Consider the following 71,573-nt stretch of genomic DNA (forward strand, 5'->3'; position numbering starts at 1 on the left):
CGGTCACTCACGGTTGCGCTGCGGTTGAGAGAGGAATGGAGAGCGGCGAAGAGAGAAGCGAAGAGAGAGAAGCAGACAGAGAAAATGATCTGGGGTTTGCTCGGGGGCGCGCGGCGTTGGCATTTTTATTCGAGCAAAATCGACGCTCGGCCGTCGGATCTGCGCGGACGGCCGAGATTGATCGGGCCGTCGCCGGCCCAGGCGGGCGCGAGCGCGCCGCGGCACTTTGCCGGCCCAGGCCTAGGTAGCGGCCTGCGTGCGCGCAGAGAGGCGGGCCGAGCCGGCTTTTGCCGGTTTTGGGCCGAGAAAGAAAGAAATGAGCCCGTATTTTCCTTTTTTCTTTTTTTGGAAAATTGAAAATGCAAATTGACTCAAAAAAATAGAAAAAGTAAAATTTTCCCTATGGGTAAAATTCAAGAAATTGAGTAAGAGTTTTTCCGCTGCTAAAGAAAAAGTATATTCTCTAGTGATTTTGAACCGACGTGTTATTTAACTGGAGAAAAAGAAAGTTTTTCCAGTAAATATTTATTTCCTACAAATTGATTAATGGATTAAAGAAAATAGAAAAAGCAATTTTCCCTGTGGGTAAAATTCAAGGAAAAGAGAAAATTTCCACAGCCAAAGAAATTGTTTATTCTCCAGTTAATTTGTACCAACGTGATATTTAATTGGAGAAAAAGAAAGTTTTTCCGTTGCTAAAGAAATAGTTGATTCTCCAGTTATTTTGAACCAATGTGGTATTTAATTGGAGAAAAAGAGTTTTGACATAGATTATGATGTTATTATTTTCTGACCAATGTTATTAATAATAATATCATAATTTTAATGATTTATGCATTAATTCTATTTCTACCCAACGGTGATGTAGAATTAATGTATAAGAACAGTTGTATAATTTTAATGATTTATGCATTAATTTTACTTCTGCCCAACGGTGATGTAGAATTAGTGTATGAGAACAGATGTAAAAGTTAATGATTTATGCATTAATTCTATTTCTGCCCAATGGTGATGTAGAATTAGTGTATACGAACAGTTATATGTTTTGATTTTGACCAACGTTGGAATCAAGGCATGCAAATGGTGTTATTTCTATGTTAAGAAAAAGTTTGACCGGGTTTTCATCTTAGCTGAGGTGGACTGGGTAGTCACCTCACCGTGTTTCACTGATTCTGTGGCACCGGTGAGAGAGACAAACGAGAATGATGCCATTTGAGCAACTAAAGAAAGGGATCTTGAATCCCAAAAAATGTCCTATGACTTTGAGCATAGGAAGTGGGTCACTGCCAACATGAAATGTTTGGCTGTGATAAAGAACACGATTGAGCTTGCAATTGTGGGCTCAATCTCAGAGTGTGACACGGTCACCGAATACCTCGATAGAATAAAGAGTCAGTTCACTGGCTTTTCAAAGACATATGCTACCCAGCTGATAAAGTGGCTGGTGACAGAGAGTCACTCTGGAAATGGTGGAATAAGAGAGCTCACGATGCGTCGTCGAAATTATGGCACTGTCGTTTAGGCCATATTTCGAGGGAGAGAATAGAAAGATAAGTTAAGAATGATATTCTTCCTCCATTAGAGCTCTCAGATTTAAAACAATGCAGAAAATGCATAAAAGGAAAGTATATAAAGAAAAGTAAGATAGATGACAAACGAAGCGCATAAATTTTATAGATTATTCACACAGACATCTGTGGTCAGTTTCCTGTAAAGAGTGTGGATGGTAATGATTCGTTCATAACATCCACAGATGATTACTCCTATTATGGCTATATTTATCCAATTAAAGAAAGAACAGAAGTATTGGATAAATTTAAGATATTAAAGATAAAGATAGTCAGGTCTGACCGTGGGGGAGTACTACGGTCGGCATACCCCATATGGCCAAGTTCCTAGACCTTATGCAGAGTTCTTACAGGAGAATGGCAAAGTAGCCCAGTATTCTATACCGGGCGAACCTCAGCAGGATGGAGTAGCTGAAAGACGTAATCGTACAATGAATGGATATGGTGCGCAGTATGATAAGTTACTTCACCTTACAGTTGAGCCTGTGAATGGAGGCATTAAAACCGCCATTCATATTCTCAATAGAGTATCAAGAAAGTCGGTGCCCAAAACACCGTATGAGTTATGGACAGAAAGAGTACCCTCACTAAACCACTTGCGTGTGTGTGGGGGAGCCCTGCTGAGACTAAAGTATTTAACCCAAACATTGGGAAGTTATATCCCAAAACAGTAAGTTGCCATTTGTTTGGCTACCCAGAAAAGTCAAAAGGTTTTCGTTTTCCACTGTCCAGGGAGACATACAAAGTTTGTGGAAACGAGACACGCTGTCTTCCTAGAGGACGAATTGATGAGGGGGAGCATGGTAGCTCTAGAAATTGACCTTGAAGTGAAGCGGGCGTAAGCGCCCACTCCAATGATTCATGAGCCATTTTTCTCACTACCTGCTGTAGCTGCACCGATAGTGCTAGATACTGTGGTGCCAGCACCTGTTATTATCCCACCTGTGGCAACAATTAATGACGATGAGGAACCTATTCTTCAGGATCATATAGAACCTATTGCCACACATGAGGGGGAGCAATAGCAGCCTCAAACAGAAGATGTGCCAAAAGTGAAGGCCCCTAGAAGGTCTCAAAGAGTTAGAAAATCAGCTATTCCTGCTAATTATGAAGTATACAACACTAAGGAAATTCAAATGGAGGTTGATTCCACCTCATTTGAAGAAGTCATGAAAAGTGATCATTCATCAAAGTGGCTTGAGGCCATGGAAGATGAAATGAAATCGATGAATGCCAATAAAGTTTAGGATTTGGAAATAATTCCTAAAGGAGCCAAAACAGTAGGCTGTAAATGGGTCTACAAAACAAAACTTGACTCTCAAGGGAATATAGAGAAATATAAAGCGCGACTTGTGCAAAAGGCTATATGCAAAGAGAAGGGATTGATTACAATGAGACCTTTTTCTCCAGTCTCATGTAAAGTTTCCTTCAGAATCATAATGGTATTAGTGGCACATTACGATTAAGAATTACATCATATGGATGTAAAGACGGCATTTCTCAACAGAGACTTGGAGGAAAATATTTACATGGCACAACCGAAAGGTTTTGTCATGGAAGGAAAAGAACGAATGGGATGCCGCCTAAAGAAATCCATTTATGGATTAAAACAAGCTTCAAGACAGTGGTACTTGAAGTTTGATCAGACAATAAAGAATTTTGGGTTTTAAAGAGAATGTAGAGGATAATTGTGTTAATACAAAGTTTAAGAATGAGAAGTTTATCTTCCTTGTCCTGTATGTAGATGATATCTTACTTGATAGTAGTGATGTCAGTCTATAACTGGAGACAAAGAAGTTTTTGTCCTCAAAATTTGATATGAAAGATCTTGGTGAAGCCTCGTTCGTTCTAGGGATCGAGATTCACCGAGATAGAAGAAAATGGGTATTAGGACTGTCACAAAAGGCATACATAGAAAGAATCTTAAAGAAATTCAGTATGCACAAATGTAGTCCCTCACCTGCTCATATAGTCAAGGGCGACAGATTGGGGATTTTCAATGCCCCAGGAACCAATATGAGCTCAATCAAATGAAAGTGGTTCCATATGCTTCAGCTGTCGGAAGCTTGCAACATGCTCAAGTATGTACGCGCCCTGACTTGGTATTTGTTACCGGGTTTTTACTTGGCAGATTCTAGACCAATTCTGGAACATAATACTGAAATTGATAAAGAAAGTCTTGCGTTATTTGCAAGGAATGAAAGGCCTCATGATGACGTATAGAAGATCTGATTGACTCCACATAGTGGGATATTCAGATTCTGATTATGCGAGAGTGAATATATATCTAGACGTGGATTTTCTATCATCTCGCAAAGGGGAGCTACTTCATGGAAAAGCTCAAAGTAAACTGTCACTACATCGTCCACAATATATGGCAGTTTGTAGCGTGTTATGAGGCAACGGGCAGGTGAACTGACTAAAGAAGTTCATACCCGGTTTGAAGGTGGTTGACGACATCTATAGACCACTTAAGTTATACTGCGATTATAATCTGACAGTACAGTATGCTCACAACATATGTCAAGTGGTGCTGCCAAACACATTGACATAGAGTATTATGTTGTGATAGATAAAGTTCGGGATCAAGTCATAAGTCTTGAGCATATAAGTACAGAAAAGATGCTCGTGGATCCGCTTACAAAAGGCTTACCACCCAACATGTTCAGAGAACATGTAGCTAGCATGGATTTAAGGAAAAGCCTAAAATTCCTGGACAAAAGAAGGCCCAAAGATAAGTATCTATTTCAGAACAGAGTAGTGTATTATAGCTGTTAAGTCTATCGGCAATGGACCATGACGATGAGACATGCTCTATGCGCTAATCTGTAATGGAATGAACAAAAGTAAATGATATGAAAGTGAAAGATGGAATGAGATCAAGAGGGAGAATGTTAGTTGATCTCCACCAATAGGCTGGGCCCTTGTCTCTGCTCCCTGATCGGGGGAGCCCAACCTTAATACGGTTGGTGGGCCTCTATCGTACAGCACACATAAAAGGAAGGTGAGGATCAAGGCTCGGACAACGAGGTTCAACGGAGCCGCCATACCCACCTACAAAAAACCCTAAACCGATCCAAAAGAGGTGCTGCCAGCGACGGGATGAGCCCGCCACCACCGCCGTTGCCTCTGCAGGGTCACCACCGTCCCCTCTGGACCTCCACGGCATCGCCACCTCGCCTCCTCACCACCGTGCCAAGTACCGGCGTCCGCGAGGCTGCAGCCAGGCGTGCAGAGGAACCCAGAGCAGAGGTCTACCCGGATCTACGGTCACATAGAGGTACACCCACGATACTAACATTAGTTACATGTACGCGTGTGATCATGTGCATGCAGTGATGGGAGAAGAAAAAATGACATAGAATTACTAAGGTGTGAGCTAGGCTAGGCTAGCTAAGTGAGGACGTCTTGCATCGGAGTGTGATCATTTTCAACCACCTGCATCCTAATTAATCGCATCGCGTGCTCAAGAAAACAACTAACCGCCCGGCCCGGAAAGAGTGGTCTCATCTGGACTAGCGCATTCTGTTTGCAAACGAAACAAACACTTAATTGCTCATGGTGGCTAGCTACATCTACACGTATGTGCTCATTTTGTTGTCTCTTTGCACAAGATGTTATTAGTAATACCTAATAATTAATTAAACGGCCCATACTTGATGCTCTCGCAGTCTCGCTCACCGCGCTTGCATGCATTTCTAAGATTCATATATATGGAGACCCGGCCTGTGTACTTTCTAGGATTGCGTGCTAGCTAAGCAAGTGGACTAGGAAGCAAATTCTGCTTTCTAGTGGGAAAACAACAATTTTTTATATATCACTTTATAATTTCTATTTGGAGTCGCGCGTTTGATTTTAGCTTGCAAACACGGCCATCTCCTTCCTAGCTTGTAGAGCTGACTTTCCTGTCGTATTTCAACTTGCATGTAGGTGTTCTTGCTGACGTGTCGGTCGTTGCAAATCAACTTCATTTGATGACTTATGTATATATGAACCTGACAATATAATTCGTGTAGTACCAAGTACCAACATATATTATATATATGATTGCATAATGTGTGTTAGAAAGTTCCTTTGTCTTAACTGGTGTTAGAATTACGCCACTACCGAGTATAAATTTTTACGTGATGGTCAAAAACCATCAAGAAAGCCCCCAAAACGACAGGAATTAGATTGCTGACAGTCAGCCATCTTGAATTGGCCGACAGGACCAGCTTATCAGAAATAACCGCTTGTCCGTGACGGCTAGCCAATATGATACCATTCTTCACGCCTTTGACTACTGTCAGAAATATAAAACCAACAGAAATGTCATTTATATCTTCTAACTTGAACATCGACAGAAATACCAGGTTGGCTAACTAAAAACAACAACATGGTCGACAACTTTACAATATCCAGATGCATGTTGATGCAATTCTGGCATGCATATCAATATCCATACCTAGGACACATGTTACATGCCACATGCAACAATTTATTCATCACAAATTGGCTACATTTTATTCATCACAAATTCACAGGCCATACAATTCAAATGGCATCCTACATGATTAGCATCATGCGCTAATACAAGCAGCATATCTAACAAGCATGTTCATCACAACACTAGTGCTAATAGGACCAGCATGTGTAAACTCTACACAAACAGCAATGGAATGAAGACAAATTTCACTCCTGAGTCACCACTTACAAGTGTTGGAATGTTAGAGCCATTAATTGGCTTCAATAAAAAAACAATAACAACACAACATATGTTTCATGTTCTATTTCCTATGAAATAAAATCTTCTCTTTTGTACACTGAAATCAACAATTAAATACAACAACGATTCCTTATCTAACGAAAACAACACTAGGGAAACCTTCACATTGCAACTGACATTGGCGATGTGGTTCCCCTCTTCATCACCAATCTTTCTTGGCTGCAAAACATGTGCCACAACAACTCGAGATTTTATAACATTTATGATAGACAAAATCATTTACAACTATCCCTTTAAAGATTTTTATAGGTCTATTTGGTATAGTTTATAAACAACTTATGGCCAAAATAAACTGAAACTACAAGCCAAATGATACGTTTTTTGCAGCTTTTTTGGCCATGCTTCTCCCCACAACCTCATTTGTACTAATAGCAACTCCAACAGCTTGGCTAAAATTAATAGTCAAATTCCATTGTTTAGACATTTTGTAAAATAGAAAACTTCTTAAAAAAGAATAGGTCCACAACAGTCTTGCTATTTTACAAAGTCAGATAGAGAGCGCTCATGGTTGGCTATATATGGCCACCGAAAATCAAGCGATAACCAACTTCCTATTTTACAAAGTCGGATAGCACGTATGTTGGAATTTACTTTTAGCTATATAAATTCTAAAATAGCCTCCACAAGTCCACAACAAGAATAGCCAAGCTGTTAGAGTTGCTCTAGAAAGTAGAAATTAGATCAGACTAGCTTATCTTAAAAGTGCTTTTCATTTGTTTGTACAACTTCTTAAGGAAGCAAAGAGGGACTATGAACGATGAGCACAAGATGATTGTAGTTCTTGTATATGCCCTTGAAGAGTGAATTATCGACTCTGGAGACTTCTCGTGTGAGCATGAGACTTGTGATTCTTCTAGGATGAAACTTTCGTGCTCAGTGATGATATCTTCATTTTCAGGCTCCACGTTGTTGACGCGAATATTGGTACCACATCCAAAGTGCTAGAATGCACAGATCGCAAACAAACCGAAGAATACATTGGGTACAAACCAAGTCAGCTTAGCTCATCTTAGGATCAGCCTAGCCAACCTAGGTCTTGCAAAGGCAAGGAAATTGATGTAGCCGACTTTGGGGGTCGGACTAGATGATCAGCCCTTAGGCAGATCTGAAATCCTTTGGGTCTTCGCCCAAGGAACAATAGCACGCTTACATGGTGAAGAATGACAAGGTTTACGAGAAAACCAGCAAAGAATAACTTATCAGGTAAACTAGCAAAGGAACTGTCAAAGCTCTCACCCGAGAGGGATCTCGTCAGGGCGTGGACTCTAGACTGGCTAGCAATCCTAGGGCGTCACCCTTGGTTGTTAGATCAAGAAAGAAGCAACATAATGAGGTTGGAAGAGATTAGAAAAAAAGGAAAAAAAGATTGATTTGTAGTTTGTTTGATTCTGTTGTGATACCTCAATCAGCTGTGTCCTCATATATATATATATATATATATGGAGGAGAGACCGTATTATCCTGTTAGGAAACAAATTTGGGATGAAATCCTTTGCAAATCAGGTCAAAACACGACTATAATTCAAACTAGACAGTAAAACACGCTTGGGCCGGTTTTGACCGGGAAAAACCTAGCCTGGACTGGTTATTGACAGGCTGAAACTTCTTAGGGGCGTGATTTCTTTATCCGAACTCTAAATTTAACATTCTTTTTAGAAAAAAGATATGTGCATAAGTTATGTACTCAATTAATGTTTAATACAAAAAGAAATCTATGGCATATAAAAACAAGCTTTCAAAAAAGCTCACAAGATGTGATTGTAATATGTACAGCAAGCCTATTAGAAAAAGGCCAGGATCTCCATTGTTGTTGTCTCCACTTTAACTTTGGTTGGTCATGGTCCTTTTATAAGATGGACGAGAAACATGTCTAATAAATAGCCCTAAAAATAACTTTTAAATAAGAATATAGTATCTTTTTGTCAAAAACCAAATCATTTTAGCTCAACCAAATATACCAAAAAATTGCGCCTGCTCCCATAAAAACTTGAGAGCGTAAGTTGTGATCTAGTTGCTGAAGCTAAGGACAAAAAGTAAAAATAAAAAAAATAAACAAAGCTTGTTGGAAACCAAGTCATTTGGAAATCATTTGGTCTTTTTCAAAATTGCATTTTCTTCATCAAGACTCAAAATTAGACGTTCTCTATATGATTTTCAATCGTTTCGATGTGAGAAACACAATGGAGTCCAAGTGTATTTTTACAAAGTTAGAAAACCAACATAGGCCGGTTTGGAAACCAGCCCTAGCTAGTTTTCAGCAGCCCAATTTGGTATCACCTCCTTTTTAAAATTTTGATTCTCAACGTATAGCCTCTCCCTATTTTTTTAGTAAAGCTTGTGTACTAAACATCTTCTGAACCGAAATTGACTCGTCATGGTGATTACCTCAAATGTATAGCATACCTTTGTTTCTAGGGGCACGTAATCTCATTTACTCAAAACTCAAATTTTGCTTTGAGACGACAAATTCTGCTCTCTTCCTTAACTAATATCTTCTTATGGCTGCTATAAACTGATTTAAAATGACGTTCTCAACTTCTATTGTAGCAGAACCGACTAATTTATAAGAGCACAAGTAAAATGGCAGCCCGTAAGCGGCCGCACTGTCATACTTGAGCCCATATAAACCCGGTAGTCCGTCGAGTACCGCCAAGGGTCTCGATTCAACCAACATACAACCAAGATCGTACATGATTCAACATACATGTCACACGTTACATAAAGTTCACAAATACAGTTCATTCATCAGAGTACGAATTAAAGTTATTACAAACCACGTTCATGTAAGATAGTAGCGGAAGCAAATTAAAAGTTTGAAACCAACATCTGCAACATTGTTTAGATATAGTGCCAGCTCACAATCACACTTCCACAAAAGCATAAGAGAGGGATTAATAAGAGAAGCCTGCCTCGGGTTTACTCCTCGTTCACGGCGGGACAGAAGCAATTCTTGCAATAGTCATGATAAACTGTACCATCTACAACAATGAGAATAAAACCCTGAGTACGAGAAGGTACTCAGCTAGACTTACCCGTCATAAGCTAAAAATAAAGTGACTCCAAGGATTATGCAAGACTTTATAAGTGGAGCTAGCATGACAATATTTTTCATAAAAAGCCACTAATTCAGCTATACATTTTATAATTCGGTCATCAAGTTAATTATAACTATTCATTTCTAGATTCGCAACTAACCTGTGCCAAACATGTGGTATATCATTTAGTAGCATAACAATAGTAACCATAGCCGGTATAATAATTCCATGTTCATCATAACCATCATTCCATATTATAGTTACTACGATGTTGGAGCTAGCCAAGTTTCTTACTGTCCGGTAGAGACAGCGATTCGAATCGTTTTCATCCAGCTAGGAATTTATTCCTAACATAAACCCAGGCAGACCAAATCAACGGTCACCTTAGGTCACCTTTGGTACAATTTAGGTCCACATTTCATGGGTTCGCCCAACGCTGCACAATCAGGAACAACCAGCTGCCAGGATGTTCAGGCCCGGCGTGCCCTTGGGCTCACGTCTGGCTCCCCGCATATCCTTACTACCATCCAGAGTGTGCACTCTAACAGAACGAGGCCTGGCCTGAGTTGAGCTACTTGGCTTCATGGTCGAAATGAGTTATCTGGCCAGCTAAGTGAGAGGTATGCGTTCAATCTCGACAAAAGTGCCAACAATGGTACGGTCCTTAATCGGCATAGACGAAATCACATGAATCAACCTACACATAGACTCCGCCCGGTCTTCAGTTACATTACCCCATGGTTCTATTCCACGATAACAAATATAGCCAACTGTGTTTCGATATCCACCTATATCTCGTAGATGACAAGAAATCACCCGACTTCTACTGGTCTAAGCATGGCTAAGCATATATTCGATCCTACACCTATACAAGGTTAAAGGTATATTTATCTAGACAAGGTAGTTTTATGCATCAAATATTTTCAATTCAACTCATATAACCTAATGCATCAAACATAAAGGACTCAAGTGATATTTTGTAAAACATAGGAGGCTTAAAATGCTCTGGGGCTTGCCTTTGAGGAAAGAGGTTGGCCTATGATCCGGGCACTCGGGGAGGTCCTTAAGAGTTTGCTCCTCTCCTTCTGGAGCTACGGCCTGAGGGGTCTTCTGCTGTTTCTCCTCTTCTTCTTCATTGAACTCTAAAAGAGTTATCCCTTTGGACGATCCTATATGCATGAGCATGAAATAAAATATCATGGATGCATATATAATGACATGTATGATATGATATGGTGCGATGAAATGCATCCTCATAGGTGTTTTTAACAGCATTGTATTAAGGTGATAACAAGTTATATCTTATTTTACTGAGTAGGTGCATATATCTTCTCTAGTAACTAAACAAATTCTCATCTAAGCAATTTTCTGGACTGCAAGACACCAACCACTTGTTTTGACCATAACTGGAGTTATACACATCTAAATAATATGGTTCTGAACATTCTGGAAAGCTTACAAAATTGCCTACAACTTTATTTTAATCATATAACAATGATTCAGTATTTATCTAGGTCAAACAATTCAGTCTTTCAGATCTATCCAGAGAGTAAGCATTCCTAACAGCAGACTTCAAACATCTATAATTCCTAAACCATAAGGCCTATGACTATGAAAATTTAACACAAGATAGATAAGTAAGTTATCTACAACTTTGTTATTAACAAGTTTTACAGAAATGACCATCATCTTCATGAAATCATCACCACAATAGAAACTACACATGCAACCATCTAGTTGAATTATAAAGCAATAATTAACTAGTTGCCTACAAACAAATTCTGGTAAGCCTAACTAATAACATAAACAGGTTATATGCATCACAAACACCACAAAAAACATCATGGTTAAGCCTAACTAATTTATTTATATTCCTTTATTAATTTCCTTAGATAATAAGGTGATTTACATGATGAATATTTTCAGTGCTCAATAAATTCTAAGAAAATTATAGTAGCTTAAATATGACCCTAATAGTCTACTTTACAAATTTCATATCATTTGTATAAGTGTAGCCACCTCTACAAAAATGACAAGTTACATATGCTTATTTTAGAAAAAATAGTTTAGCATAGTGAAAAATGTCCAGCAACAGATTTAATATTTTTTTTTACTTTCCTCCTAGCATGAGAATATTGTGTAAAAATTTGTATGATCATATGTTATGTATTTTTACCCCAATTAATTTCACTAGAAACTAGCAATTTATTACGATTAAATATGAAAACCATATTTCAAGTATGCCTACTATAGGTTTAGTATTTTTTCTAGCTATAGCATGTGAACACAAGACCAATAAAATTGAAATCATAATTTTATCACCTTCCTAGCTCAAGTTATGTAATTTACAAGATACAAAATATTTTAAAAGCACTTATCTTGCTTAATTTAATTCTCCTAGAAAATACCCTAAACAGTAGATTTTATATTTTTATCAAATATTACACTTCAATATGAATCCAACAAGATTTGGTTCACCCCATTTGGATATTTCTAGCTCTAGATATGAATTTTTGAATTTTGTAACTAAATCTATGAAAAAATTTAATAAAGAAAATCAAATTTCAAATCGGGCGCTATAGCTAGGTGCACCCGGTGTATACACCCCGTTGTGACTGATGATTGGGCCGAGATGGTCAACTGACCCCACGCGTCAGCGAGCCTGAGGCAGAGGCGGTGGTTGACCGGCAAAAAGCTCACCGACGGCGAGGTCACCGGCGATAGCGTCACCATCGACATGTTCCCTATACTATTCCACACCTATAGGTACCCTCAGTTTGCTCAAAGGATCACTGAGCTAGCTCGTTGGCGAGCATGGCGGCTCGGTGGTGGTGCGCTGCGGCGAGCCCATCGTCTCTGGCGATGGTAAGCCTAGGCAAGCACTGCATGACATCTACAAACCCTAGCGAAGCTTTACGACGTGGATTAGGTCCGGGTGGAGCGGCGGCGAAGCTTGGCCGCATGCATGGCAGCACGACAGCGTGAGGGTAAAGTAGCACGGCAGCGTTCCGCTCCGATGAGGCTGGCATTGGACTTAGGCTCTTGCCTCGAGCTAGACCTAGCTCTAACCTAACCCTAACATCTAGAAGCGCACGAGGAAGAGAACCGAGCATGCATGGCCACAGTGGCGTGCATGGCGGCAATGCTCTTAGCGATGGCACGATAACGGCGACAGCCGATAGGCCTTTACCTTGGCTCAGGTTAAGACAATGGGTGGTCAGCAAGGTGGAGGAGGTGATGGCTAAGCGATGAGCGCGAGCAATCGGACAATGGCGCGGTGGCGGTGGTGCGCGAGCTCGATGAAGGTGCGGCGGCGATGGCACGGCACTGCGGTTTGCTCGGGCGTGGCGAGACCGAGAGAGAGGCAAAGCGAGGCGAGTGAGAGTGAGTGAGGAGGGAGGACGCGTCGCTGCCATTTTGCTACCTATGTTGGCCTGATGTGCGGGCCCGACATCGGCGGATGGCCTCCACGCGGCGGTCGTGGCTAGACGCCGGTCAGCCATGATGGCCAGCCGATTCAAATCGGCTAATTGTCAATTTAGTTGACTGACAGCGCTACTTCGTGCTTCTATATCTCCTAATCCAGTTCAAGTTAGCAAAATTGGTATTAGTGAAAGTTGTAGAGCTACATGAGTACTACAAGACTGATTAAATGAGTTTTGTCTAAATCGCCATGGTTTTCAAATTACAAAGCTCTAAAGTGAGTTACATTGAAACTGAAATCATCTTTAAGACTAAAATTTCAAGTTTTGAAAACAACATTTTGTCGATACTTGTGAGCTCTATTTGACCATGTTAGACACTGAATTAGCTCATGGCCCTTAAATAAAGTTTGTTACACTTAATGTGAACTACAACTTTTATTTAGGTCACACAGCCATGCAAACACTCTAAGGTACTATTCAACTTTGGTCAAACTAGCATCATGAAAATGGCATTTGAAATGAAACCAACATTTAGAAACAAATTTGGTCTATGTCATGAATATAAACATTGTTCCAATTATCATTCTAGATGTGTCTAAGGTGTATTGGTGCCCTCACAACCATTTCATACATTGGTCACATATGATTACAAGCATAAGCATATATATAAAATCAACATTTCATGTGATAAGGTATAAGAATGAAATGAAATTTCATATGCTCATGCTCATGAATGCTTGGATGATGCTAATGCTCATGAAATGCAGGTGCCAAATACAAAGCTTAACACTAGGGTGTTACATCTATTAGATTCTTATATGTGCACAAAGCGATCAAATTGCCGCCAACCATAGTTAACCTTATTGCTATTCTCAAAACTAAATTTGGTACAGCCAACATCCAATCATCCAATCTTTGTATTGCCCCAGAACAAACATGATCACTAATTTTGATCTCAACAAGACCACATGGCACAACAGAATGGATCACTCCGTCAAAGTCAAAGCATCAATCGCTCTTTGTGTCACTACCGTTCTGCCCAGCGAGGATCACTACCGAAGGCGGCTTCTTTGCCGAGTGCCTGAGGCACTCGGCAAAGGCCAATATACACTCGGCAAAGCCTTTACAGAGTGTTACACTCAGCAAAGGGTGCTTGGTAAATAGTTTATCGGCAAAGACCTCTTTGCCGAGTGAACTTTATCGGACACTCGGCAAAGGCTTTGCTGACTGCCAATCTGACACTCGACAAAGAAAAGTGGCCGTGACAGCAAGCGCCACCATGATGGTGGCTTTGCCGAGTGTCAAGGTCAAGCACTCGGCAAAGGTACCTGATTTGCCGAGCTCCATTGACTTAGACACTCGGCAAAGGTGGCCACTTTGCCGAATGTCGCCGACAAGACACTCGGCAAAGTGGCAACCTTTGCCGAGTGCCTGGACCGTGGCACTCGGCAAATCTATGATGTTTGCTGAGTGCAATGGCCATTGCACTCGGCAAAGCATGTTCTCAGGTGGTCACTTTGCCGAGTGTCATGGCCATTGCACTTGGCAAAGTGACTGAAAACAATCTTTTTATTTGTTTTTCACATCCCATCCAAACAAACAGAAGATATATATAACAAACATCACCAACATCACATATGTATCATCAACATCACATATATATCACCAACACCACATATATATCACAAACGTCACATATATATCACAAAAGTCACATGTCTCACAATATATCACAAATAAGTTCACAAGCAATCCAAGTGCTCCATCATCGTCAACCACAATTGCAAATAGAAGTATCATTAACAACCACAAGTATCATCACTGATTTGGTGAAGGATTCGCTGAAGCATGAGGATCATTCGATGCCGCCGATTGATTCTGCACAAAGGAGAAGAGATTGCATGTGTGAGACAAGATAAATATATACCATACATGAATAAAACTTTCATACTCCACTAGGTTTGACCGTAAGCATGAACATACAAACTAAAACATTTATACTCACAGGAGTAGAATAGTGAGGAGGTGGAGGTGGAGGTGGAGGTGGAACGAATAGCGAAGGTGGCGGAGCTACACCCATAGTGGCGCCAAGACTTTTCATGTACTAAAGAATCTCCGCCATCCTCCGCTACTCGGCCTCCCGCTTGGCCTCCACCCTCTCCATCTTCGCCTGTATCTGCTCCTGTATCCTTCTCTCTTATTCCAGCTGGGCCTACAATATATTCATCCCAATGTTACAATAATGCAAAGGAAAGGTATGAAAAAACCAATGAACGATGAATAAACTAGGAATAACCTCGAGTGCCTCCACCCAGTGGTGTGAAGTGTCCTACCGAGATCGTATGGCGGGGCTCCTGCTCATGCTGCTTGCTCAAATCTGGGAGAGACTAGGAGTAGTGGCTGAGTCGATTGCGCCATTGCTAATCCAGTACCGCCTATGCTTCTTGCCTCCTCCCACCCTCATGATGACTTCTCCATCAAGGTCCTCGGTGCTCGGATCGTACTTTGACCCATAGACCTCCCTTGCCATCGATGTGTACTCACTGAGGCGGTTGTGGACGGTTGCATTGCTATACGCCTTAGGCCCATCCTCCAGGTTGTAGTCGACGTTGGACGTCGCCTTGCCCTTGTGGGCCATAGCAAATGCCTTGAAGATGGAGCAAGGCTGGCCACCATGTGACGCCAACTGCGAGAAAAAATACAAGATGATTAGAAATCATGTAGAATTGAGCATTAGAATAAATAAATGAATTTGCGTACCCATGTTTCTGCGTATCCGCTAAGGCTGTGGCTGCCTTGATGGTGTGCTACACCTGGCATCATCAAACGATGCTCCCAGCACAAGTTGTGCGTCTCCTCCCACTCGCGTGAGCACCACCTATCCACCATATGTTCCCAGCACTGGGGATGCGCGGCGCACCAATAAGGAATCATCTACAGGCCATCAAGTACATGACATATCAGAAGATGAAATTAAGCCTACTTAATCTCAAAAGGAATCAGTGTTAATGTTCTGTATTTACCTACAGGTACTGGTCTCGGGTCAGCGTCATGGATCTATCGCATAACGTTGCCAGATCCACTCTAGCCTTAACGTTGTCCTTTGACTTGTCAGGAATGTCCATGATTGTTGCCCAAAGTGCCTCGGTGACATTCTTTTCAGTGTGTATTACATCAATGTTATGTGGAAGGAGAAGGTCATCAAAATAGGGGAGCTGAGTCAAGCCCGACTTATGAGTCCACATATGTTGCTCTCCATATCCCACAAAACCACCTTCTGGATTGACCACGAGACCATCTATCTATTCACAAACCACGGCACCAGTCATTATCGGTGGTGCAGGGTCTGTCACTATGACACCTTTCGTAAAGTTCTTGATGTCTCATCTGAATGCATGGTCAAGAGGGAGGAATTGCTGATGTTTGTCGAACGATGAATACTTACCACCCTTCTGCAACCAAATGAACCTCAGACCTTCCTTGCATATTGGACATGGAAACTTCTTGTGAACACACTAGGCACATAATATCCCATACGCCAGGAAGTCATGCAGGGAGTAGTGGTACCAAACATGCATTTTGAAGTTTTCTTTGTAGCTTGGTCGTATGTTCATACCCCTTCCTCCCAAGCACAGACCAATTCATCAATCACAGGCTCCATGAACACACCCATATTATTCCCCAGGTGTCCAGGAATTATCAACGATAAGAATATGTTCTGTCGTTGAAAGCATACGTCGGGGGGGAGATTGAGGGGGATAACGAACACATGCCAACATGTGTATGGGGCAGCCATCATTCCATAAGGATTGAACCCATCTGTTGCCAGTGCAACATGTACATTATGAGCCTCTTTAGCTTTCTCATGATGAATGCCATCAAAGTGGGTCCATGCTTCACCATCGGATGCATGTACCATCCTGTCAGGATTGTATCATTTGCCATTTTTGTGCCATGTCATCTGTTTCATAGATTCCTCGGTCATGTATAGATGTTGGATCCTCGGTATGAACGGAAGGTGCCGTAGGATTGTCACCGGAATGTCAAGCTGCCTCTTCTAGCCATTATCAGAATCTACCTCCAGGAACCTAGAGGATTTACACTTTGGATAGTACTTTGCTTCCACGTATTCTTTCCTAAATATGACGCACCCCTTCGGGCAAGCATGTATCTGCTCATACAACATCTTAAGTGCATGAAGGAGTTTCTGTGACTCATGCGTGCTCTTTGGCAGAAGGTGACCCTCTAGAAGCAGGCTACCAATAACTATCAACATACCATCGAAGGCGTCTCGACTCAGGCTATACTGGGACTTTAACGCCATTATGCGTCCAATGGCATCCAGTTGAGAAACCTTTGTCTGGCCGTGAAGGGGTTTCTGTGCCGTGGCAAACATGTCGTAGAACGCCTTTGCGGTTGCCTCTGGCTCCTCCTCCATACGTCCTTCAGCGAACTGTGACTCGTGATAGTCATTTAACATGTCTGCTACCCCAGCATCAGCATCATAAATCCTTGACGCGTGGTCTCACCACCTCTCTCATACGATTGGCTTCACCATGGTAGACCCACCAGATATAGTTTGCCGTAAATCCATTCTTCCAAAGATGTTCCCCCATGACCTTCTTTGTTTGTCTTTTCCTGTTTGCACATTTGCTGCAGGGATAACAAATTTTACTCGCTCCTTTAGCAGCCACGCCAAATACCCATTCCAAGAAAGCATCGGTCTTATCGATCCATTCATTGGTGACTTGACCCTGACTTGCGCGGCCCATGTACATCCACTCACGGTTCTCCATCCTCTAACATATATAGCGACGAGTAATACAAACATCAATTGCATCTACACGACGTTCCTACTATCTAATAGGTGAGGATAGGTCCTAATCCCACGCGAGGATGCGTATGTGGGGTTAGTTTCCATGCTCTACTCCTATCCGAGACAGAATTTCGGTAGCGCCTCCCCGCTATTCTCCAAATACACGTCCTGCCAGTGAGAGTGTGTATCCAGAGAACAACAGGGAGATGATGCCGAAGCTCTGTCTCGGATCGGAGTAGACCATGGAAACTAACCCCACCTACACATCCGCGGGCTGTCCAAAAAACATGGATAATTCGAAACAGATACGGTTTTAGATATGGAAATATCTGCATATTTCCAATCGTATATCTTTCGAACGGGAGATGCCTAACTAGGTTATGTGATCTACGACCATGATACGGAAAGAGGGGTTATACCTAGGGTGGCAATGGAGTCGGGCTAGCAGGGCCATGGTGGGTCGGTGCAGTGGCGAGGCGACACGGTGCAGGCAGACCCGCATCGGCGAGGAAGGCGATCAGGGTCGCCGAGGTACTCCGGCTCCGCTCTGATGGGATCTTCTCTACAAAAAAAGAAACATAAAACTATCAATACAAAATTTCGGCAGCACCTCCCCTACACGGTGAGGTTTCCAAAACCTTCAAGAAAACTAACGGCATGATGGCTGACATGCACATATATATGAACGGCATGATGGACGACATGCACAAGATTATATCCAACCACATATATATAACAATGTCACAACCACTCCTATGACTACCACCACTGCTACTCTACCACTACTACTACCGGAACTACTAGTAATACTACGACGACGACGATGGTAGGGCATACCTAGTGGGCGTCGTAGGGCGGCGGTGGTGAAGGGGCCAGGGCGCCAGTGGACAAGGCGACGATTGGGGAAGCGCCGATGACGGCACGGGCATGGGCGGGGCGGCGGCGGGGCTAGCGCCTCCTTCTTCTTCCTCCTTCCTCCCTCCTCCTCCTCCTTCTCCTCCTTCTCTTCCTCCTTCTTCCTCCTCTCCTCCTCTCCTCCTCGTCTCTTTCTCGTCCTCCTCCAGCGGCGCGGGCGGGGGCAGCGGCGGGCCTGGCGCGGTGGTGCGGGCGTGGACCGGGGCCACAGCGGTGCTGCCACAGGCGGCGGCGGCGGCGACGACACTGGCATGGGCGTGTGTTTGTGCGTGCGTGCAGTGTGTGGGCCTACTGGGCCGGGAGGTTAAATCCCCTCTTTGCCGAGTGCCCCCGATTTGACACTCGGCAAAGTTTTTTTTATTTTTTTTAATTCTTTGTCGAGTGCCACCTGGCCAGGCACTCGGCAAAGAGTTTTTTTTAATTTTTTTTTAATTTTTGCTGAGTGCCATAGGTCCTGACACTCGGCAAAGAGACTCCTTTGCCTAGTGTCTTCTCCTAGCACTCGGAAAAGAGGCTCCTTTGCCGAGTGTCATTTTTTGACACTCGGCAAACCATATTTTTTTCACTTTTGACCTCCAAACTTTTTCTATAGTCCTCAGACAATACCTGGTACTCCATGTTCTAATGTGGCACATTTCTCGGACTTTTTCTATATTTCTTTAGTTTATTTCATTTAATTGAATTTTCTTGGATAATTCAAATTATAACTGCTAGTCATTCGAATAATGAAAAAATGAATGGAAAATGATATCGATGTTATTTAGTATAATGTGAGGCCATATCCAGGAATAGACTACCAATTTTGAACATCTTGTTCATGAAACATGACCACGAACTTGCGGTCGAGTTGTTTTTAAATTCTATAAAAAGCAAACGAGGTCCGAAAATCATGAAACTTGTCAAGATGTCAAGATATCATATGTGGAGGCTGTGATAAAAAATTGAGGAGGTTTCACGCAAGTTGTCATGTACGATGCTTGCAAACCGAAGTCGGCCTCTTCACTCCTCAATTTTTTATAACAGCCTCCACATATGATATCTTGACATCTTGACAAGTTTCATGATTTTTGGACTTCGTTTACTTTTTATAGAATTTAAAAACAACTCGACCGCAAGTTCGTGGTCATGTTTCATGAACAAGATGTTCAAAATTGGTGGTCTATTCCTAGATACGGCCTCACATTATACTAAATAACATGAATATCATTTTTCCATTCATTTTTTCATTATTCTAATGACTAGCCATTATAATTTGAATTATCCAAGAAAATTCAATTAAATGAAATAAATTAAAGAAATATAGAAAAAGTATGAGAAATATGCCACATTGGAACATGGAGTACCAGGTATTGTCTGAGGACTGCAGAAAAAGTTTGGATGTCTAAAGTGAAAAAAATATGGTTTGCCGAGTGTCAAAAAATGACACTCGACAAAGGAGCCTCTTTGCCGAGTGTCAGGAGAAGACACTCGGCAAAGGATTAATGGCGGCTGCCGGCCATTAACGGCGGCGACCCTTTACCGAGTGTTATTGTTTGACACTCGACAAACCTAGTCTTTGCCGAGTGTTATTCTTTGCCGAGTGTCCGGCACTCGGCAAACCACCACTACTAGAATCGACGAGTTTCCCTACAGATTTTAAAGTTCCCTACGGTGTTTTGATCATCCTAGGGAAAGATATGTTTCCCTAGAGTTGGGTGACAAAACCGTAGGGAAACTTGGCTTTCCCTAGGATTGCACGTTTTGGTCGGGGCTGATTCTGAGGAAGAGGCGTCTCCCTTGCCATGCTGGCACCTTTCCCTACGACATGGACACAATTCCTAGGGACATTGACCCAACATGGCGCTAACATGACGACACCAAAATTTTTCCCCTCCCCGCAGCATACCGCCACTGTCTCGCGCCAATCTTTCTCCAGATGCTGCCCTTCTCCCACCGCCACCGCCACCGCCACCAATCTTCTCTCTCGCGCACCAAATCTTCTCCCATTGCTGCCCCAAAGCTCTCCCACCGCCCCAATCTAGTGCGCCGCCACCAAAGCTTCCTACCGCTGCCCCAACCCATCCAATGGGGTGCCTCCCAAATCCACTGCCCTCGCAGGATCTGCAAGCACCCCAAGCCTAGCACCACCCAGCCCTAGCTATTCCTTTGCCCCCATCCCAATTTTGTGACCCAAGCGGGCTGCCGAGGTGGCAAGAAGGACCTATGGAGGAGGCAAGGAGAACCTTCTAGGGTGCTGCAGGAGGCGAGGGAGGTGCTGATTTGGATGAAAGAAGGACCTGCAGTGGAGGCAAGGAGAACCTGCAGAGGTACTGGTGGCCTGCCGTTGCCCTGCGGAGGTGCTGGTGGCCTGCCGTTGTCCTGCGGAGGTGCTGGTGGCCTGTCGTTGTGTTGGCAAGAAGGTAGGAATTGGCAATACCCCTGCTGCGTGCTGCTGTGTTACTGACAAGGAGACGTGCTTCCTATTTCTTTCGTGCTACTGAATAATGTCTCAAAGTGAGATACGAATCTACTACATGGATTTAACCAACAATTAAGATGTATATATTGCTCATGTGTGATGCACCTGCAACCTTTATGTTGTGTTTTGCATTTCTTATACTTCCTGAAAACAATCAGGAACTGTTTAATTGACTTGAGTGGTGCAGAGACTATTGTAATTGCTAAATTTGTTTGGTCCTGAACTAATCTTTGGTCATTTCCAAAAAAATAGAGATTCAGGTAGACTGGCTAGTGAGTTATAAGCTACTGAATTTTAACTAGGAAATATGTAAGTTATGGTGCAAACTAATAATTCCGCTTGATGGACTAGAGAAATATACCATTTCACATTTATTCAGATTCAATAACTGTGCGCTTGATTTCTTGTTTATGATACAAAATATTACTGCACTACTAGTTGTCTGCTCATAGGCTCTACATGCTAATTTAGACCATTATCCGCTCTGAATATTAGTCATTCAGATCTGGAACTAATATACTTTGCCTTTACATTATGCAAACTTTAGTTTGAAGTAGGAGGAGAAGATCTTGGCTTTGTAAGGAAGACTCAAATGCGATAAAGAAGGCAGGGATCTACATCTGTGCTGCTATGCAAGAGAAGCTTGAAGGTGAGAAGCATATTTATCTTTTCACATCTCTTCCATACATTTGTACTAAATTATTAATTTTTTAGTAGCACAAATTGTTATCTATGGGTTTGCTCAGGGTTTTAGATATTGAACAGGGGTTTATTATTGCTACAATAACTAGCCATGTCAATAGAAGACCATAGTTGGATGTACGAAGGGTGGAATGACAATGGTTGTCATTCACAGGAGTGGGTGCAGAAGACAAATGCCTTTCTAGACCATGCTTTCAGTCTTGTTCTTGATTCTCAAAATTTTGGAGTACTTTGCCCATGTTCAGATTGCGACAATAGAGTTAGACGAAGGAGACTTATCATGAGCTTGCATTTGTGTAAAAGATGTTTTACACCTGGGTATACTATTTGGACTGAACATGGAGAGAAACCTTTTAGTGAGCCCACATTGGAGAATGCCAATGATACTATTGATGGTTTAGGTGAAATGTTAGCTGATATTGGCGATGCAATGCATACTGTTAGTGCTGAAGATGAACCCCCAGCTGATGCAAAGGCATTTTATGCCATGTTGGAAGCTTCACAAGAGCCCGTACATAACCACACTAGTGTTGCACAGCTAACCGTAGTTGCTCGGTTAATGGTAGTTAAATCACAACAAAGCTAAGGCCATTGAGTTAAATGGACCGGATTTTAATTGGTTGCACTCTTCGGTGGATCCTAGAGCTCTCTATGAATGCACTTGTGGTTGGCCACATGGAAAATGGGCCACTTTTAATGGGACCATCAATGATAGAGAAGTCCTTGCTTATTTGAAAAGAGGTCGTGCCTCGATCGTGGCTGCTAGGCATCAACATCAAGAGGAGGAGGACCATATGAGGAAAGAAGCAAGTGATGGTCGTTTGGCTAAGGAATATGCCCAAAATATGTCAAATTGGGCAAGAATGGTACATACTCATAATGAAAACATGCAAAAGTTTATGGAGGTGAGATCTGTCATACAGCCCTATGTGTTCACTTTAGTGTCAATTTAGTTGCTTTTAATTTAGCTGCTTTCTATTATTAAACTGCAGTCGGTTGCTCTCCAAACTGGTATGCCTCTCGCAGCTGTTCCTCCTCTCATGCCTCCCCCACCTTAGCCTCCAACATATGCTATTTCGCCTACTCCAAATCTGTCTCCTGAAAATGTAAGTCTGCAGAACTTTTAGCATTAAATTATGAGGTATTTTGACATTAATTGAGTTTTAGTTGAACAGTGCCTTGGAATATCTCAAGTATCATGCTCACACAGAGCTAACTTGTACAGTATCATAACAATTATATGTTAGCTGTGAAAGTACCATAACAAATATATATTAGTTGCAGCAATCTTTAGAAAGCTATGGATGTTTATGCTAGATTGATGGAATGCTGGAATTTTAGTATCTATGGCCGTCACAGTTTGTTGTGTTTTGCATCTTTATGCTCTATGTCCTACTTCATGTAGAAATGCATATGCATCTACTAAGCAAGCTGAGCATGTCACTGTGGATAGAGTTGGAGCAGGTAGATACACGGCAGTAGCATCGAATAAAAATGCAGCTACTGATGTGTCTATAAAACAATTTTTATGCACATGGATACATCAATGCATTCTTTACTGTTCAATACATTTGAAAACTGAACCTACAATTTATAACACAACAAGTTGTTTTTTCTAAAATTTTGATTGCTTTACTATCACAGGTCGGTACCTTTGGCTCAAGTGTTAGAACCGAAACTCCAGATGAAACTATAAGTAGGATTGCTCGTGGAGAATTCCATAGCCATGCAGATGGAACTCCAAATGGAGTGGATGGAACAGCAAGTGGTGGAGGCACATATTCTCCTCCGGACGAAGCATTTCCATTCTTTTGATTGTCATCGAACTATGTGCTGCAGCTAAGTAATAGTTAGGTCTAACACCTGATGGAGGAGATAGACTTTTGCAAGCTAAGTAGGCAACTGTTGTTGCTTATTTTGTTTAAGTAATAGTTAGGTCAGAACCTGATGGAGGAGATATCTTTTAGAAGCTAAGTAGGCTTGTCTACTAGGCTTTATATTAACAGACCTATAATTGTCTTATGATGATATAACTCTAAATGTTCGGTTCCATGGATTTGGCCTTTAATTAAATCAGTTCTTAAGTTCCTATTCATGTGTGTGAATCTGGATTATAAATAATTTCGTAATAATATTTGAATTCAAATATGAATTATGTATTCATGATTTGAATTTGAATGTTGTGCTTGGGTCAGCTGGTTTCCCTATAGTTCAAATTCCTAGGGAAAGTTTCCTGTAGGGTAATCACCTTTCCACGTAAGCTTTATCAGGGCCATCTTAGGTACTTTACCTAGGGATGCAATTTCCTAGGGAAAGACTGTTTCCCTACGGTTTCCACATAAACGGTAGGGCATATCTCTCTTTCCCATCGCCGCACTCCCTAGGAGTCTTTCCCTACCAAATACTCTAGGGAAACTACTTCCCTACCGTTTTCTGGCCTTTCCCTAGGATTCTCAGCCCAAGGGAAACTCGTTCATTCTAGTAGTGCACATTTTTACCGAGTGCCATTTGTTTGCTGAGTGCTTTCTATCTGACACTCGGCAAACAACCTCTTTACCGAGTGCCCGATAAAAAACACTCGGCAAAGTCTGGGACACTCGACAAAGAAGCCATCTCCGGTAGTGGATCCTAGAGATCTGTAGCCCCCTACTGAAGGCCTGGTTGAAGAGCAGCTGTGTCTAGAACTCAGAGATGAAGGGGAACCACGATAGCATGGCAATGGGTAGGAAGATGAGGAGCCCCATGGTGTACTTGTACAGCCTCGCCATCTCCTAGATGGAGTCCCATGGTCCCATCTTCCTAAGCGTAGCACCGGTCCTCTGCCTGAACTTGGCATAGCAAGGACCTCTGCATGCACCACCAGTACCATATGGGCAACACAGCAAGTGAAGTGGATCTATGATCAACCTCCGAAACAGCGGTCCACATAATTGCGCAATCTAAAGAAACAGAAGGTGGCACGAACATGACTCAGAGAATAGCCAATACATCTAAAAACAGAACACATCTAAATGAAGATTAACAAGAGTGATAAGTATCCTATGGCAAACACAAGTAACTAAAAAAAATACATGTGTGGAAGAACCCAAGAATGGCTCATTGGCTCACCAGAAGAATAAACCAGCCAGTGGGAATGAATGCCAAGATACTGGCGCCAATGTCCGCGACAACGATATCAAAACCAACAAATAAAAAGACAAGCAAACCGATGAGCACAAGGAACACAATGCCCTTGAGGATACGGAACACTAGTTGAAACCTTGTAACAAACTTCTCTCTTCCCATTGAAACAACCTGGAACAAGGGAGCATACTCTAGCTGTAAACGCAGTATCAAACAAAATAGGATGCTCTACAAGACAAAACAGACTGTTACCTTTAGCGACACAAGAGCAACTGCTATAACCAGCCATGACAGTGCATACACCTATTGGATAAAGCAAGCATTAAGTTAACTGAGTTTCAAAATGAAGATTAAAACAAGGGCCAATATAAGCAGGTACAATACCAAGAAGCTTTTGTCGCCATGCACTATGTGCAAGTGGTAAACAATACCATATTGATAGATCAAGAATCGCAGGGAAAGGGTGAACTCTAAGAGCAAGCTTTGAATTGTTGCATTCCTCAGGTGGTCATGTTCACTCACCCACCAAGCCTCCCAACTTTGCTCAGGTGCTAATCCAATACCACCTCTATTGTCCATCCACTTCCACCAGTCAATCCAGTCATCAATAGTCTTGTGCCACTCAAAGCAGGATGGGTTGAAGACAAAAGGTGCAAACAGCCAATAGAAAACAAGGAACCATATCGAAACTGTGATGTACAGATACAAACTTGAGCTTCTGTATGAACTCCCATATGCTAGGTAAACAACCAAAAGAATAAGCAACTCCAGTGCTTTCACAAAGTGACTACGGGAGTACATCTAATAATTCTCAGTGAACTTCGCATGCTACACAACAAATCCTCTCCCAGTAGCTCTATACTTTGCTCCACCATGAAGTATTGTCCTACCATAGTAGTGAGTCTTTGTTCCAAGATGAAAAGTGAAGAATACAGGAGCTAACTGAAGTTGCATGATCACAAACTCTGCGAATGCTCTGCCAAATCCTTTCTCCAGTCCAACCTCCATCATCATTGGGAGAACGAGAAACATACCAAGTTGGAATATAGATTGAGTAGCAAGTGCATTTTCAAACGGTTTGATGTTTTGGATATTTGGATCTTGGAGTATTGACTTTTCTAAGCCACTCAAAACAAGGTATAACCTCTGTCGACAGAATATCGTTGGCAGTCCTCCGAGTGGTATCCCACGAAGGTAGATTGATCGGCAGAGGAGCGTGAGATCAAGAACAAGAAGGCAACAGAGACACATGAGTTAGACAGGTTTAGGCTATCAGTTTGACGTAATACCCTACTCCTGTGGTTTGTTGGTTTGTATTAGCTATCGTATGATATGCCGTGATTTTGGTGGGGGTCCATGCTCGCCTTATATAGTCCAGGAGGTAGGGTTACAAGTCGGTTAGATTTGAGAGATAACCGGAAAGTAATAACAGATTACAAGAATCATGGGATCACATGTATCCTAATAGATCTCGTAGCATCTTCAAGATATCTTCCCCATGTCTTGTAGAAGGCGCCGAGCTGAATCATGCTCCACAAGACTTCGTCTTGTGGGCTAGGCCGCCCCTGGGGGCGCAGCCCATGTGGTCTTCCGTGGGTATCTGGGGTCGTACCCCCCACAGCTAGTCCCCGAGCGCCTTGTACCCGTTATGCAACGCCGTCTTGAGCTTGTTCGAGCAAGTGCGAACCAAAGCCGAGCAGTCCAACTCATGGTCCGACCACCGCGACGAGTCGATGAGTAGTTGTGAGTAGTTGCCGAGCTGCGTGCGCCATCGCCGACAGCGTAAACCACAACTGAGCAACATATTTCAAGTACGACTTTCCATAAGGGTGTAAGGAGCTCAAGTCCAGAATTGAAAATTTCTTCGTAGTGGACCAAGTGTGCCCACTTAGAGTCCGACCACGAGAAAATGAGATAATCTTCATTAGCTTCAAGAGGCACAGAGTCGTCAAGAAAAAACAAGCACGTTCACCACAAGGTAAAGTGTGCCCACTTAGTCCTCGAGCCTGACAGTAGATGACGTAGTCATGTGGTGCTAGGGTCCGAAGTAGTAAAAATAATAATAAAAAACCAGCCGAGCAGGCAGTCAGTCCCCGGGCATAGCCCCAAAATGAGATAAAACACGTTCACTGCAAGGTGAAGTGTGCCCACTTAGTCCCCGAGCCTGACAGTAGATGACGTAGTCATGTGGTGCCAGGGTTAGAAACATAGAAATAATGAATGACCAGCCGAGTAGACAGCTAGTCCCCGAGCTGCAAGCGATGATATTGGAGAAATCTAGCCTTGGAGAAAAAATCAAAGTAACGGCTGTACAGTAATGGTTACTGAGCCTCAATAAATGGTGGAGAAGTTGGCGATTATTCGGTGAGTAGCAACTAATAGCAGCGATAAATGGGCGACATGGACTATGGTTGCGTAGAAGCCCAGGTAACAGCCCATATGCCGCATCGGAGAAATCGGAGTGGCGCAGATCGCGGGAACGGTTCCCAAAAAAACCCTTGAATGCAGAAGGGTGGGGAAAGTGCTTTATAACAGTGCCACTGCATACCCTGTTCCCACCTCTTCCACTTCATCTTCCTCCTCATCTCTCGTATCGCTGAATTCGCAACCACATTTGCCTCCGCCGCCAAACCCTAACTAGATCTGGGAGATGGCGCCGAAGAAGGGAGCTGCGAAATCAAAGAAGACTAGTCCCAAGAAGACGGGCGCCGTGGCCCGACACGATGAGGAGTGGGTGCCATCACGAACAAGAGAAGCGGAGCTAAACAGATTGGTGGAAGCCGATGTTCTCCCTAACTGTGCTACCACCGGATGGCGGCCAGCCCTCAGTGAGTCCTTCCCAACACCCCATACTAACGAAGCAGTAGTATTCGAGGACTATTTCTAGCGCGGGTTAGGCTTTCCAGTTCATCAATTTCTAAGGGATATGTTGGAGCTCTGGGTGGTTACTCTGTGCAACCTCCACCCCAATACCATTTTGCACATTTCAATCTTCATCCATTTCTATGAGTCATACCTTGGAATCCTACCCCACTTCAATCTCTTCCGTCACCTATTCTGGCTGAAGAAGAGAGGTAGTGCTGGTTCCAAGGTGGTAGGCAGGGTGTACCTTCAGCTGCGGGATGGAATGGCAAGCGAATATCTTACCGTGCCGCTTAACACATCACTAAAGGGGTGGAACGCCAGGTGGTTCTACATGAAACAAAGCCACCTAGAGGTTCGCTATAACGCCGACCACATCCTAGAGAGCCAACGGAGTTGGTCGGAGCTGCCGAGTAATGACGATATGGAGCAAGTGAAGGAACTCCTCGGCTTAATAAAAGGAGTGAGGAGCAATGGCAGATTGGTAGCGGCAAGTTTCATAGTGCGCCGCGTTCAACCCTATAAAGAGAGGGCGCACCCAGGCTTTGAATTCAAAGGGGAGACCGACGGTACCCGAGAGAGGCCAGAAATACTGTCCAGGAGCATCATTGAAGAGCGGACTGCCAAGCTATTCGCTCCGCTTGTCTCATTCAGATTGTTAGGGTACACAAAACCCTTTAACTGCAAGAATCTGCCTCCTTAGGTGAATATCCCAACTGTGTTTTTCTGATAAGTTTTTTATTTTGTCATTGCCGAGCAATAGACTGATCCACTCATGTGAAGATCCATTCATAGGACAGGGCTGTGTATTTCTCGGGCGTGTCAAAAAATGATTGGCCACCGGCAGTGGACGCACTACCGCCGACTCAACCTGAAGAAAGCTCCGTTGGCATTTCCTCGGAATCTGGAGGTATAGATGTTGGTCGGACGGAGAGTCCTCCCCCGGTATCGGAGAAAATCCAGGGGAAGAGGCCGGCGGCAGATGAGGCAACCTAGAAGAAGAGGAAAACAATGGCTACTGCTCCCCACAAACTAGGCAGCATCTCGCTTGGCGATGATTAGATGAATCGAACATGAAGGACCGCAGTGTTTGATTGGTCTGACGATGATGAAATTCTGACGGATCCTCCCCTGAGCATGAAAGAGCCTCCACAAAGCACACGTGTGGGGGAACAAACTGGGGTAGGCGAAGAAGTCCATGAGGCGTCGACGAGGAAAGTCCCTGAGCAGCGAAGAAGAAAATTTATGCATAGCAGACGATGGAAGTCCCTGTGGAGTGAGCAACAGAAGTCCTTGAGCAACAAGCGGAAGCGGGCCCAGAGCAGCAGGCGGAAAGGGCCCTAGAGTGGCAGGCAGAACCAAGGTCGACCACGAAAGAGCTGAAATTTCCTCGCAGGGCACGGGAGTCAACCCCACGGTTGTGCTTGGAGGCTTAGGCAGGCATTGCCGGTTCAAGAAATTGAACCGTCAGACCAAACCGTAAGTGTCCTTGTGTTGAAGTTACTTTGCTGTATTTTCTTTACTTCTATGGTGACTAAATAACTGATTTGACATAGTGCAAGGCGAACGACAGATCCAGCCCCACCCGCTCAGACTGAGCAGAAACCAGAAGCTGGCCCCGGAGCAGGGGAGATGCCAGTAGACCCCATCCTGGAGTCCTCGAGTGCTCGGCAGCACGCGGGGGAGCTAATCGCTGCCCCTGGTGGACTTGGCGGCTATGAACGGCTGTCTACAATGGCAAATGAGTCGGCGACAGCACCGTCGGCAATGGTAGAATCTAGAGTAGAAAAGCTTTTGACACTGAAGGAGCAGACGACACTCCCCAATGCTTCGGAGGGCATGGTCGGACCCGCTATCTGGCCACCAAGCCCCCAGGTGGTGCCCCCGGCTGCAATAGAGGAGGACGAGGTGGAGGAGATCATGCGTGACGAACCTCGACCCCAATTAGTCTGGATCCTCTGAAAGCACGGCAACAACATAGTAATTGTTGAAGAGGAGGACACCACCAAGGAATTTAGGAGACTGGAGACTGCCCTTACCGGTGTGATGAAACAGATCAAGGTTAATACTACGTCTAGAAAGGTCCTGGTTGTTTTTTGGAATTGGATAACAATACTGTCATTGTGCATTTGCAAGAAATAACTCGAGTTGCCGAGCAGCGCTGCCAACTGATAAAGCGAATGGAGCCCCTTGCTGAGGAGAACGAAAAACTCAAAGAGGCCAGGAACCTCTCGGAGAAGAATAACTAGAGGGCCCGACGTAAACGAGACCTTGCAGAATCCAACGCGCGGGACTTGGAATACCAGAAGGGGGTCCTGACTGAAATGCTGGTTGCGATGTCCGAGCAGGTGCGGAGCCAGTCTAAGAAGCTGGCCGCGGTCTTCGGCCAATTGAAAAGTGCTTTCGAGCAGCTGGAGAGGAAAACCGAATAGCTTGACAGTGTATCCAAGCAGAAAGCAGGTACGGTATATCAACAAATGTACTTGTGTATTGCTAAACAACCACATTTTTGGTGATAACTGTTGCGCTTGTAGAGCAAGACGCTGAGCTCGGCCAAATGTGCCAGGCCATCGATCAACTTCGCCAGGAGAAGGCAAAGGAAATAGAGCGGGCAGACAAACTTGCTGAGGAGCTGAAAGGTGAATTCCTCCTTGTCGGAATTACTGTTGAAGTAGCTTCATTGTATGATGGAACATTGTAATGCTTGCAGGCTATTGTCATAAAGCCAAAGCACAGTTTGACGTGCTGGTGCAGGAGGCCAAGGTCCAAAAGGAGAACTTCGACGCTGTAGTCGCGGCAATTAAGCCGGTGCTTGACTGCGTCGACCTAGAACCAGCCACTCAGTGCAACGGCAGGCGACAACATTCAGACACCATCCTCTAGAGGTGCAAGGCAGCATGGGAGAACTTCAAGATCTTCAATCGTGACGCCATTACGACCGTCGCTACCCATGTCCTCGCGGTTGTTCGGTCCCATTACCCAACCATCGACCTTCAGTCAATAGGGGGTGGATTCACTGAAGGACTGAGCGATGCAGAGACCCAGCAGCTGGAGGATGAGGTGGAGGACGCAGCGAAGACGCTAGCCGGCGATATAGATCTGTTTGGTGAGATAGATGGTAATGGCGAAGCTCAGTAATCTGCTCATAGAGTATCATCTGTAGAATCTTGATAGTGTAGTTAGAACGCGCGAAAGCGCAAGAAACAATTATTTATCGAATAAATGTTACAAGGTGCATATATATGCAGTATATGCAGTTTGTTTGTATTTTGGCAAAAAAATCTTCGCAGTTTTAATCCTGACGCGATTATGCATAGTTCAAGTAGCATCCGAACAGTTGGTTTGCTACTGATCCCTATGGCCTTGGCCAGCCCATAGTCCATAACGTCGAGCGTGGAGCCCGTGCACATGTAGGAGTAACAAGCATGACCCAGGAACCGTAGCCGACCACCCATGACGCAGAGCGCAGAACCCATGGCACGTGTAGGGAGAGATTGGTGACTGGGTCTTCTCCATAGAAAACAACGCAAAACGTGTGCTGCTCGACGGTTGTTGTATGAACTTGGAGATAAAGGTAGTATAAGCGGCGACCAAGCAATTAGTTCTGTGCTGAGCTCTCGGCCTTGGATAGCCCATAATCCATAACATTGAGCACGAAGCCCGTGCACGTGTAGGAGAAACAGGCATGACCAAGAAACCATAGCCAACCACCCATGACGCAGAGCACGAAAAAGAAAATAGGCTGCTCGCTGATCGGCGAAATATCTTGGAGGTTTAGAGTAAAGTGTTCGGCGATTTGGAGAAACTTGTTCGGTGAAAATCTTTGGAGATTTGGAGGAGAAAGTTCGGCGGTTCTGAGAAAGCGTGTGGCGTAATACGTTGGCGATTTGGAGGAAATGTGTTCGGTGACTTGGAGAAAACGTATTCGGTGATTTTCGGCGAAAATGTTTCGGCGATTTGGAGAGATCGTTCGGCGATAACTTTGGAGGTTTGGAGAAACTTATTCGGCGAAATCGTGGTCGGCGATTTAGAGAAATCGTTCGGTGATTTTGTATTGGAGCTCGTTATTGAGTATCGTAATGCTTGGCGACCATATGTGGAGATTGAGAAGTAATGGAGAAAAAATGGAGACAAATTATGGAGACCAAAACTTTATTTATCATAAAGTGGAGAGTACATATCTGGAGCGTTTCATGGATAGAAACGTATAAGGTGCTCGATGTGCCATGAATTGGGAACATCGATTCCGTCTAAGTCACATAGGCGATAAGACCCTGGTCGGGTGACCTCTTTGACGATGTATGGCCCTTCCCAAGGGGAGGAGAGCTTGTGCAACCCTTCGGTTTTTTGTTTTCTACGGAGAACGAGGTTGCCGACGGTGAATGAACGACCTTTTATGTTGCGGTTGTAATATCTTCGCAAGCCTTCTAGGTATTTGGCTGTGTGGATGCAGGAGATCAAGCATTCCTCCTTGGCCCTGTAGACGTCCTCTGTCCGAACACCCATAGCTTGCTCTTCATCATAGTTTTCCACCCTAGGTGCTCAGAAGGCAACATCCGGTGGAAGTACGACCTTCGAGCCGTAAACCAAAAAAATATGGAGACATACCGGTGCTGCGACTAGTTTGAGTGCGCAGTCCCTAGACCACAGTTGGTAGTTCCTTGAGCCATCTGCCTGGATGCCTTTCTTCTTTTTAATATAGCCTCTTTTTGAGGGCATCTAGGATCATGTCGTTCACCCGTTCGATCTGGCCATTGGCTCTAGGATGGGCAATGGAGACGTATTTAACGGAGATGCACCGGTCTTCGCAGAAGTCCCAAAAGTGATGGCCAGTAAATGTAGTTCTGAGGTCGGTGATGATGCTGTTTGGGATACCAAATCTGTGTATGATTTCGTCAAAGAGTTCGACTGCTTTCTTCACGGTAGCCGAGACGAGTGGTTTGTACTCGATCCACTTGGAGAACTTGTCGATGGCGACGTATACATACCGGAAACTGCCTGGCGCTAGCTTGAAAGGCCCGATCATGTCCAGTCCCCAGCATGCGAAAGGCCAGGAAGCTAGGATGGTCTGCAGCTCTTGAGCCGGTACGTGTATTTGCTTGGCAAAAAATTGACATCCTTCGCAGCGCCGGACAAGGTCTTCGGCATCGAAGATGGCCATGGGCTAATAAAAACCAGCTCGGAAAGCTTTGTCGACTAGGTTTCTCAAGGCCGCATGATTGCCGCAGGAACCAGAGTGAATTTCGAGGAGTAGTTTTACCCGTTCATATTGGGTGATGCATTTCTACAGTATCCCTTCCTTGACACTTTTCCTCATCAAGTTGCCGTCTACCAGTACGTAATGCTTGCTTTGGCGAATTATACATTCAGTTTCAGTCTTGTTGGCGGGTACTTCGGCACTGGTGAGGTACTTGTTGAACTGCTCCCTCTAATCGGCGACCGGCGAAGGTACCGCAAGTACCAACTGCTCGGCAGGGGGAATCTCTTCAACTTCCTTTTCTTCTTTAATGGATGGCACCAAGAGATCTTGAACGAAGACCCCTGGTGGAACCACGGCGCGAGAAGAACCTATCTTTGAGAGCTGGTCGGCAGGTTGATTTTGATCTCATACCACGTGAAAGTACTCGATACCGTAGAACTTCCCTTCAAGCTTCCTAATTTCGGCGTAGTATGCATCCATCTTCTCACTAGAACAGGACCAGTCTTTATTGAGCTAGTTGATAACTAGCGTGGAGTCCCTATACACCATGAGGCATTTGACACCGAGCTCGATGGCTATATGGAGACCATGGAGACACGCTTCGTATTTCATGGTGTTGTTGGAGGCCGGAAAGTGTATCCAGAGAACATAACGTGGCTTATCCTTAGTCAGTGTAATGAACAGAATGCCCGCACCAACACCATTGATGTTAAGGGCGCTGTCGAAGTACATCACCCAGTGCTCGGGGCAAGTAGCGGCGATGGGCTCTTGGATCTCGGTCCATTCAGCGACAAAATTAGCAAGCGCCTATGACTTAATGGTAGGTCTACTTCTGAATTCGATGGAGTAGGTGCCGAGCTCAACAACCCACTTAATGATGCTGCCATTGGCCTCTTTGTTGTGGAGAATGACCCCTAGAGCAAACTCAGTGACCACGGCAATCTTGTAGTATTCAAAGTAGTGTCGGAGTTTGCGCGACGTAATAAGAATGGCGTATAACAGCTTTTGTACCGAGGATAACGAGTTTTGAGCTCATTAAGTACCTCGCTGATGAAGTAAACCGGACGTTGCACTTTATAAGCATGCCCGGCTTCCTCGCGTTCGACGACAATAGCTGTGCTGACAACGTGAGAAGTAGCGGTGATGTATATTAGCAGAGTTTCATCTAGACGTGGTGCCGTCATGATCGGAGGCTTTGTTAAGAACACCTTGAGCTACTCAAAAGCTGAGTCTGCCTCCTCCGACCAGGAAAAATGCTCGGAGGCCTTGAGGAGCTTGAAGAAAGGTAGCCCTTTTTCGCCGAGGCGTGAATGAAGCGACTTAAAGCAGCCATGCAGCCTGTAAGCTTTTGTATATCCTTGATGCATGTCAGCTGTTTCATATTGGTGATGGCGGAGACCTTGTTAGGGTTAGGTTCGATACCTCGAGCACTAACGATGTAGCCCAGTAGTATACCGGATGGAACTCCAAAGACACACTTTGAAGGGTTTAGCTTCCATCGATACTTGTTCAGGTTGGCAAAAGTTTCTTTGAGGTCGGCGATAAGGTTGTTGGCGGTCTTGGTCTTGATGACCATGTCATCTATGTAGGCTTCAACATTGCAGCTGATCTGTTGGTCGAGGCACATCTGGATGGCCCTTTGATAGGTAGCCCTGGCGTTCTTGAGTCCAAAGGACATAGTTGTGTAGCAGTATGCACCGAAAGGCGTAATGAACGACGTCTTGATCTAGTCTTCTTCCTTGAGGGAGATCTGATGATAGTCGGAGTAACAGTCAAGGAAGGAGAGCAGTTCACAGCCGGTGGTGGAGTCTACAACCTTGTCAATCCAAGGTAGGCCGAAGGGGTCTTTAGGGTAGTGTTTGTTAAGATTAGTATAATCAACACACATTCTCCATTCTTTATTCTTTTTTCGAACGAGAACAGGGTTTGCTAACCAATCTGGATGATACACTTCTTTTATAAATCCAGCAGCTAAGAGCCATTTTATTTCTACCCTAATAGCCTCCTTCTTGTCTGGCACGAATCGACGGAGTTTTTGCTTGATCGGTTTGGCGGTCGGCAAGACATTCAAGGAGTGCTCGATCTTCTCCCGTGGTACCCCCGGCATGTCTGCAGGTTTCCAAGCAAACACATTGGCGTTGGCACGTAGGAAGGAGACGAGCGCGCTTTCCTATTTGGGGTCAAGGTGAGCCCCAATCTTCATGGTCTTGGAGATGTCAACGAGGCTGAGGCTGACCTCCTTGACTTCCTTGTACTTGGCGGAGGCGTGAGGAAGCTCTAGCTCTAGGATCTCCATGTCATCAGTGGCGCTGTCTTAGTTTTGGCGACCACGCTAGCCATCTAGATGGAGAGGTTGGTGGCTTCGGCAAGAGCGAGACTCTCTGTCTCACAGGCATAGGCAACGGAGAGGTTGGCCCGCATTGCCAGGACTCCTGTAGGCGAATGCAACTTCATCACCAGATATGCGTAGTGCAGTATGGCCATGAACTTGGCCAGAGCTGGCCGACCAAGTATGGCATGGTAGGTGGTGTCAAAGTCGGCGACGTAGAAGTTGATATGCTCGATGCGGTAGTTGCTTGCCGTGCCAAACTATACTGGTAGAGTAATCTCTCCAAGAAGTTTGGAGGCCCTGCCTGGCACCACACCCTAAAAGGTGGAGTCGGAAGGCGTGAGATCTGACAAACCGAGGCCCAGCTCTTTTAGGGCTTCGGCGAAGAGGAGATTCAGAGCGCTCCCACCGTCGACGAGCACTTTTCTGAAGAGCACCTTCTATACGGTTGCATCGAGGACGAGGGGAAAACACCCTATGTAAGGAATATCCACCCACTAGTCGGCCCTGCTGAATGTGATGGGGACCTTGGACCATGAGCGATAGATGGGGTTAGCGGTGGCGTCTTCCATAGTAATGGAGAGCACCCGCCGTGCGGTGAGCTTCCGCTCTCTTCTGCTCTCAGTAGAGGTGAGACCCCCGAAGATGGTGGCGACCACCTTATTGTGGTCCTGAAAGGCATTGTTGTTGCCCCCAGGTGGTCAGTGACCTCTAGCTCCATCGTTGGCGTCGTCGTCGAGCCTCTTGTCCTAGAACTCCTTAGCCAAACCAATGCAGTCCTTCATCTTGTGTTTGACGTTCTTGTGAAGAGGGCACGGGCCATCGAGGATCTTTTGGTACTGTTTGTCGTAGTTGCGCTTGGCGTGAAGTTGACTGATGGCGGCGACGATGTGTTCTGGCCGGCGGCAGCGATTTTGGCCGGGCTTGTGTCCTCCTGTCCGATCATGGCTGCTGTCGCGATGGTAGCTGCGGTCGTCGGGGCGGCGAGGGGCGGTGATCGCGGTGGCACCGGTCGTCGGGGCGGTCGTCGTAGCGCTGAGATGGGTGATGAGTGCCTGCATCCTCGTTGAAGCGCACCTCAGCTTCCTCGGCGTTGGCGTACTAATTGGCCGTAGTTATCATCTCGCCGATGCCGATGGGCGGCTTGCGGTTGAACTTGGAGCGGAGCTCTCGATGGTGGAGTCCTCGGATAAAGGTGGTGATGACCTCAGCTTCCGTGATGTTGGGAATAGAATTCCTCATCTCGGAGAAACATCGGATGTAGCTGTGGAGGAGCTTGGACGGCTTTTGGTTGATGCGGCTGAGATCATGCTTGGTGCCGGGTCGAGTACACGTGGCCATGTAGTTATCGGTGAAGACTTTCTTCAGCTCTTCCCAGGATCCGATGGAGCCTGGTGTAAGGCTGGTAAACCAGCTCATGGCAGGTGGCGTGAGCATGATGGGGAGATAATTTGCCATGACGCTGGTGTCTCCTCCGGCGGCACGGACAACAGTGGTGTAAGCCTGCAGCCACTGTGTCGGGTTCATTCTTCCTTCATAAGGCTCGACCCCAGTGATCTTGAAACCACGGGGCCACCGAAGTGTTCGGAGTGCCCTTGTGATAGCTAGAGACCCCTCAGCGTTGTCGACATCGTCGTCTGTAGTGTTGCGGTCATGGATGGGCTCGAGAGCTGAGTCCGGGTTGCCGTACTCCTGCTCGTACTCCTGGCGGTGATGCACTTCGTCTTCGTGGCAACCGAAGCGACGTTGCTCGATACGCCGTCGCGCATCTCGGAGGTTGTTGAGGTGAACTTGAGCGTCTTGTTCGACCTCCTGGTCATGTTGGCGATGGTGTTCGGCGCGATGGCCTCCGGCTCCCCCCTGGAGAGGTAGCGACCGGTCGGCGAAACAACTTTGACTAGGGTGGCGATTGGATCTCGGCGCAGCTGATCAGTGAATCGTGCTCATAGAGCACGAAGGTCTCTGATCCTCGTGAATCTCATTGACTTGATAGTGAGCCACTTTAAGCATGGCGGCGATCTTGGTGAGCTCAGGCGTTTGAGGGAAACGAGCGAGCTCATTGGCGGCTACTGCCAAATTAGCGCTTGGAGTCTTGAAGACGTCGAGGTCGTGGTGGAGCGGGAGCGGTCTTCCTTGAGAATCGAGCCGATTATTCCGAGCAGCCTCGGCCCTCGCAATGGCTGCCTCGTTTTCTCGCCGCTGCACGCGGTTGACGTTCTAGTTCTCCCGAGCAACGCTCTCCTCCTTGGTTTCGCCATTCTGAGGAGGGCTGTCGATGCTGACGTTGAAGATCGCACCACCCCGGAAGGGTGGAAGGAGGAGTTGCTCGGAGAAGGTTTTGGCGAGGGTCTCCGTAGAGCCCTGAGACTCGGAGCCCAGAGTTTCTTTCAGGATTGTTTAGAGGGGCACCCCGGAGCTCCGGCCTAAGTGTAGCATGTTGACGGCTGGCGGAAGCTGGACGGCGACCTGGTCAGCAAGTAGATGGGCGCAGTCCACCTGGTCGGCGAGTTTGCCCCTCAGGGCGTGTTGGTAAGCGGCGGCGGTGTTGGTGAACCTGAAGGGTAGGGCCGTAGCCCCTGCCGTTTCCCGAGCAGCCTCCGATAGATCTGAATCGGAGGGTGGTCGGCGTTGAACCAGAGTGTCCAGAGCCGATTCGGCAGTGGAGAGACAATCGACGAGCTTTAGTCTGACCCGATCGATGGATTCGATTAGATCGTCGTTGTTGATCCGCCTCCTCTGGTAGCGAGGAAGCGGGCGGCGAGTTGTTGCTGAAGGAGACCTCGGAATTGACTCCGAGATCGGATCTGCAGTTGCAGGTGCGGGGGTGGTCGGCGCAGAACCGATCTACACCGGCTTGAGGAGCTCTCCGACTCCGTCAGTGTTGATGACCCATGAGATGGATCCGACCGTGAAGATCTGCCCGGGCTACGGAAGGGACGAAGAGCCTGAGGAAAAAACCATCTTGTTCGACAAGGAAACAGCACGCACACCCCTACCTAGCGCGCCAACTGTCGACAGAATATCGTCGGCAGTCCTCCGAGGGGTATCCCACGAAGGTAGATTGATCGGCAGAGGAGCGTGAGATCAAGAACAAGAAGGCAACAGAGACACACGAGTTAGACAGGTTTAGGCCATCAGTATGACGTAATACCCTACTCCTGTGGTCTGTTGGTTTGTATTAGCTATCGTATGATATGCCGTGATTTTGGAGGGGGTCCCTGCCCGCCTTATATAGTCCGGGAGGCAGGGTTACAAGTCGGTTAGATCTGAGAGATAACCGGAAAGTAATAACAGATTACAAGAATCATGGGATCACACGTATCCTAACAGATCTCGTAGCATCTTCAGGATATCTTCCCCATGTCTTGCGGAAGGCGCCGAGCAGAATCGTGCCCCGCAAGGCTTCGTCTTGTGGGCTGGGCCGCCCCTGGGGGCGCAGCCCATGTGGTCTGCCGTGGGTATCCGGGGTCGTACCCCCCACAACCTCCCATATAAAAATACATAAACTGTCAGAACAGCCACCTGAAGGTAATATACATGTTTAAGTCAACTCATGAAAATTAGAGCGAAGATCATAAAATGCATCAAGATTAGTGTACTATGTGCTTCAAATACTCTTCACAATCTGTTGGTTCTTGCTTTCAGAAAACATCAATAAAACACATTAATCATTTTGTATACAACATGCAAAGCTTTATATGAATTATCTGAGGTAAATAAATAAAACATCAGGGAGCATACTTTTGTGTTCTAGTCCCAGCTTAATCTTGTGCAAAGTACCAGTTTCAGTCTTTCAAAAGTACCAGTTTCAGTCTTTCTAATGGTTCTAGCAGTGAGAACTTTTCAATGTTTGATTGCTCAAAAGTTGAAACTCCAAAGCCCAGATATCATCTTTTTTCCTTTTGTAAAAAGAAGTTATAGGGTGAATCAATCTGCTTTTCTACTTTCTGGAAGTTGTATTTGTCAGTTACTAAGTTGATAAGTCCAAGTATGAGACTCATACCGTGCTATTGAAGTAGAAGCCAACTGTGGTAAAATACAGAGACAACATCCTGTAGAAATCAAATCTGTGTCCTAGTCGATAAATATCATGACATAGTGTTTGTTCACCATTTTCGTTTGCCACCTTGGCCTCAAAGTTGGATATTTGGTTCATTCCAACACCACGTCCTTTGCCCAACTGTATGTATTCATGGTGCGTAACATTTCCTCGAATTGAACCCGTTGATGTCAAATAACAACTGTGAGCTTAATGGGCAGAAATAAGCAACTTAGTTTTTGCAGTCTCAGGAAAACTAACCTGCAAATATATTCTCGCTAAGGTTGATAACCTTTGATGCCTTGCTTATGCCACCCCTTGTCAGGTGAAAGAGTCTATCAAAAACATCAGGATGGCCATAATGGAATCGTGCCCTGCATCAGAAATTTGTTAACTTACACTCCAATATTAATGTGGATCTCCAAAACAAGTTAGAATAGGAGAATTCAATGCGACCACATCTGAATTCTTCCACTCCCATAAATTACTTAAACGGAGAATTTACATCCTAGACTCCAAAAGTCTCCATATGAACTGCAAATTATCTCATACCATCATACCACTATTTTATGTGCAAATTCTACCTGGCATATATTTGAAAACACTGTTAAATTATTACTTCAACAGGTAGCAATGTGTGATAATTACAAAACATATCTAGCCACAGCATGATTTCCTCTAAAATTTACAAAACAAGATAACTATAACCCAAAGACTAGACATTTTACAAGTTACAACTGATCAGCTCCAAGGGTGTGGGCAATGTAACAGAACAAAATGTTTGCTTTTTGCTCATGGCATTTCATTAATAGACACCAACGCTTTAAACATCTACTGGGATAAAGTATTTTAATTATGATAGTGTATTGATTCAGTTGGAGTGACACGCAAAGCTATAATTGCAACATTATGAATCAATCATTTCACAAAGTAAAATACAACTACATGGTCAAATGAAGACAACAAATAAACACATAATTCATCCCCAAACTTCCACTTTTTATCTTTTATCCATTAACATCACTTTCTCATATTAATCTTATTTATTGGTGCACATGCTACAAATCTTGTACTAAGTACCCAAATGGAAGGTAGCTAGAGGTACATCAAATTGATCATGTGGAAGCTTGAATTGTATTTGTGGTTATCCAAAAAATATGCTAGGCTATACCAATGCAGCAGGCAGAAGCTGAAGGGCCTGCTACAGAGCCACAACAAGCTCTAGTTAAAACAATGCTTAACAGAGCCATCAAGTTTAATGGGAGCAGCTTGACAAGACCATAATTATTGATGCAATTAGCAAAATGCATATCTACCTGTCCTGCAGTTGATTGGGCTATGCTTATTCATCATCGAATATTGTTCATATAATCTATTCATAAAAGCTATGAATAAATATCAGCAAATCTTAAACCTTTATGGGCAGCATGGGAACGTTCAACAGTTGAGTTGCTTGTCAAGATCACAATCCACGACTACATTGTAACAACTAAGAGCTATACAAGATGAAAGTTTGTTAAATTTTGAAAGAGAGAGGAGCTATACTTAAGAGGGTTGGCAAGAACACGTTGTCCAATAGTGACAAAGTTGGTCTCCTGGCAGGACATAAACGAGGCGAGGGATGAAACACTACATGTCAGGTGACAACAGAATTACATTAGCATTAGAACACAAATTTCGTTATTCAAAAATCTGTAAGAAAAAAATGAAGGCTCGCAAAGTTAGATAAATTGGTAAGAAATAGAAAAACCAACCTTCCTGTAAATATATGCGCTCGAACACCCAATATGGTGGGCTCCGACTTTCCATGTGTAAGAAGGAACTCTTCCAAGAGATTTCTCATTTTAAATGCTTCCTCTAGATAGTTATCCTACAGAGCAGAAAAATGTAAGAAGTCTGCTAACTTGAAACCTATTACATAATTGATTAGTGTACCTAGTTCATGTCAATTGCTTGAAGTGCTTCTCCTCTAGTGAAGATTATGGCATGATTTTTTATTATTAGGCTTGCCTTCTCCAACTTCTGTTGGTTTACCAGGGAGCCTTATCCGGTAGATTTCCTAACAACAAAATAAATATAAATCAATTCTAATACACCAGCAAGGCAGCAACACTAATCAGTTTAATGCAATCATGTTCTCTGGCTAAATGATAGCGAGACAAAGTTACAGTTATTCAAGGTCTACATTCTGTTGCATGCATCTTTTAAGTTGAAGGACAGTTCACATACTGAACAGTGAATGAAGGATATTCAATCAGTTGTTATTTCCCTTACAATTCGTTTTTTTTCCTCAAAGCATCTTTGCAACAAGAAGAAATGTACATAAGAGACTACAACACTCCACCACCACCACCACCACACACACACACACACAAACAGGCACACACACACATGCACACACACAATCAAATTATGATGTTAGCATAGTTGCATTGCCTACTGGTCCAACATGTGCTAGGAACCTAGTCAAAGCTAAATGTAAAATGAATATAATTGTGGTTACTGATATGAACAGAAGGAAGGTAAAGATTTAAGTTCATGCAACATATGGTCAGTACCTCATCATCACCTTTCACAAGAACAGAGTAATATTGTTTCTCTATTTTACCATTTTGTAATTGTACTTCTTTCTCATCGATGTAAGCAATGCGCAATGCTGGATACCTGTATTTTTGCATATGAAACTGAGGAAAACACAGAAAATATAATTCAAACTGGAAAAAAGGTCAGGAACTTACGTCAGCATGAGGTTTAAGATATTCTCGTAGAGACCTTTTTCTCGAGAATCCTTGGATGCCTTATGCACGCCATAGAGTTGACAGGAGACAACATAAGTGAATTTAATATCAGCAATGGCCTTGGACCTTGCAGCTTTAGCTCAGCTAAGCCATAACCTGATAATTCAATTCATCACAGAATTACCACTGGATACTATTTTCAATTGCATCCACATAAATAAAAATGTGCATGATCAAAGAACTCTATAGCTAACCTTGGTCATTTATCATATCCTCGTGGCATTGTAGTTCAAGAGCTCATCTATAGTACATCATTCCTCTCACTATACATAACAAGTTAGAATAAGATAGGTAGATAATACACAGTTTGGTAGGTCAATAAAGGATAGGATAACCATATTACCAGTTCTGGCAAGCGTTTAACCACGGTAAGATGCCCATAAACGGATATCATCCATGCGCCATTTTATTGACACTTCATTATCCGGCTCAACTCCAATACGTTCTAGGAAGTTCTTCCATTCATCTAGTGAGTGTGGCAAGAATTAGTTATTAAATTTAGTCTACGAGTCCTCAGTAATACTTTCACCTAAGTCTAGCAATATTACGAATTTTGTTTCAGAAACAAAATAAATAGGAGTCAGCAATTCACCTGGATAGATCTTTTGTAGGTAGAACAAAATTGAGATAGCATCTTCATTCTTTCTATTCAGCTCATGTGATGAATAGAGTACTTCCTTGTTGTAGTATGGTGTCAGAACACTGAACATGGAAGCTTGTTAGAATGTGATGCATCTCAAAATAGATGCATAATAAGGGAAAGCATAATATAAACAACGTTTCTACATAGGAAATATACTTTTGATATTTTTTTCTTATAAAACACAAATTTCAATATGTTCAATTCTGAAACAAAAATATCTTTTTTGAAAAGACCAAAAGGTGTAATAACAGTACAATTGTGCAGTAAGCTACTCTGTACATATGCACACCAACTATGCTACTTAAAATAAAACCCACGGATGATAATATACACACCTAAATGAAATCATATCATGAACACGCGGTGCTCTTGGCATTTTCATAAAAAGCGAGTTTGCAAAGAAGGTGATCCTACGGCGAGCATCCAAGTTTGTTGGAACATCCAATGCAGAATCCTTCATAGTCAACAATAAGTGCAGCCGAACAAACTAAAACCAAAACACACCATTCAGTACGACAGAAATATTAGCATGAATTTTTAAAAAGCAGTGTAATTGCAGACCTTCTCCCTCCAAGAATCTTCCTTTATCATATTAATATTTAGATTCATGAATCTTTGCTTTCTCTCATTATCATCTTTCAAAATGCTGCCACAATTTCCCATACAAGTATCACATTTTAAGAGGAATGTTCTTACTCAAACTGTTAAGACCATATAAATCATCATAGAATTTACCTCTGTCCATCTTTCATGAAATCACGCGTTGTAATTTCCATAAAATCTTGCAAGGCATTAACAATTTTCCTCTCTTCAACATCATTAATAGGTTCACTCTTCTGCAAATGTAAGATAGTAAGCAAAAACATAATATTAAATATAAAGGACATACCGAGATTAATGGAGAAAGATAGCACTAAGAATGTTACTACGTACCAGCAGCTGTAACAATTTTGCCAATGTAGCACTTACTTTGCTGATTTCTACCATTTCGAAGTCTTCCAAGAATGATTTATTTCTCATGCTATAAGTCACTTTTCTATCAATATCATTGACAATACTGCAATGCACATGTCAACACCATCTGAGTAATTCAATTAAGAAGTTAGTTAATTCAAATTGAAATTAGTTGATTTGGTTTTTTTTACTTCTGATCATTAGAGTCTAGTAGAAGGCTATTGAGTATAATCATCAAGGATTCATAGCATTCTATAACTGCATTGTATCTGTCTCGATCAAGTTTGACATTCTCAATAAGCTCATGCTCATCCCCTTCTTTGGAATTCATGGCCATATGGACAGCTGCAGGTACCTGGTAAATTCAAAGGCACCGTTCGGCTTACCCCGTATTCGGCTTGTTCGGCTTCTTTTTTCAGACGGAACAGTGTTTTTCTCTCACAACAATTCAGCCAGAACAGTGTTTTTCAGCCAGTTTCAGCCAAAATTCTGCCAGCCAAACTGTGCTCAAATGCTTCCTGGCAGTTAAGAATGACACAATTAGTCAAATACAAACAACCGGTTGCAACTTGTTCAGCAACTCGCAGCACTGGCTAATAACAATTTAAAACAGTGCAAAAAAGAAAAGAAGATTATTTGTGCAGTATGAAACCTCTCGTTGTTTTGTCGCATTGCATTTACTGAAAGCTTCTGGAATTGATTTGAATCTGGCCCTCAACATGCCAAGGGTTCGTATCTAAATTAAAAGCAAATGTAAGATCTGGTAAGTGGTAACAAAAAAATCTTACATACTGTCTCCTGCCTGAGAAAAAAATGACCTCACATATTCTAAACACCACATCACAAATGAGATCACTGACCTCACCCACATGACTTAGGGCACCTGAAACACCTCCAAAGATAGTGGAAAAAATGGCATACCATATTTGTGTGTCCATAAAGTAAACCTACAAGTAACAGGGGTAGGTGAAATGACTAATGGAACACCATCAGGACTCTTGTAATAATTTATTTAAATACCATGACAATCGGTGCCCATATGGTAATGACAACACCCAGGTTGCGTGGCAGTGCAAAAGTAGGAAAAATATTAAAAATACACAACTACAAATTTGTATCATGGTTACACAATAGTCTCCTACAGTCAACAACAACAACAACAACAACAACAACAACAACAACAACAAAGCCTTTAAGTCCCAAACAAGTTGGGGTAGGCTAGAGTTGAAACCCAGCAGAAGCAATCAAGGTTTAGGCAATAGTCTCCTACAGTCCTAAAAATAAAAAAAGTTTAAGACAAGGAAAATGATATCAGGGCTAATGAACTTAAAAAATGAGAAGTACAGAGGAGTTTAACAAAAATAGAATATGTATCAGCAAATTCAGAAGTCTAAAGTCAGTAATATTTCAAACAATATCATGATGTTTTATTCATCGTAGAATTGTATGACATATCAAACACAGTGTTCTAAATTTAAGATTTTTTTACTTTATTTATTTGTGCTATCATTAATTATTTTTTTCTCAAACATGCAAGAGAGCTGCATATCATCATATTAACAAGAAGAAAAACTGGGTAGAAAAAACCTTACAAAACACACACCAACACCTTAACACTCTCAGATTGGTATTGAGGTATAGGTCTAACAAACTTTCCTATTAAATACTCCCTCCTAAGTGATATTATGGACACCAACACCATCTCCAAAACATATCATTCACAATCACAAGTACAGTCAGTTGTAATATATTTATACAACAACAACAAAGCCTAAGTTGTAATTAATATATTTATAAATGTACTGAAAGTATTCTTTTATGAAAGTACATTATGAGACAAATCAACTTGTATCATATTCAAATAACCACAGTCAACACAAAAGGAGTAATTTGAAACCAAAATTTTAAAATGGTTGACTCACGCAATCCAAAACATCACTTATTCATGATCAGTGGAAGTATTTGTTTACTCTAAAGTTATAGGTAGTGATGCTTCAAACCAAAACATTATAGCTATTGCATATTCTCCAGTATAGTATGTTTACATATTTCAATAACTTAATTCTTGCAGTCATTTTCATGGCTACTCCATTTTTCTCTCAAATACGCAGGAGAGCTGTGTATCATTGCATTAAGAGAGGAAAAAATGGATCCGTACAAGAAGGCTACTCCATTTTGGATGTCTTAATTTTCAAATCTATTCTTCCTGGAACTTCACATTTTGGTTTTGTTGATCATATGTTCCCCCATAAGTAGCATTCACGAGGAAAGCCTCTGGGCAGGACTGCCTGTACAGGTTCACGCAATACCCAGGCTTTCTTTGAAGGTGCTGTGCAAACCACGGTGTGCAATGGTACTTCAACCAAGTTCTGGTTAAACTGCTGGCTTCAAGACAAAACAATTGCTGAGTATGCTCCCAATCTGATTCATTTCATCCCCAAGAGAGTCTTGAAGCAACGAATGGTGGCCCAAGCCTTACACAACAGAAGATGGGTGACAGACATCAAGGGGGCTTTGACAGTAGAGGTCTTAATAGAATACTTGCAAATCTGGGACATGCATGGCTGATGATATTAGTCTTCACCAGGACATCCCCGATCATCACCAGTGGCAGCTTACTGGATCTGATTCTTATTCTAGCAAATCAGCTTATATGGCATTTTTTACCGGGACCATCAAATTTGCACCTTGGAAGCGGATTTGGAAATCTAACCACCTTGCAAAACGAGGACTTCCACATCCTCCAGTTTGTCCTCTGTGATCAGGCTGATGAAACAATACAACATACCCTGTGTAACAGAACCGATTAATTTATAAGAGCACAAGTACAAAAGCAATCACCCGAATGATCAAACCGTCATACTTGAACCCATATAAACCCGGTAGTCGGATGAAACCACGAAGGATTTCAAACCAACTTGCATACAACCAAGATCGTACATGATTCAACATAACAAGCCACATGTTACATCCATTTCACAAGTAGTTCATGAGTATCTCTCATACATCGGAGTTCGCATAGTTATTACAGCACGAGTTCACAAATAGCGGAAGCAAAGTCGTTTGAAACCATCACACACACATAGTTCAAATACAAGTCAGTTCCATAGTCATATCTAGCAAAAGCATCATGATGTGATAACATAGGAGATCATGCCCATGATCTAGTCTTCATCACCAGCAGGGTGGAGACAATACTTGCAGTAACCATTATAAAACACGTCATCTGCAACGAGAGGGAATAAACCCTGAGTACGAGAATGTACTCAGCTAGACTTACCCATCGTAAATAAAAAATAAATGACACCAAGCAGTATGCAAGGCTTTATCGATGGATCTCGCTTGACAACCATTTTGCATAAAAGCTTTAATGATACAAGAGCATAATTTAAATTTTGGGTTAAACAGCAAGTTACTAATATTAAACCTATCATCTAGATTAGCACCTGTACTAAAGCAAGCACTTGATTAGGATCCACACATTAGTAACCATATCCGGTGTAACGTTGCAATATCATCATCATCATTATAACCATCAAGTTCAATTTGGTGTTTCTACGTTGCCGCTGCTTAGTCAAGTTCTCACGATCCGAGAGAGACGACGACTCGAATCGATTCCTACCCAGCTGGGGAATTATTCCTAACACACACCCAAGCAACCTGATCAGGGGTCACCTTGGGTACAACTCAGGAACTAAATTCGCGGGCCCGAGCAGCACCGCACTCTTAGGGAGTCCACTTTGCTAGGACGTCAATCTGCCCTTGGACTTACGCCAATGGCTCCCTGTACACCCTTACTACCACTAGAGTGCGCACTTTCACTTTCCGGCTTCTGGCCTGAGTTGAGCTACTCATCTTCGCGGTCGGAACGAGTTATCCGGCCAACTAAGTGATAGGCATGCGTTCAACATAACATGAGGACGTATAGCGAATCGGTCCTTAACCGACATAGACAGGGATAGATCCACACCCATGACCTCCATGCCTTGTTGCTTCTCTATCGACATCCCACCCGGTCTCCATTCATTATTAACACATGGTTATTTCTACGATAGCAAATATAGCCAACCGTGACTAGATATCATCCTATCTTGCAGGTGATAGGAAATCACCTGACTTTACCGGTCTAAGCATGGCTAAGCATTGATTTGCTCCTGGACCTAAATAGGATTCATGGTACATTTACTGGACAAGCGATAGATATGCAACAAGTGTATGCATCCGACTCCTATAACTTAATGCATCAAACATATAAAGATACTCAAAGTGACATTTTTAAAACATAGGAGACTTAGAATGCTCCGGGGCTTGCCTTTTAGAAAAGAGGAAGGTTGGTGATCTGGGCACTCAAGCAGTTCTTCTTTGTTGACTCCTCCTTCTGGGTCCTACACCTCCTGCTCCTGAACTTGCTGCTGCTCCTCCGGAAGTCCTTGTTCGAATTCCAGAAGAGTGACTCCCTCCGGAACACCTATTGCATGCATATGCACAACATGCGAGTCATGAATGCAAAAGAGATGGAAGGTGATGATGACAGTTACAACCATGTATAGAGGGACACATGAATGACATGATGATACAAGATTAACATTTATTTTACTGATTAGGTGCTTATCTCTTCTTGAAAACAAGAACTACACACTCACCAAGCTTTAACAACCTAAGATAAAGTTGTTCATCTTTAGTAAGAGATCTAGCACCTGCAACTAACAACTTATCTTAATCAGCCTAAGTATCTAAATCATCACATCAACTCATATAAAGCAATCAAGTCATTCACTGCATTCAATAGATTTAGGGCTGTAGACAGCAGCTGTTAGTTTAATTCATCACTGAAGTTATGTTGATGAAAAAGACATGCAACAAGACAATCTGGAAAGCTTATGAAGTCAGCTACAATTCATCTTTAATCATCACCACATGATTCCCAAGTTAATAGGGTCAAATAGTCACATTTCTCAAATCTGGTCCAGAAATTCTAGAGAACAACTAGTTCTAAAGACCAACTTTGAACAGTCATAACTCACTAACCATTTGGCCAAAGGCCATGAAAATTTAACACAAGCTATATAAGTGAGTTATCTACCACTTTGTTATATACAAGATTCCTAGCAAACATCATATTCATCATATAATTTGCTTAACTCTAGAAACTGTCAAGAAAAGTCACTATAAGTGAATTTTAGGGAAAAATAATATTTCACTACATACAAGAATGATACTTTGAGAACTACCAATGTTATCAACGGTTAGCATACATCGAAAGAACACTAGAAAACATAGTGGTCAACCCTAAATAAATTCTTTTCATGCCTTTATTAATTTATTTAGATAATTAGGTGAAAAAATAAACATATAGCAAAATTATACAGTCAATTCTACAAAAATTACAGTTGCTTATACATGTCCCCAATAGGCTACTATACAAATTTTATAGCACTTGAACATGTGTAACATCCTACACGAAAATGACAAGCTAGTAGTGATTATAAAAGCATTTAATAGAATAAACCTCAAAGTCCTATTTCTAGTAAGAGCACTGTAGCTCTAGTATTTTTCCTAGGTGACACATATGAACACAAGACCAACCCAAGTGGAATCACATTTCTCACATGCACCAAACTCAAGTTATGAATTTCCCAAGTTTATTAAGGAATAAACAAGATAAATAGCCAATAAATAATTTACTACAAAACATGGCACATTTTATATTTTTAATAAAAACTAGACATCACCAGGAGCACAACCCAATTTGAACCACTCAATTTGGACTCCTAAAACTCAAGATATGAATTTTACAATTTTGTAGAAATTCTTGGATTTAATTAAACTAAAACCCTAGACCTTATACCGCTGACAGCTGGGCCCCGTGGGTCAACGGTCCCACCCGTCAGTTGAACAGACACAGGGGAGGAGGTTTGACCGGCGCTAGCTCGCCGACGGTGAGCTTTCTGGCGAAACCGAACCCATCATCGTGATCCTCTCATCCTCCCACGTCGATTGGTGTAGAAGGTTGAAGCGCAAACGCATCGGAGAGGGCTCGTCGCCGGCCATGGCGGCATGGCAACGCTGCGTGGAGGTGCGCTAGCCGTCTCCGGACATGACAAGGCCTTGCGAGGGGCGCAAGGGTTCTGTGGTGACCACGTGGACCTACCGAGGCTACCTAGGGTTTGGTTGGAAGCGCCGGCGGGGTTTGTCAACGTGCGTGGCGGTGCGGCGGCGAGAGCACGACAATGATAGTTGTCATTTTCTACTCAGGCGAGACTATGGTTCACCGTAGGGTCACCCCCTAGGTTAGGTTACACCCAAAGCTATTGCTAACATGAAGAAGAAAGGAGAAAGAGCAAGGGAGTAGAGTAGCGACGAGCTCACCATGATGGAGACCATGGTGACTGTGACTCCGGCGAGGACAAGAACGGTGAATTTGCCCTCACCGTGGCTTGCCTAGCCCTGCAACTAGGTCAAGGATGTAGAGAGGAGGATGGCAAAGTTGTTGGCTAGCTAGAGGCGGCAATGGTGCGGTGGCGAGGGAGCTTGGCGGTGGCGGAGCTTATGGCGATGGCGGTGTTGCCACAGTGGCTCGCGCAAGGCGATGCGGATGAAGTGAACGAGGGCAGCAACGCGTTGTCGCAGCTTTGTTGCCCCTCTGGCCTGACCGATGGACCCGACACTAGCGTACGGATGCCACTTGGCGCGTGTGGCCTTTGCCTAGTCGGCCACGATGGCCAGGCCGAGATGGCCATCAGACCACCATCAGGTGCCTAACAAAGCATCTTCACCCCCTCCTTACTCTTAAACCGTGACACTTCGTGATCAACCAATTTTGCCATTGTGTAAACCTAAGTGAGTACTAGAACTTTGGTTAAAAGAGCCTGAACTAGTTCAGCTTGGTTTTCAAATGACAAAGATCCAAAGAGGAGTAAAAGGAAACTGGAACGGCTCCAACACCTAGCCAAAATGACAGTCCAAAACAGCCCCCAAATCAGACTTGTTGGCCACTTTTGAGCATGTTGTGCACATTTCTAGCTAAAGGTCATTAAACAACTTTTGTTCCTCATAAAATTTGCTACAACTTTTCTTAAGGGTGCACATCCATGCAAACACTCTAAGCTAGACTTTTTAATAAGTCAAACAAAGGTGTTCTAGAGAGAATCCTAGTCAAACACAGATCTAGGAGCTTAATTATGCAATGTCATCAACATGAACAATGTTCCAAATTGCATCCTAAGCATAGTTAAGGTGTTTTAGTGACCAAGCATCAACCACTTGCACTTAATCACACATGATCATAAGTATACACATATTGGAAACATAGAATAACAAGGCATGATTCACATGTTTCAAAGCAATGTTTCATGTTTGAATTGTATGTTTCACATGTAAATGCTCATATATGAATGAATGGTGCTTATGCTCATGCAAGTGCAATTATGCAAGCCTAACACCTAGGGTGTTATAGCCCTCCCTCCTTATAAAAATCTTGTCCCAAGATTTGGAAAGTGTACCATTTTGAATAGAAGGTAGGGTAGACATCTTTCAAATAATCTTCCCATTCCCAAGTTGCATCGCTCTCACTACCCTGATTACTCTCTCTCTCTTGTATCAATAACCCGCACCGGCCTCTCTTCATAGGTTAGATCTGATTTCAACTTGATATTTCTAAGTGAAACTCTTTCTTCCGGAACGTGGAGACATTTCTTTAGTTGATATACATGAAAAACATTAAAGATAGCTCTCATCTCATAAGGTAACTCTATCTTGTAGGCTACTCTCCCACTCTTCTCTATGATCAGATATGGACCTACATATCTAGGTGCAAGCTTCCTCTTTACTCCAAACCGTTGCACTCCTTTCATCGGTGATACCTTGAGATAAACATAATCACCAACCTCAAATTCCATGGGCTTCCTTCTTTTATCCGCATAGCTTTTCTGCCTAGCTTGAGCAACTTCCATATGTTTCTGGATAGTATGGACTTGTTGTTCAGCCTCCTTGATGAAATCAATGCTGTAGTATCTCCTTTTTCTAGATTCAACCTAGTTCAAAGGAGTCGTACATTTGTGGCCATACAACACTTTGAACAGAGCCATCTTGATAATTTCTTGATAGCTATTATTATAGAAAAATTCAGCCAAGGGTAACCACTTCTCCCATGAACCCTTGGAAGATATGACATAAGCTCTCAACATGTCTTTCAATATTTGATTCACCCGCTGTGTCTATCCGGAGGTCTATGGATGATAAGCAGAACTTCTGACTAAGTTGGTGCCTAACATTTGGTGCAAAAATTCCCAAAAACGAGCAGTGAACTAAGGTCCTCTATCAGATACAATGGTTCTAAGAACACCATGGAGACATACTACCTGATTAAAATATAACTCAACATAGTCACTTGGTCGATAGTCAGTTCTAACTGGTATGAAATGGACAGACTTGGTTAAACGATCCACTATTACCCATATAGAATTAAAATTCTTTTGGGTAGGGGGAAGTCCAACAATGAAATCCATATGAATTTCTTCCCATTTCCATCCTAGAACAGACAATGGTTGAAGAAGTCCAATAGGCTTCAAGTGAATTGCTTTGACCCTACAACAATTGTCACACCTTGCAACATAAGCTGTGATTTCTTTCTTCATCTTGGTCCACCAGAAGTGAGGTTTCAAGTCTTGATACATTTTACTACTTCCCGGGTGAATAGATAACTTAGAGGAGTGAGCTTCATCTAAGATTTGGTTTCTAAGCTCTCTATCCTTCGGCGCTATAAGTCTATCCTTAAACCATAGAACCCCCTTTTCATCTACTTGGAAGTGTTTTGTTTCTTGCTCCTTCATCTTCCTTTTTATGTGAAACACACCCACATCGGACTTCTAAAGCTTGATGATTTTACTTTCAAGAGAGCAACTGAGAGTAATACTGTGCAACATAGCAGGATGTAACATATGTGCTAGATGAAAATCTCCTTCCAAGAGAGAATTGCAATGAGACTTTTTACTCAAAGTGTCGGCAACCACATTTGCTTTGCTAGGATGATAATGTACTTCTAAGTTATAATCTTTGATCAACTCTAGCCATCTTCTCTACCTCATGTTCAATTCATGGAGGAAGGGGGATGAGGTGAGGTGCGGTTGCGGGGGCGGCGAGGCAACCGTAGTATTCATATTTGACCACCCGCTGAGGAAGCAAGGAATTCCGCACTCCCCTCTGCTTGGCTAGCCTAGCCGCGTGACGGGGAGAACCGGAGAAGAGATGAAAGAGCTTTTCCCCTCGCTTTTTTGAGGCACGCTGCTTTGGCTTGGTTTTCTCTGCTCGGTCTTCGAGCTGCGGCTGCCCTGGGCCACCGGCACATGTCCGGTTGAGCTGGAAAGAGGAAAAAAACCTGGCACCGTGCCCTGTGGCACATGCCATGGGCGCTCTTGGGTTATTTTTCTCGACAAAAAGTAACTCTCTCAACTATCACAAAAGTCTTCCTTCCTCATCTTTTCGAACCGGACATTTGAGTTTTTCTTTTTCTTTTATATTTATTTTGGCTCAATCTTTTAAGAAATTATAGTAAATTACAAAAAAATCATAAAATAGAAAATCTAAATTTGTTCGACTCCAAATAAGTAGATCTCCACAATAAACATATGATATGGTATGCTTTAGTACAAAATTTTTGCTCTATCTTTAGATCTATGCCTTTCTGTGATTAATTCATAGCTATAATTTCTGTGATCCTATTGTGGTGAAATTTTTATGGTGAACTAATCACCATATGATTGAGATGTGGTAAACATTTCATGCTCATTGGATCTTGTATGACTGAGTTATAGATTTATGCTTATTAAATAGTTAAAAGTGTGTAAAAATTGAAAATGTGTGTTCTCTATGACAACATGATTATGTTCTCTGTTACAACATGATTATGTTAAATAGATGTATGATTGAGTAATTTCCCCTGTGACAACATGATTATGTTAAGTGTTTAAAAACTTGATTATGTTCTCTGTGACAACATGATTGTGCTTATTAAACATTTTTTGAATAGATGTATGACTGAGTAATTTTCTTTGTGACAATATGATTATGTTAAGTGTTTAAAAACTTACACAGAGAACACACATTTTCAATTTTTATACACTTTTAACTATTTTAAAACTATTTAATAAGCATAACCTGAATAAATCTATAATTGAGTCATACGTGATCCAATGAGTATGAAATTTTTACTACATCTTAAACATACAATGATTAGTTAACCATAAAAATTTCACCACAATAAGACCACAGAAACTGCAGTAATGAATTAATTAAAAAAATATAGATCTAAAGCTAGAGCAAAAATTTTATACTAAAGCATACCATATCATATGTTTACCATGGAGATCTACTCACGTGGAGTCTAATAAATTTGAATTTTCTATTTTATAATTTTTCTATAATTTACTGTAATTTTAAAAAGATTCAGACAAAATAAATATATTAAAGATACGAAGGCACGCCGAATCGGCGGCCTTATGTCTTTATATGTTTGTGAGTAATCGTTTGCCGTTTATGGCGGTGGCCTGCGAGGGCCGCGCCTATGGCTGCGGCGGCGCCTGGCCGGCCACGGGGCGTCATCTACGGCGGCCGGCTGGGCTCGCGCGCACCCGTGGCCGGGCCCGGCAGCGGCGGCGGCGGGGCCGGAGGCACCCACGTGCGCTCGCGCCCGTGGGACAGCACTTGTGCCCCTCTCGCGTCGCTCACGTCCCACGGCTGCGGTGGTGAGCTGGGAAGGTTCGGCCACGGCGAGAACGGCGGCTCCGTCAAGGCGCTGGCGGCCGCGGGCGGGCGGGTCTTCTCCGCGCACCAGGACGGCCGCGTCCTCGTCTGGCGCGTCTCCCGCCGCTCCCGCTCCGAGAACGCCTTCAAGCTCGTCGCCGCGCTGCCCACCGCCAGGGACGACCTGGGCCGGGTGTTCCGCCAGGCCAGCTACGTGCAGACGACGACGGCATGTCCTCAAACTCAAAGTGAACGGATCGAGAAGATAAGCATACCCATGGTGTTTGGTCAATGGAGGATATAGCATCGAATACACATCCAAGTGAGTTTGCCTGCCCTTAATATATCTCTTTCTGCATTTTTTCCATATGAAAACCCATCGATGCAAATCTGAAAGAAAAGCGTTCTTTCTTCAGATAACATGCCCCTCGTCTTCAACTGTAGGTTGTGAAATGTTTATGCTTCTAACAGTTGTTATAGTTTCCAAATCCATGTGTTTTAGGCAACTGTGAGACAATTATACCTGTAGGTTTACCTTTTATTTGCGCTGTATTTTTTTTGGATTTTGTAACAGTGGTCAATTCTACATTTATTTCATCATCATATTGATACAGAAGGTTATGCGTAAGAATCGCCTTATTTGTCGATTTGATATGATCATATGAAAATCGAATGCATGTAGGTGTCAGGCAGACAGCATGTGTAGTGCTTGATTTACTGCTTGGTTGCTTGCAGAAGTAACACGGTTAGGTGTTATGTTTAACTGTTGGTGTGATATGTATTTTGGAAGGTGTTTTTTTCTTCCCTCTACAGTCACATTGTAGCATGCAGAAGATGTTTATGTGTATTGATTTAAACTTTTTTATGTCTGGCTCTGAAGCTTTGCCATCCATTACTGTATTACAGTAATGTCATGATATCCTTATATTACAGCATTTGTGTAAAGGGATGGCAAGCTAATCTGTTACCTGGCATTCGCTTTTGTAGTGCTATCCGCATTACAGGACTGAAAGAATCTTGCAAAGTGTGCACTAACGATTTGATGTCAAAGGGATAAAGCTTTAGTAGTTTAGTTACTGATTTGCCTGTTATGCTCACATATGAAAGCAATACTGACTTTGCACTTTGTCTTGTAACGGCATCTAACGGTGAGTTTATTTTGTCTAATTTCTCCTTGATCCAGGCAGAGATAGCACTGAACTTAGGCTACCTGGCATACGGGATCTAACATTGCTTCTGCTATCATTTCCGCGAAGTGCGCTTTAGCTGATGTTCTGGAGGCATGCACTTTGTCTTGTAACGGCATCTAACGGTGAGTTTATTTTGTCTAATTTCTCCTTGATCCAGGCAGAGATAGCACTGAACTTAGGCTACCTGGCATACGGGATCTAACATTGCTTCTGCTGGCTGCTTTGGGATTGGATGGCACTTTTGTGGGCAAAGAGCCTAAGACTACTATATTGCCTTTGTTAACCAAATATTTGTGTTAGAACTTAGAAGCAACCTGCATAATACGTAAGCAAATAAGCAATGGTAGGCTTTTGATATTTGCCATTGTGGTAAGGCCCAGCTGCCCAAGGATAATGAAATATACAGGGAAAAAGTCTACTCCACCCCCTCAACTATGGAAGGTGGTCTACATAACCCCCTCAACTATGAAACCGTCTGTTTTACCCCCTGAACTTTCCAAAACCGTCTAATTTACCCCTTGGGCGGTTTTTCAGGGCGGTTTTACTACAGTAACAGCGGGTCTGCTACAGTGACAGCGGGTTTGCTACAGTACCGGTGTTTTGAATTTTCTCTTTTTTTTGTTTATTTTCGTTGAATTTTTGAAAAATCATAGTAAATCATAGAAAAATCGTAAAATGAAAAATCTAATTTTATTGAACTCCACATGAGTAGATCTACACAGTGAATATATAATACGGTATGTTTTAGTACAAATTTTTTTTTGTAGCTTTAGATTAATTGGAAAATCCAATTTTGTCTGTAATTAATTAGAATTTATCTATAACTAAGTTATACATAGTCCAATGAGTACGAAATTTTTACTATAGTTCAAGCATACAATAATTAGCGTACCATAAAAATTTCACCACAATTGGACCATAGAAGCTGCAGCTATGAATTATTCCAATTAATTACAGACAAAATTAGATTTTCCAATTAATCTAAGGTACAAAAAAAATTTGTACTAAAACATACCGTATTATATATTCACTGTGTAGATCTACTCATGTGGAGTCCAATAAAATTAGATTTTTCATTTTACGATTTTTCTATGATTTACTATGATTTTTCAAAAATTCAACGAAAATAAACAAAAAAAAGAGGAAATTCAAAACACCGGTACTGTAGCAAACCCGCTGCTACTGTAGCAGACCCGCTGTTACTGTAGCAAAACCGCCCAGGGGGTAAATTAGACGGTTTTGGAAAGTTCAGGGGGTAAAACAGACGGTTCATAGTTGAGGGGGTTATGTAGACCACCTTCCATAGTTGAGGGGGTGGAGTAGACTTTTTCCAAATATACAGGGCAGGGCATGTGTTTGGCACTAGATGGCCTGGCCTATAGATAGCCATCATGTGTTTGGTGTTGCTTGTGGCATACTGTTCTTTTTCCCAGTTGAGAAGTATCGTGTGACATGAGAATATTATTGACCTCTTTTGTGTTTGCCTCTACTGATCTTGATTGGTGTTCACATGAAGTTTTTATATAACCTGCTTTTTCTTTCTTCCTTTCAGAATCAAGGTTTCCAATTGTTGAAAATATATATCTGGCTGAAATCAATTCAATCTTTCCATGCGAAGTGGGCAAAATTGGTGTTGCAGGACAAGGGGACAAATGTGGATGGGAATAAGAGGAAGAGCAAAGGGCAAAGGCAGATAGAAAAGGCGTATAGACAAGGAGGAGGAACAGAGCAAGCAAGGTATATGCATTCAACATCTTTTATGGGCAGCAGGTGGTATTGGTTTCTGGATCTACCTCATTGGTGGTTATGGAACATCCACATGGGTAGAGTAATGTATGATTTGGTAATCATCATGACTTTTTGTTTGGTTTTGGTATGGAGCATGTTGTGCATGTAGAGCCATCAGTAAATACAGAGGAACTCTGTGGGTACTAAAGTGAACACATATGATCTCTGGTAGAGCCATCAGTAAAAAGATAGGGAAGTAAACTCACGTCTGGAAGAATCATGAACAGGAGGAGCAGTGCCTCTATCCCCCATTGCATAACACCTGTTTGGCTGTTTTGACTACATAACAAGGAATGGGGACAGAGGAAGGAAAGCAGTAGAAGTCGGGATCCACCAAGGCAAGCTTTGTGATGAGGTGAGGTGAAGTGACAAGTGAGGGACCCAAGAAAAGGCCACTGCAGAGTTAAGAGACAGCCGAGAGGGAGAGATGCAAAGAGCAGAACAAAATCGGCAGCAGTATTTGCTATGGAGCTGAAGCAGGAGCACATGGTAGGTTGCTTGGGTTTAAGAGACCTTACCTGTGTGGTACACATGCGTGTAGCATGACCGTCCAGCAAGTAAAGCAAATGCAAATGCAAATGCAAATGCAAATGCAGAGCAGAGCAGTGTGTCACCTACTCAGCTCCACTCAAGGTCCAGCGGGTGCGGTGCGGGAGTACATTTCCTCCGTTCCCCAACCTCCCCCCACCCAAAGGTCCAAGGACTTGTTCTCTATAAACCAGAAGAGAAGCTGCAGGCAGGCGTCCTGTGCAGTGCAGAGCACTCTGTCTGATCTCAGTGGCCTGTCTCCACGACAACGAGTGCACTGTCCACCCAGCCCAGCTCTAGCCTGCTACAGATCAAGAGCAAGAGCAAGATGGCAAGAGGTGCTCGGCCATCTGCGCGGCTCCTGCTCCTCTCCCTGGGGCTTGTGCTCCTCTACTTCAGCTCAGGTAATTTCACTGCCGGTTACTGGTTTTAATTCCTTCTGATTTCTGAACCCCGCTTGCTTTTCTGCCACACCTTTTCCTCTACTCTTCTCCTTGTTCCATTTCATTCATAAGAGTAAAGGTTTCCCTTTTTGGGGATTGCCGTGCTGTGTGTCAACTGTTGATTGATAGTGCTCCAGTACCCACCAGTAGCTTGTGCTGCCTTGGCATTTGGAATTGCTTGATTGGAACTGTTTTGATTTTGTAGGAAGCAGCGTTGGCGTTGCTGATGCCCAGAAAACGTGGTGCGTGGCCAAGCCGTCGGCGTCCAACGATATCCTGTCTCTGAACCTCAACTACGCGTGCTCCCAGGTGAGCTGCGCCGTGATCCAGAAGGGCGGGCCATGCTACTACCCGGACAACCTGGTGTCGCGCGCCACCGTGGCCATGAACCTCTACTACGCCGCCAATGGCAGGCACCCCTGGAACTGCTACTTCAACAACTCGGCGCTCGTGGTGCAGTCCGATCCCAGCTATGGCTCCTGCACCTACTACTGATCGATTGCCCTCCTCTCCGATCCTCAGTTGTAGAGCTGCAGAGGTCGATCGACGAATGAAAATCTAATCCCTGTGTTGTGTTGCGTAATTGTGTCGAGTCCTAGCAAAAGTTACTCTCCCTTGTATTGTTCCATGCATCCAGTTGATATGGATGATGTTGAGTGCTCCATAGATATATAACCACACCAGCTTAAGCTTACGTTTGGAGGTGCATGCATGCATGTTATTGTGTATTCAAGGACAAGGTGATTGCAAATGAAAGAAAAGAGGGGTTTTTTTCCTCTTTTGATCGATGAGATGAAAAAGAGTTTCCAAGCGTCTTAGCGAGATTTATGGTAATGGTACATTGAGCAAATTAACTAGAGTGGTGCATGGGCTTGTTTCTTTTGTCATCAGGAAGACAACAATCATTCATAAATCTGCCATCTCAGATTGATCATGATATACCAACCGCTGGCTGTAGCGTCCAGAGAGATCCCTGCCAAGCCAATAGTATCCACATCAACGCATGGCATCCTTATCCTTAGAAAAAAAAGAAGTGCAATATGTATCGTATAATTTGACTGCAGAGTGGCAATCGCAATAACAACGAGGAACAACGAGGAAGATTTTTTTTTGGCTCGATCATCAGGAGTATGTATCCCTTGTCGTAGCGCAGATTTGATCTATATAACCAGTGACCTTCATGAAGCATCTGTAGAATTAAGGTGACCATCATATGCATGCATTCGTACTGTAAGTGTGAGATCGATCTGGTTGTGCTGTACTGCCTAAATTATACAGTAAGTAGCTTAGCTAGCGCTGGATCATATTCATAGCGGCTTCGTCAATTCCGTATCTTTCTTCATTAATTCCACCAGTACATCATCAACCATGCATCCATCCATCCTCTTGCATTTTGCAATTTGCATTGCTGCGAGCTACTCTTTGTTCTTTTGTTATCAAAAACAAAAACCATCACCAACTGTACCGTCTGAGCCTGAAAGTATGGCTATGGCGCCTTTTGTTTTTGTTTTGGAGCTAGTGCCAAATACACTACAGTATGTAGTAGACTGAAACCGTGCGGGTCCCACCCCCTCTTTTTTTGCACAATAGTTTTCCTCGATCACGCAAAATGTTTGCGCGTATTTGTATTAAGGTAGAGAAATAGTTCAATACAACGCGCCTCTAGACGCCCCTAAAGAGTCAGTAAAGAGACAACGGCGTGACGCTGAGAGGACGGCACCAGTGTGCGAGAAAAGGAGCGCGGGTGAGTGGGCACTGGCGGTGCGCCTGGCTTTAATTTCCATGCAGTCTTAGGTCAAACATATAACCTGAAAATGAAAGCCTACACTATGTTAGTGGGAGGTCTTTAATTTGTGAAAAGGCAGCTTTAATTTGTTACCTCCTTTGCGATTCATTTCCAATCATAGCTGGTCTGCTTGCATCTGAATGGTTGTTTTTCTTGTAACCCGTTTGTTTTTTGCCTCGAGAACCCTAAGTAAGTCTAACCAGGTCTAAGGGTAAATCGACATAACAAACACAACGGATGAAGCAAAATGCACGTCTAAAACGCCCTTATACGAGTACAACATACAGGCACTCCCTCTCCCATTCTCGACACATCGTTTGGCTCCTACGACCCGGCGCTTCTTAACATCTACGGATGAAATACAATGGAAAGATTACAACACTAGAGGATGACGATGAAAAGCACTACTAACTACGGGTACATGTCCCCTAGGACAACTCATCTACTTCGTCGGACCAAACGGCTTCATTCCCGGCCTCGGTTGGTTCTTCTTCTGCACTGGCTAAGGATCTGTCTCCTCTCGTGGTGGTGGCTGAGTGAGGGGGAGCAAGGACTCTACTTCTGATACCTTCGAGGGTGGAGGTACTGGTGGTACTACAACACCAGTTCTCCTTCTTTCTGACGGGTGGACAGGGATTCCCTCTAAGACTAAGGGTTCCTACCTTTCTGTGTCAAGCATCCTACGCTTGGCCCTTGTGACCAGATAAGCATCCTCCAGCTGCTGGGTGTGCCGATCTTCAGCCTCCTTCAGGGCTTCCGCCATGGCAATTTCATGACTTTCTGTGGCTGCCACATTGGCGTGCGCCTCAGCGAGTTGCACTTCGAGCATCCTGGAGAAGATCTCGGCTTCCTCGGCTCGGCGGAGGCACTTCCTCAGCTCTGGGGCTTGCCGGTCATACTGCTCATCCAGAGCAATCAAATACGTGGCCAGATGTACCGCAGTTGGGTTGTCTTCTTGCGCGTCCCGCCCTTGCAAAGCCTCCATGCGAGCCCTCCATACCCGTTGATTCTTTTCCAAAGGTGGAAAGAACTTCATGGGGGTACGAGCAATTGGCTCTTCATAGATCTGGCAAAGATGCCGCAAGGCTTTGTGGGCCACAACTTGGTAGGTGTCGACGAAGCGAAACCCGGTTACGGTCACATTCCAGGCTTCAGTGATATCGAGGAACTCCTCACTCTTCCCAATGTAGACGGTGACCTCACATCGCTCAATACCATGTTTCTCATACTCACGACCCTCATACTCGGGGCGATCCTTGACTCTGAGTTCTTGCAAGGTGGCATACATGATTTTGGGAAAACCCTCAGTGTTCAGGCAATAGCTGCTAACCCAGGCTCCTGCCATCCTCGGTGGATGATGGTTACAAGGAAGGACCAAGTGGTGGTACCAAGTGGCTAGGCTAGGCCTTTTGTAATGGAGGAGCGATCATTGGGCCTGGCGCAGTCCACCATTTAGTCTGGCGTAGAGAACAATAAAAGGAAAGCGGCAGGATTTTTACGCGCGCGAGACGAGCAGTGTCCGAGGCCATTCCCTAAGCTATCCAAAAATTCACTCAGTAAATTTAAAACCGCTTGACATCTTCACCTACACAGGGTGGGTCGAAAGCAGGTGGACACGTTTAATGCCTCCCCTCCATGCTACCATCAGATAGAAACAAGTCGGGCAGGTGAACACATTTAATGCCTCTCCTCCTTATCGTCAGATAAAAGTGATTCATCGACCATGCAGGAACATTTATACTTACACATGCATCCATGCATCTAAGACACGGCTTGGTTTGTGTGCACGTTGCTCCCGAAGTGGTCGGTGGTTGGGGTTGGTCGCCAACAGGGAGAGAACGATGTGCCAAAAAGCCAGGAACGGCTTCCCTATATGTTGGCAACAGTGAAAGGACGTATAGGACGTGCATTCATGCATATCTTGTTTCTGCATTATAGTGCCATGTTGCTGGCAGATACGCCATCCATAGGTGTCACGCGTGTCGTGTTGTGCATGACCTACTCGTTCCTGTTCCAGAGTTAGTTCTGCACTGTAGCTTTATCCTCCACGTTTGCCCGTGGTTCGTGCCTGTAGTGACCCACATCTCCTCGTACCCCTTTTCTATGCTCTTGTCGGACCCTTGCCTTGTAGTCGTACTACTCAGTAGTGGCACCGCACGTCGCTCGCCTCGAACGCGCGGAATTTGGCCGATTCATTCATAGTGATCCCGCGCAGGAACCCTAGTGAACCATGTTAGGACCACAGACCGCTCCGCCTTTATAAGCAGAGCCTGGCTTAGCCATTGGTACCACCACTCGGTGCACTTTAACTCGCTTAGCTTTTCCTTTGAGCACCACTGGTCTTTTGTCATGGTGGAGTGGTCATTGGTCCTAGCGTAGTCCACTATTTAGTCTGCCGTGGAGACCAATAAAAGGAAAGCGGCAGGATTTTTACGCGCATGAAACGAGCAGTGTGCGAAGCCATTCCCTAAGGTATCCAGAAATTCACTAAGTAAGTTTGAAAGCACTGGACATCTTCACCTACGCAGGGTGGGTCGACAGCAGGTGAACACATTTGATGCCTCTCCTTCATGTTACCATCAGATAAAAACAAGTCGGGCAGGTGGGCACATTTAATGCCTCTCCTCCTTACCATCAGATAAAAATGATTAACCGACCATGCAGGACCATTTGTACTTACACATGCATCCATGCATCTAAGACACGGCTTGGGTTGTGTGCACGTTGCTCCCGAGATGGTCGGTGGTTGGGGTTGGTCGCCATTACTATAGCTACCATAATTGCATCTGCATCCATGCTTGCAGAGGCGCTCATTCCCTGTGGCTTTGTGCTTTGCATCGCCTGCGGTTATGCCTACCATGACCCAAGTCTCCCCGCACTCTTTTTTGGGCTCTTGTCGGAACCTTGGCTTGCAGCCGTATTAGTCATTAATGGCCTCAGACATCGCTCACCTCGAACGCATAGGACGTGCATTAATGCATAGCCTGTTTGTGCACTATTGTGCCGTATTGCTGGCAGATACACCATCCATAGGTGTCACGCGTGTCGTAGTGTGCATGGCCTACTCGTGCTTGTTACAGAGTTAGGTCTGCACTGTGGCTTTGTGCTCTGCGTTCGCCCATGAGTCACATCAGTAGTGACCCACGTCTCCTCGTACCCTTTTTCTGCGCTCTTGTCGGACCCTTGCCCTGCAGTCGTACTGCTCAGTAATGGCACCGCACATCACTCGCCTCGAACGCGCGGAATTTGGTCGATTCGTTCATAGTGATCCCACGCAGGAACCCTAGCGAACCGCGCCAGGACCACAGACCGCTTTGCCTTTATAAGCAGAGCCTGGCTTAGCCATTGGTACCGCCACTCATCGCACTTTAGCTCGCTTAGGTTTTCCCTTTGAGCAAGCTTTTTGCTCAGCCCTTCTTTGTAGCCACCGCTAGAAATGGCAGGAGCCTGGGTTAGTAGTTACTGCCTAAATGTTGAGGGTTTTCCTAGAATCCTGCATGCCACCCTGCAAAAGCTCGGAGTCAAAGATCGTCCCGAGTATGAGGGCCGTGAGTATGAGAAGCATGGCACCGATCGGTGTGAGGTTACTGTCTACATTAGGAAGAGTGAAGAGTTCCCCGACATCACCGAAGCCTGGAGTGTGACCACAACCGGGTTTAGCTTCACCGACACCTACCAGGTTGTGGCCCGCAAAGCCTTGCGGTACCTTTGCCAGCTCTATGAAGAGCCCGTTGCCCGTACCCCCATGATGTTCTTTCTACCCTTGGATAGGAATCGGCGGGCATGGAGGGCTCGCATGGAGGCTTTGCAAGGGCGGGATGCGCAAGAAGATAGTCCTACCGTGGTGCACTTGACCACGTACCTGCTTGCTCTGGATGAGCAGTATGACCGGCAAGCCTTGGAGCTGAGGGCGTGCCTCCGGCGCGCCGAAGAAGCCGAGATCTTCACTCGGATGCTCCAGGTGCAGCTCGCCGAAGTGCATGCCAGTGCTGCAACTGCTGAGAGCCGGGAGACTGCCATGTCAGAAGCTCTGAAGGAGGCCGAAGATCGGCATGTTCATCAGCTGGGTGAGGCCTATCTGTTCACTAGGGCCAAGCGGAGGACGCTGGTTGATGAAAGGTAGGATGCCCCGATCTTGGAGGGGATCCCTATCCACCCGCCTGAAAGGAGAACCGGTGATGTAGAACCGCCAGCACCTCCACCTTCGGAAGTGTTAGAAGCAGAACCACTGGTTCCTCTCACTCAGCCATTGCCACGAGAAGATGCAGATCCATAGCCAAGGCGGTAGAAGAATCCACCGAGCAAAGGAATAAAGATGCGTGGTTCCAAGGTAGATTAGTTGCCTTGGGATGCTGTACCCGTAGTAGTAGTGCTTTTCGCCGCTGTCATCCTGTATTGTACTCTTGTCATTGTTGTCGTCCGTAGTTATTGGATGCGTGTTGTAGTTTCGCCTAAGGGGAGTGTATCCTAATTCATTTTTTTGTAAACCCTCGCGTTAGGAGAATTACTTGTGTTGTAGTTTTTGCTATTTTCACCTATAATGTAATCCTATCCAATGTTGTACTTTAAATCTAAGTGTGTTAGTTGCTTTAGCCCAACTCCATCAAATACTTCTTTCCACTAACATGTCATTGATTTGCTGGCCTATAATAGGCACCATGTAATGACAACCAACCTCTATGTTCGTTTACAATATTGAGACCAACCTTCCGTACCAACACGATGAGAAAACATATTAGACATATGAGCAAGCACATCACCCGCAGCGAAGCGCGGGCAGCAGTGGCTAGTATATATAAAAGAGAAACCCACCTAGAGAAACACTGAGACAGAAAAATTGACTTTTATGATAGTTGAAGAGGCAAAGTAGACTTTTTCCATCAGGGCACACTCTCTACGGATTGGGCAGAAAATAGAAGAAAAATAGAAGAGAAAAATTGCGTTAAGAAGAGATTGAACACACAACTTCTGATCTCTAAAACTAGTGCCCCACCACTACACCATGCATACAGTTGTACATCGTGTGAAATATATAGTAATTAATAATTAATAATATTTATATTTATAAGAGAAAAAATTGCGTTATTGCGTTAAGAAGAGATCGAACACCTCTGACTTCTAAAATTAGTGCCCCCACTACACCATGCATGCGGTTGTACATCATGTGAAATATTAGTAATATTATACAAGTATACCATGCACAGAAACAAAAAATAAATAAAGTACGATTACGTATGTTAAAAGCAGCGATATAACATATAATGAAAAAAACAAAATATAAACCTGAGAAAAACAAAATAAAAATAAGATCATGGATACACGAAAGAGTAGTATAGAATATATATAAATATAGGAAAAAATTAAATATGTATATAGGTGAATGAGAGAAAACAAACAAGAAAAAGAGAAGACAAAGAAAAAAAAGTCATGTAGTAGTGGACATGAACTGAAAATACCAAATAAAAAATAAATAGATAAGAAAATTATATCAAAAGAAAATAAGTAGAGCGAACATAAAAGATAGTACTGAACAACTCATAAAAAGGAATAATAATAGATAAACATAGAACATCAGATAGATACTAGTAGAGCAACCTAAAATATATTTCAAAACATCTTCCGAGTACTACGTGAATATTCAAAGATAGTTGTGGAACATCCAATGTATACTATGTAAACATCATAAAATACACCATAGAATATCACATGTATAATATGCGAACATTAGAACAAGACATATTGGAAAACAAAAATCATAAAAAGAAAACATGTAATAGAGTAAAATAAAAAAGAATGTCACTTGAATACTACCTAAACAACGTAAAATATACCAAAGAACATCTCACAGGTACTATATGGATAGTCAAAGATATTGTAGAACATCTAAAAATATATTGTAAAACATCACATGTTCTACACGAACATAAACATTATAAAATACATCGTAGAACATCATATTTATACTACACGAACATAACAAAATACATCATAAAAACATCACCTGAGTACTATATGAAAGGATCAAGATGCCCAAGAGGAGGGGTGAATTGGGCTAATTCTAAATTTCTTTGCAATAATTAAGTCCTATGGTTAGCCCAGTTAACCCCTTGTGCCTAGAAAGTATTTCTATTGATCTACCACACAAAAGTTTAGCAATCTATGTTCCAATCCTACTCTAGCATGGCAATTCTATGAATGTAAATGACAAGAATTGAATTTCTCAAAGTAAATGCTCAAAGTAAAGAGAGAAGGAGGAATGCGGCGATGTTTTGTCGAGGTATCGGAGAGTCGCCACTCCTCACTAGTCCTCGTTGGAGTACCCGCGCAAGCGTGTAGCTCCCCCTTGATCCGCGCAAGGATCAAGTGCTCTCTACGGGTTGATTCTTTGACACTCCGTCGCAGTGAATCACCCACAACCGCTCACAACTTGAGTTGAGTTATCCACAAGCTCCACCGGATGATCACCAAGCTCCTAATCACCACTAAGCCGTCTAGGTGATGGCGATCACCAAGTGTAACAAGCATGAACTCTCACTTAACTACGACAAGCCTAATGAGAAGGGTGGATACACACTTTGCTACTCTTGATCTCACTAATAAGGGGTCTCTTTAGGATTCTCAAATTTCAATCACCTCACTAGGACCTTGCTCTTCTTGGCACTCTCAAAGGTGTTTCTCAGCTGTTGGAATGAGCAAAGTATCCCCACACACGAATGGAGGAAGTATTTATAACCATGGCTGAAAAATGAACCGTTATGTGCTTCTGCAGGGTGACCGGACGCTCCGATCATATTGACTGGACGCTCCGGTCAGTTCTCCTCGAACTCTAGTGTTTAAGATGTGTCCTGACCGGATGCTCCGGTCAGTTCTCCCTGAACTCCAGTGTTTCAGATGTGACCGGACGCTGGACAGCGTCCGATCAACACTGACCGGACGCGTCCGCTTGTGATTTTCCCTCTCTGGAACCTTATTGGAGTCGATCGGACGCTGGGACTCAGCGTCCGGTCACTTCACCTCTCAACGTCTGGTCGCACTAGATGATTTCACCTTGATCAAATGAACTGACCGGACCCTATGCCAGCGTTCGGTCAGTATTTGACCCTCCATTGACTTCCAACTCTCGATCATATATGAATGAAGTTTGCTCCAATGGATCTAAGGGCTTTTTAGGAGCTACCTAGTGCTAGATTTCGCAAGTGTGCACCACACCTAACCCACTAGACTCACCTAGGTCAAGCTACCCGTCCATACCCCCCTTAATAGTACGGCCAAAGGAAAAAACAAAGTCCTAAACTACTCTAAGTGTCTCTTCAACTCCAAATGACACTTAGAACTAGTCCATCCTTAACCTTGTCGTCCATCCTTTGAAAATTGAAACGATTTTCATCGTAGGGGCATGACCACCATGATAGCCCAATCGATCTCTATTACCATGACCTAACTTAATTGCCTCTGCAAAACACATATTAGTCATAGTAATCACGTATTGTCATGAATCACCAAAACCGAACTAGGGGCCTAGATGCTTTTAATCTCCCCCTTTTTGGTGATTGATGACAATACCACCTTGAGTATGTGAAAGAGTTGAGGTTTTTAACATGCTTGGTTCATATAAGCTTTTGACAATAAGAACAAAAGAGTTAGGCAAGCTTATATGACCCAAGCCAACATGATGTACTCAAAACATATGAAATAAGCATGAGTACAAGTAATAAAGCTCATTTGCATCAGAGTAAAACACAGAAGCAAAGCAAATGAGCATAACACTAGTGATATGACATATAAAAGATTCAAAGTAGAGAGCACACATGTCAAATATCATGATCATATAGGTATCACTATCACATAAATATAGTTTGATGCATGAAAGTAAACACACACGAATGCATAATAGTATATCACACATAAAAACCAAACATAATAGAATACTAAGCTCCCCCTAAGTCGCTCCCCCTAAGTCTAACATACTCGATCCCTCTCCCCCTTTGGCGTCAAACACCAAAACCTAAGGGTCGGTCGGTGGGGCTGTAGCGGACAAGTCAGGCGCTGAGGTACGACGAGCGAGCTAGAACTATGTGCCATCATCATCTGACCCTGAGCTCTAAGCTGTCTAACCCTATGTAGCTAGAAGCGATGCTGAAGCGGTCTGGGTCAGATCAGGGACTGGGGCGGTCGTAGACTATGCAAGTATCACTGAAGCAGGTGGCTCTGATGATGCAACAGAAGAAGGGAGTGTCTTTGTAGTCTTGGTAATAGGTGCAACTGTAGAAGGACCTAGGACATGTAAATATGGCGGAGTAGGCTGCCGTATCAACTCACTAAAAGTCACTCCAAGACTCCTAGAGATTGAGGTATCTGGCACTAGCAACGAGGAAGTCTGAGCCGGTGTGAAGCCCGTCTGAAGAGGTGTGAACTGTGGGGCTAGCACTGGCGAGGCAAACCACTAGGACACCTGCTCTGTAGGTGAAGCAACTGTGCTAGTGGTTGTCCTTGACTCTAAAGCCCACTAGGCTGTAAAGCTAGAGTCATAGAAGTGGTGGTAGGCTGACCAAGCTGGAGCAAAGGCTGTGGCGGTGGAGCCCTAATAGCTATCACAACATGCTGCATAAACCCATGTAGCTGCTGCTGCATGAGAAGCTACTGCTGATGCATGGCCTGCTACTGCTGGATCACCTGCTGCTATCGCTAGAACTCATCCTGCCTAGTCTAGAACTGTGCAAATGTAGCGGCGGTCTCCTATGCCTAGCGAGCCTGATCCTGCCTCATCTGCTCAAGGATGGCAAGTAGAGCGAGGTCTGTTTGCGGTGCAAGTGGAGCTGAACTGGAGCTACCGGCCTCATGGTCATGTCATCATGCAGACATATGAGGAATAGGCTGGTAGTCATCATCTGAGATATCACTGGGGTCGCTCGTGATAATCCCCTCTTGCTGAGCATCAAGCTACTCCTCCTCTATAGCTGCTATGCCCCTGATGGTCTCATCCCGCTGAGCTGCAGTCTCTAGCACCTCTAGACGTTGGCTCGACTGGCTAGGTGTCCTCACTGTACTATGATAGACCATCTAAGTCATATTGTATGCAGGGAACTCTATAGTAGCACCACTATACTCTGCCAGCATCTCTGGTGGCCTCATAGTAACTACCCTATGGATCAGGAATTTAATCCAGTGAGCATATGGCAGCTGCCTATGACCCCTAAACCCCTCTACAATAGTATCCTCCATCTCTAAAAGAAGGAGATCCCAAATGTCAAACACTGTCTGCTGCATCAAAGAGTTTAGCAACCATAACTGTATGCGAGTCAAACCCTCACGATACCCCATCCTCAGAAGTAGTGTCCTCCTCATAATGGCATCAAGCATTCTAGCAGTAGGACTGAGATCACTAGGTGTCCTGCTTGACCCCTCACCGAAAGGCTCTATGAAGCACTAGCGGACTAGATCTGTAGAGGGCACAAGACCGCCGTGAGGGCGTCTGGGAGGCACTGTCTGTCCATAGCAAACCTCATGTAGCTGGATAGGCTGCTCCTAAAGTCTGAGTATCTCTCTGACCCTAGTGCTCATTAGCCTATAATCTCTGCCTCTAAAAGCAAAGTGAATGAATCTATGTTGCGGGTCAATCCAAAGTGTAGCATAGAACCGACGGACCCAAGATGGAACATATAAGACTGTGAAGTTACTAAAATCAAGAACATTGAGCTCATTCCGCAATCAACAAAAAGTTGTCTCATCTAGCGGTTTAGTGAAGATATCCGCCAATTGATCCTCGGTCCTTACACCTTCTAATGAAATATCATTCTTTGCAACATGATCTCTAAGAAAGTGATGGCGGATATCTATGTGCTTGGTGCGATAGTGTTGAACTGGATTATTTGCAGGTTTTACCGCACTTTCATTGTCGCACAAAAGAGGTACTTTTTCTAGAACTACACCATAGTCTAGCAAAGTTTGTTTCATATAAAGAATTTGTGTACAACAAGCACCCGTGGCAATGTATTCCGCTTCGGCGGTGGACAAAGCCATTTTGTTTCTTGGAGGACCAAGACACAAGTGATCTACCAAGCAAATGGCACCCTCCGGATGTGCTTTTTCTCTCCACTTTGCAACCGGCATAATCCGAATCGAAATAGCCAACTAATTCAAATATAGCTCCTTTGGGATACCAAAGGCCAATGCTTGGTGTGTACTTAAGATACCTAAGGATTCTTTTAACGACAATTAAATGAGTTTCCTTAGGATTAGCTTAAAATCTAGCACACATACACACACTAAACATGATGTCGGGCCTAGATGCGGTTAAATATAACAAGCTACCAATCATAGAGTGGTAGAGAGTTTGATCAACCATGTTACCTCCCTCATCTAGGTTGAGATGTCCATTAGTTGGCATTGGTGTCTTGATTGGCTTACATTCATCCATCTTGAATCTCTTGAGAAGATCATTTGTATATTTCTCTTGAGAGATGAAAATCCCTTCTCTCATTTGCTTGACTTAAAAACCAAGAAGGAATGTAAGCTCTCCAATAATTGACATCTCAAACTTCTTTGACATCAATTCACCAAACTCTTTGCAAGAATCTTCATTTGATGATCCAAAGATGATATCATCAACATACACTTGATAAATGAAGATATGCCCATCAAGCTTCTTGGTGAATAGTGTGGTATCGACCTTCCCAATGGTGAAGCCCTTCTCAATGAGGAAGTCCCGAAGACGCTCATACCAAGCTCTTGGGGCTTACTTAAGCCCATATAGCGCCTAGGACAACCTATAAACATGATTAGGATATCTAGGGTCTTCAGACCCGAGAGGTTGATCAACATAGACTAGTTCATTAATAAAGCCATTTAAAAATGCACTTTTCACATCCATTTGATATAGTTTCATGTCATGATGTGATGCATATGCAAGGAGGATACGAATGACTTCTAGTCTTGCAACCGGTGCAAAGGTTTCTCCAAAATCCAAACCTTCAACTTGAGAGAACCCCTTTGCAACTAGTCTTGTCTTGTTCCTCACAACAACGCCTTGATCATCTTGCTTGTTGCGAAACACCTACTTTGTTCCAATTACTCTTGCACCTTTTGGTCGCTCTTCAAGAGTCCAAACTTCATTTTGGGTGAAGTTGTTCAACTCTTCATGCATGGCATTTATCCAATCCTAATCTTGAAGAGCTTCTTCTACCTTAGTAGGCTCAAAACAAGAGACAAAAGAGTGATGTGCAATAAATGAAGCAAGTTTTTGTGAGCGAGTCATTACACCCTTTGGTGGACTCCCTATGATGAGATCTTATGGATGATCTTGTAGTAGAGGTGTGTTTCTTCTATTGACCACTTGAGGAGGAGGTTGTGGAGCATCAATATCTTGTGCTTGTATCACCATTTGATCATGGGAGACATGAATGTCTTCATTTTCTACTCTCCTATCTTTATCACCATCTTGTGGCACATTTAATGAAGAAGGTGGAT

The 71,573-nt window shown here is 43.6% G+C and overlaps 2 protein-coding genes and 1 pseudogene across 2 annotated transcripts; 2 read left to right on the top strand and 1 right to left on the bottom strand.

Annotated features, from left to right (window-relative positions):
- Window positions 1–22,764: 22,764 nt before the first annotated feature.
- Window positions 22,765–46,493, bottom strand: LOC136454710 (callose synthase 7-like; annotated as a pseudogene).
- Window positions 46,494–54,193: 7,700 nt separating this feature from the next.
- Window positions 54,194–57,923, top strand: LOC136454711 (uncharacterized). The gene is made up of 3 exons (XM_066455035.1): window positions 54,194–54,694; window positions 55,556–55,684; window positions 57,115–57,923. The coding sequence occupies exon 1, from the start codon at window positions 54,194–54,196 to the stop codon at window positions 54,674–54,676; it is 483 nt and encodes a 160-aa protein (XP_066311132.1). The 3' UTR covers window positions 54,677–54,694; window positions 55,556–55,684; window positions 57,115–57,923.
- A 62-nt stretch (window positions 57,924–57,985) lies between these two features.
- LOC136452251 (glucan endo-1,3-beta-D-glucosidase-like) lies at window positions 57,986–59,040 on the top strand. The gene is made up of 2 exons (XM_066452866.1): window positions 57,986–58,282; window positions 58,527–59,040. Exons 1-2 carry the CDS (start codon window positions 58,207–58,209, stop codon window positions 58,814–58,816), a joined length of 366 nt encoding a protein of 121 aa, XP_066308963.1. The 5' UTR covers window positions 57,986–58,206; the 3' UTR covers window positions 58,817–59,040.
- The last annotated feature ends 12,533 nt before the right edge of the window (window positions 59,041–71,573 follow it).

This window comes from Miscanthus floridulus, chromosome 5, assembly GCF_019320115.1.
Source record: "Miscanthus floridulus cultivar M001 chromosome 5, ASM1932011v1, whole genome shotgun sequence".
NCBI classification, from domain to species: domain Eukaryota; kingdom Viridiplantae; phylum Streptophyta; class Magnoliopsida; order Poales; family Poaceae; genus Miscanthus; species Miscanthus floridulus.

What these genes read in the sequence shown, in the direction of transcription:
- LOC136454711 (XM_066455035.1), top strand. Translation starts at nt 54,194, where the DNA reads ATGGCTGCGGCGGCGCCTGGCCGGCCACGGGGCGTCATCTACGGCGGC.
- LOC136452251 (XM_066452866.1), top strand. Translation starts at nt 58,207, where the DNA reads ATGGCAAGAGGTGCTCGGCCATCTGCGCGGCTCCTGCTCCTCTCCCTG. An exon ending in GCTCCTCTACTTCAGCTCAG is followed by an intron (nt 58,283 to 58,526) that starts GTAATTTCACTG and finishes TTGATTTTGTAG; the next exon opens with GAAGCAGCGTTGGCGTTGCT.